The sequence below is a fragment of the Anarhichas minor genome, unplaced genomic scaffold (assembly GCF_050575085.1).
Source record: "Anarhichas minor isolate MPS153535 unplaced genomic scaffold, ASM5057508v1 ptg000045l, whole genome shotgun sequence".
NCBI classification, from domain to species: Eukaryota; Metazoa; Chordata; class Actinopteri; order Perciformes; family Anarhichadidae; genus Anarhichas; species Anarhichas minor.
Window position 1 is genome coordinate 2,613,136 of NW_027466491.1, and position 70,013 is coordinate 2,683,148.

Below are 70,013 nucleotides of genomic sequence, written 5' to 3' on the forward strand. Positions count from 1 at the left end.
AATACCTGCAACAGTGATGACATTCCCATCATTACAACCCCAGCTGTGCTTTCTGTTTTGTGCTAATTAGCAAATGTTAGCAAGCTAACATGCCGAGATGTTGAATACAGTAAACATTACAGGTTAACATTGTCATTGTGAGCATGTTAGCGTTAGTATTTAGCTCAGAGCACTTCTGCACATCATCACCAAGCTGCTAGCATGGCTGTAGACTCTTAGTCGTGTTGATGCATAACTGAGTCACGAACAGTTTGGTTCTCATTCATGTACATTTTGTCGTAGCTACCTACCTTCCACGTGTTTTGAAATTGGCACCAAACAGGAATTTGCGCTCTGGTGTAGGGTCCACCACGATGAACGGTGCCGCTGGGCCGAGGGGGGCAGAACTGAGGCCAGCTGTGTGGATGTGGTTCAGAATCGTAAAAACCCTGTCCGTCATCTCTCTGACTAATCGCCCACTGGTTGTCTGGGCCTGACAACGACTGGAACATTTCTGACAATCCGAAACTGAATCTGGGCAACAGCAAAAAAATAAAAAATAGCAGTTAGTCAGTAAATTAATCAATAATGGAATGACACTGTTAAATCATCCTTATTAAGGGCAGAAAGGAGATGCAGTGGTGGATGTGGTTGCTTGTGTGTACTTGTGCATTTGCCGGATGGCACGTGTTTCTGTTCCACTGCTTACTTTAGACAGCTGTACATTAGAGCTGATTACAATAGCTGTAACGTACAGTTTTACTGGTTGCTAATCTTTTTAGCTGGACAGTCTCTTGTAAGTCATTAAAGCAACACCAAACCACATTAGCACATATTAGTCACAGGGTTGGATGACGGTCATGGCATGTTCTCATCTTCTCTGTAGCCATAGCAGAATCCTGTACTTGCCTTCAACTGACATATTTAACATCAGTGGATTCCCAAAGAAGTACGTTGGCTTCAGAATCTTTTTCTTTTTTAACTTCCTGTTTAAGGGAGCCACGATGTCTGCTGGAGGCATGGACGTGGAGGCTGTGACTTAACCAGAATCAGTTGATATGGAATCAAAAGCCAACTTGATTGGAAAAACATTGCTGCCAACTCATTCCATGTACATTTTTAATAATACCACCCATTCAGCTAAAATTGTATTTTCTTTCGCGTAAAACAGAATTCATCAAATTCGCAGTAGTGCCAGTTTTCTTGGGAATGTATTTTGTCTTCATTTGTGGCAATACAATCATGTGCAAAAGATGAGAAAAGTCCTAACATGAGAAATAAGAATGGAAAATAGAAACAGATGTAACAGTTTCATCGCACGCATCACATGCAGTGCTTTGCTGGGTGCTTTTAATTAACTCAAGAAATTCAGACTATCTTTCAGTTATTTTTCTAGCCTACCAAAGATGCATGAAGATGTCTAGCATTGAGCATCACTGGTGCCATGATACAGATTCAAACACACCACTTAATTAATTTGTTTTTTAAATAAAGTTGACGGGCCACACTGGAGAAACTTGCCCAGATGTGGCTAAGATGGGGGAGGATACTCAATAGCTGATGGTCCCAGGGGGGGAGCCAAGGGCACAAGCATGAAAGAAAGTAAGTACTTCATATCTAAATTACAATATCTGAGTGCAAATTAGCTGTCAGTGCCACCAGAGTACTAATGGAGAATACATGCAAAATAGGATACTCATACGTTTGCTACAATGCAGAACTGATTGAACACAAAGAGAATGTGTGTGGTTATAATCTCAGAGTCTAGGTTCTCTTCTCCCTCCTTATGTGGGAAGTTAATTGGCAAAGCACACGGCCTGGCTGTCCAAGCGCTGTGCAAACTGTGTTTAATTGCCCTTATTCTGTCGCCAACATTGCAGAATACCTTTGCTGCAGAACTTGCCAGGCAGTTCTAGGCACTGTGTAAAAATGTGTAGATGACGTGGGCATGAGAAAACGGGTTTTTGTAAATGTAGAGAAAGGGTTTTGTCCACCTAGCTGCATTCCTCCAAGAATGGTCATTTGGAACAAGTGGATGGTTTGTGTGGGTTTAGCCTGAGTCTTTGTCTGTGGTTTGTGTGCTCCTCTGTCAGCCCATGAGCAAGGCATCTTTCTTCAATAACAATGAACTGGCACTGAAGAGTGTTTTATGGGTATGGGAATGCCACTCAACTAGGTTTTTGCCACCCAGTTACTCCTGCCCCAATGCTTGCTCATAAAGTGTGGATTGAGGTCAAACATGCACAGGGTCAGAGATGAAAACTGTACCTGCAAGGAATTCTATTTGAATGTCGTACATTTGAATATGCCAGTCCATAATGAACTGAACCATTGACTTTAAAATGATTATTTTATTAAATGCATCAATACAGGCTTTTAAAATAGAAATCCTTTGTGGCTCGAAGCTGTATCTCAAATAATTCAAAGAATACACATAATTTCTCAGTGCAATTTGAAATTGTGTCTTCTGTGGTAATCTCATTTCATTTATACCGGTACTCCAAAGTCAAGAAGTTAAAATTTAGGATGTTACTTTGTAGGAGAGATTTATATCAAGGCCTAAATCTGGTTTAGAGTAAATCCTGACCAGGAAACTGTCCCACAGAGTCTCAGGTGTCCTCTCCTCTACCTGAATTAGCTTCAGCCAACATGGCTCATTGTTGATTGTCTGTTGAATTGCCACGTAATGTTATAAACAGTGTGACTGTGATGTCCTAAAACTCATGATGCCACCACCCTGTGAGTCCCAGGTTGTTTAAGCGTTAAACAACCCCTTGCTTGTTTGACTTCCTTTTAATCCAACCGAGAGCCGACAGCATTACTAAAGGCCTCCTGTTGCTCTGAAGATATATAGGGCAGACATACAAAAGCCTTGGAGCCGTTGGAAGACAACAGGAAACATGGCTGCGCTGCTCACGCGTCTTGGCTGCAGGTGTGCCTCACAGTCTCTGTGATCTGACTTGTTTATTTGCCATCAGTAACAAAACTCTATCTAGATGGGTGACATGGGCTGAGAGCCAGACTGAAGAACCAATTGTGTCGATGACTCCCGTATCATAACACTTTGAAAATCCCACCAAGTTGTTGTCTAGTATCTGTCTGGTTCGGTTAGCAATCAAGAGGTTTGAGGTAACGCCAAATCAACAGCTTCAACAGAACAAGATAGCAGCTGCTCAATCCCGGCAGTCGGGAGATCTTCTAACACTGGGCACTAAGCGCTACTTTCCAACAACATCAAAGCAATAGTCATGAACTTTTTTAATTAAGCCACCTTCTTTTTGAGTGTTAATCAGGAAGTGAAACGTTGAAAGTTTCTCAGGGTGTTTGCAGTATTTGTGCATCCTTGGGACATCCGTCGACCATTATTTGGTTTGATAAATATTTTTGAATCTGTCTGGCTATTTGTTCAAAAAGGAAAAAGGTTTGAAATTTGCAGTTTGCAAGGATATTTAATTTATTGCTTGAATACAACATTTTTGCATCGGATTTTTGCAGCAATTATGTCCCACGCTGTTCGTTAGAAAAATACTTCCACTTTGTGAGGCATATTTTTCTTAATTTTCAACACTATTGCATTTTAACACATCCAATAATAATGGTTGACTGTCCGTCCGTGTTGCGCACTTACAAATCCTCACCCACCCACGTGGAGACAGGAAGTTTGGAGTATCATTGCTGAGGATTTTCTGAGTGTCTGTTTCACAGATGAGAAAACACACACACACACACCGTCTGCCTCATTAAAACCTTTCCCATAGATGTACTACTTTGTACAGCTCTCCACTCATCATCACCTCCAATCTGCTCAACCCTTGCCTCGCTTTGAGCTCCGCTATTTATTCCCTTCTTTCTCTCTATCTCTATCTCTCTCGCTCTCCCTCCCATCTACAGTGGGCTTTGTTGCTGGGCTGTCATGTATTGCATCACCTATTTATTTGCTTTTTTCACCGCTAATTCTCTCTCATTGTCCCTCCCGGGCGTCCCATTGCGTCGGGAACAAGGCCGCCGCGAGAGTTTTGTTCCCTGTGCTCAAGATATGAGTCAGCGAGCCAAGATAATGATGAAGAGCTCAGACACACAGGAGATCCAGCCTCTATCACTGATCACACCAGCAAAAAGTCTTCTGAACATACACCCGACACACAAGGTCATTATTACGGAGTGTATTCAGTTTGTGTGAAGAGCTGAGGTCACCATTTAGAGTTGTGTTTCAAACCTGTGTGGTTTAGCTGTTCCTCGAATATTTGTTCTCACTCCCATCACTTATTAAATACAGCTTTGATGTGACCTCACTTGTTAGGGAAGCCATGCAAAATGTGTATTTTAGTTCAAGAAAAGCATAAAGGGCTTCACTGGAGAGGCTCAGCGATAATGAACGTCTTCCATCATCACTGTATATAGGATTACACATATTAACAGTGCATATTCACACGCTTCAAACTCTGGCTTACCTCTGAGCTGTTGCCGCTGTACAACTATTACTGCATTAAAACTTGCTATTTTGAGTTCATGAATGAATGAATTACCAGAAATAAAACTCATAACTAACATTGCCTCTCTAGTGATGATATTATAGCGTCTAATCTCATATATTAGATGATCTTTGGACTTTTTATATTCCTTAAACATAATTAATATCTAATGTAGATGCTCACAAGACAAACTTGCAAACTTCCATGTTAATTCTTAACATTTTACAGGCTGTGGCTTGCTAGATCTAATGAGTGTCCTGTCTACTGGTGCAAGCAAGTGCGAATTTCTACAGAGCAGCTTTTTGCTTTTATTTGACATTCACAATGTTTTATAACAGACATTATGGGTTCTAACAATAAAGTGTATTTCCCTCACCCTATAATGTGAGTAAGCTTGCTGCAAAGCATATCATTTGAATTGTAAGATACGAGTCTGCATGACCAATACATACACCTCTCAACTGTCACATAACTGTGCAGACTGCCAACATTGCTGGCCAAACAGGGGAGCTGTAATATGCTCATATAAAATGAGACTGTGGAAGCAATAGAGGCAGCACGTGCATTGTCAAATATAATTATATTCCATTCTATACGTATATGTGTTTACTTCACAAGTCAATCAGATCCATTTTGTGACTTCAAAGAGTGGTTTCAGGGAAGAGGCTGTAGACCGTGGATGAACATTCACTTTCGCTTTTTGTCGGTCAAGGGTGTGCACCACCGCTGAGAGGAGGATGCCACGGTTTCGCTTTGAAGTCAGCCCTCAGAGCGGACCATGTTTACGTTCTTCTAGCCCGTTAGTCCCTCCAGACCACCTCTTCTTCTTCTATCACACATCTCTCCATCAACACTGTTCAAATGCTAAATAAATCATCAATTTACATTATTAAAATGCTTATTAGCATTATTATTTTTGTGATTTAGTTATTATCAATGGTATATTCTAATAATTATTGTTATTATTGTTGCTGTTATTATTACAAATATTATCATTGTTAATAATAATAATACGTTTTGTTAATGGTTTTATTTATTTTATTTTATTTATTGTTTGAGGGTTTAAAAAGCGCAGGTAAGTAGTTTTAAGGGAAGCTTAAACAATCATAGACAGGGCACACATGACTAAATGCACGAATGCAAAATGTAAATGAAATCCAAGTTGTCATTTCCAGATTGACCACAAGATGGCGTCGTATACATCTGTTCAACTTCTCAAAGAAGACATTGTTCATACTTGTATTTCCCTCTTGAAACCTACGCCCCTGCAAACTATAATTAAAAACAAAACTTTAAAAAGTCCTTAAACATTTGAGGAGGTGTGTGTGTGTGTGTGTGTGTGTGTCATAAACTGTCCGTTTCCATGTGAGATTACTGACAAGTCATGACTCAGACAAGAGTGGCCTCTACAATTGCAAAATTCTAGGAGTACCCTGTGCATAAACCTAAATATCAAAGTCACGCTGCACACTTCCACTACGCTGCACACTTCGCCAAGTTTGCACCCCGTCCTCCGAACATGTGGCACTGCACACATCTATCTCTGCTTTTGCACACTGCACAGCACTGACACAAATTCTTTCACCTGGGCTCATCTTTGATTAAAAAAAAAAAAATTTAAATGTTTGAAGTTTTAATAAACCTTTGAAGTCTTTTATCCCAAAATTAATCAGATCCAATACTTAAATCTTTTTTTTTTTGTTGCTTCCTTAAGATTATATGTGACAGACCTTTTATTCAAGATTCTTTCAGAAAAGTGACGACTTAGTCATCTTGGCTGTGACTCATCGTCCCATGAGCCCTTTTCACACGTCCACCCTCTTTGCCATATACAGCTCATTCCGTCCACACATTCTCCCCCCCCCCCCCCCCCCCCCCCCCTCCCCAGCCCTGCACACGCAACGCTCTGAAAACAACATTCCCATGATGCAAGATTAGAGAAGTTAAAAAGTTTTTTTATTCTTTATATATTGTAAATAATATCAGGTGACTAAAAATGAGGAAGTAACCCATGAGGAACTTTTCCCGCTGTGTCATTCTGATGTCTCAAAAGCTGCGCTCAAAACAAACATACAACATGCCCACACGAGGACAAGATGCCAAAGTGACAGCAGGAAACAACGGATGCAATGAGAGTTTTAGGCAATTTATATTGAATATTTGTCCCACAAGCTACCTAACAGCATATATAGTAAAAAAAATAAGCCAAGCTGTAACATTAAAGTGATGCACCAATAAATGCATCAATAATTATAATTCAGTGATGTAGTATATATTATGCATAATACATTACTTTACATGTATTTTAATGCCAATACAATTGTACTGTTTTATTTTTAATGCATGGCTTTTACTTGACCGAGTATTTCTACACTGTGGTATTGCTTCTTTTACTTAAGTAAATAATCTGAATACTTCATCCACCACATTTGTTTTTATCTAAAGAAATATTATACATACATTTTGTGTAATTACATGAAATTCATTTCTAAAATTACTTGAAGAATTATAATAATAATGTTGACAATGAATAAGAATGTAGTTACAAAAAATAATATTAATTTTAGATGTCTGGAATTATATACAGTAACTAATTGATAGATCTATTTTTTTTGTATGAATATAACAGGGGGCGGGTTGTGATAGTAGACATTGGCTGTCATCTCCACGGTTTGAGTTTACATAGAACTTCAATTGGCAAAGATTTAAGGATGAGCATGCCAGTTATCTAGAAACTGTTCTGACTCATTTTCACACCACTGGTTGTTCTTAAAGTTCAATTATTTATATATCTTACAAATCTAAATTGAAATTTTCTAGTATACATTCTTGATTTGGTATTATATCTACATAATAATGAAGAGGAAATATATGGATTTAAGAGTCAAAGATGTGTTCCTTCTATACAATCCCATTCCAACCTGCCACTATCAGGCTTTCTGTTGAACACGATGTTCCTTGTGGAGAAGTGACGGTGATGGGTTTCTGTCCCCCTCACTATAAACAAATATCAGCAAAGGCAGCTTTTCTAAACTACATATGAAGTCACATTACAGTCACCTCAAATTGCAGGATAATATTAATTGCATTTGGCAATGAATGGAATGTCAAATTAATTACCTTTTGACTTGAAGGCTATGGAAGACAGGTCCCCTTGGTATATTCTATGTCTGCTTATCTACGTCCAACTTTAGATGTTTAATCATTCCCGGAAGCACCGACGAATGAAAGGGCCCCAAATTTAAACCGAAATGTGTTTCCTCTTTTTTGACACCCAGGAGCGGGGTGGTGCAAAGGGAAGCTCCTACGTCAACTGCTCCAAATCCTAGACAGAAATAATCACAGATACTGGGAAGTCATCGTGTTTCATAATCCCGATTGCTCATAAATGACTCAAATAGAGTTAAAAACAAAAAAGAAAGATTCTGTCTGTTGTACAACTTTATTCTGAGATTTATCTGGAAATTCTCAACCAAATCATGGTACTTACCTGGTGAATCACAGCAGATACTTAAGCTGATAATGCAGCATGCGCACTCCGATATTGTTGTCAAGGTCGATACAAAAAATAAAGGCTTGACTTTCAAGTGTAGACTGAATGCTGTTAATTTCATATTCTTGAGACAGTTTGTCCATATCTGATCAGCGCTGCTCGACTTGAAAGAACAAAACACACAAGTGTTTTGGTCAGCGTTATGGAACGGTGTCATTCCAATTCAGAGGAAAAGGGGCTCCGCTATTGCTTTCACGGTCACACTGTAATCTACATAATGACAATGATGAACAACCCATCAGGGACGATTTGAGAGAAAAAGCCTCCAAATTCCCCTTCAGATGCATGTTGATTGTGTTTATTCATGGCAGTTAGGTTGATGAGGGAGCAATATGGAGGAGGTTGGATGGACACTTGTTACGCGTTACCGTTAAAATAGCAGACATCTCTTGACGAAGAACAAACAGCAAAGGCAGACTGAAATCAAGGCGTCCGTGAAAGCTCTCGGGAATGCAAATTCAAAAGCACTTCATTACTTGCTTTTTCCCTGCAATCTTGTGTCTGAGAGACTGAACTAAGTGGTTAATCAAGGCAAAAAACCAAACTGTGTCTGAGGGGCCAGAGAGGAGACACCTCTGCTCACAGACAAGGCCAAGGCTGTGTATGGAAGTGCATGTGAAAATATACAATAGTGTGTTTGGTTTGAATCTATACCAGATCAGAAAGATCTAGATAGCTAAAAGATAATCACACACTTACATGAGTTACTGTCTTTTAACCTATTTTGTAGTTAACAAGAGCGCAAGCCCCTAAGCACCATGGATAAAAAGATGAAAGTGGCACGACTAACGTTTGTCACACGTTTTTAGATGCAACATGTGAACGGCCCCGGACCATGCTACTAGTGCATTGAGCTAAATGCTAACAGTAGCATTGTAAAACGCTCACAATGCAAAAAAATTATGACGTTCGGCAGGTATAATGTTTACCATGCGCCACATCTTAGTTTAGCATGCTAACGTTCGCTAATTACTTAGCTCTTTACACAATGTACAGCTGAGGCTGAAGTGAATGTTGTTAGTTTTTTTGCAGGTATTGCTCATTGAGGTTTATGACACGTTCAAGGGACAGTGTGTATGATTTGGTGGCATCTAGCCAAAATACCCCTCCGCTCGCCTCTCCCTTTTCAAGACTGTGGTAACGTCAGCAGCCGAGGGCAAAGCTGTGCTAACGCCGTTAGCATCCCTTTGGGGGTGGATGTCTATGCCAAATTTCAAGGCAATTCATCCAATAGTTGTTGAGACATTTCACTCAAAAACACAAACATGAACCTCATGGTGGCACTCAAGGAAAAGTTAGGGGATCATCACAGTCATTAGGATTCATCCTTTGAGAATCATGGATGTCTGTACAAAATGTCATGGCAATCCATTCAACAGTCTGGACCAAATTGGTGAACGGACCACCTACTATTTTTAGCATTGCTAAAAATGTACCATGACTTCACATAATATTAGAGGCTTCTGCCAGAAGTTGAGACGTATCCCTCACAACGTACCACCCACATTCTTAAAAACGTTATAAATAAACATAATTGACCTTACAATTTCAAATGATCTCTATTCCCTGTATGGTATTAATACTAGCAGTAGTACCTCAGGAGCAGTGTGACAGCTGAAATGAGACAGAAGAGATACTGTCTGTGTTTTCTGCTTTTATTATTTACACATCGTCCTCATCAGAATAAGAATTGCATCCAATATCTTGATTTATTTGTGGTTACATGAGGACGCGGTTATGCGGTTATATGAGGTTCTGTCTGTCACATGCAATTCAAGACAACAGACAAAGCCAAGGCCAGATACTTTTACCAGCTGCAAGAAGCATTTAAGGAAGATAAGGCTTGATTCGATGCAGCTGTACTTTCCATGCAAGGAGTACATTCATGTAGTGCAAACAAAACAACTGAAAAAAAGGAAATACTGCTCTCTAAGACAGGAGTGCCAAGTGTTAAAAGCATTAAGGGGGAATCCAGGAAATTAGAAAAACTCCAAATTTGCTGATGGCTTCAGATAGTATAGAGGCTCTTTCACACATACATTCCGTAACATTAACTGAATAAATTGACTGAACTATTCTGGTAGAGGCAGCAGCTGCTCTTGTTCACATAACCAAGGCCTTAACACGATTTTAATGCTATGTGACCGTTCACACACCAACATCAGTGGACATTAGAGTCCTCTGCTGTCTGAAATTGCATGTGATTTCTTTCAGAGAGTGGTAGTATTGTGCATGCTGTGGTGACGCTTTCCCTCATGAAATTTGCCAAATAATTTTTGATCATATTTTACGATACTTTTTGTAATTATGTTGAAAAGGTGCAGCACATCTTCTCAGAACCCACGGTGACATCTTAGAATTGCTCGTTTTGTTCGACCAACGGACCAAAATCCCCAAAGTATTATATTTACTGCCGTAGAAGACAGAGAAACCTGACAAATATTCACATATTTTTGTCGCAATTGCTTAAAAAATTATGTAAACGGTTGATCGATTATAAAAAAATTGTTGCTGATAAATTTTCTGCCATCGACCAATCAATTAACTAATTGTTTCAGCTGTTTATCGATGTTGTATTGTCTACCTAATACAGATACTAGTGGGATTATCGTAATTTTTAAAGAATGATGTCTGCAGGGTTTAAATCAGCCTCAGTAATCTCCAGTGTATCCAAAATCATGCAATGCACTTGACACATTACCATGATTTACTTATGACGTAGGGGTTTCTCTCCCTGATCTTGTTATTGTCCGATAGAGGGAATGTGCGGAATGCGAGTGTGTGAGGGAACTCAGCCGGAGCTGACACTCGACATTAGATTCATGGGTGAAGATTATGACCCAGGGCACTCTGGCAGGAACGGAGAAAAAGAAGGACAGCAAAGCCAATGCCAATGGGAGAGACAAGAGGTGGAGAGAATGGAGAAGAGGCCATGAAATGAAATGGCGTGTTTGATCTCCCCAAGACAGGTCACGTTTTACTGGTGGAGTATGAAGGAATGGAGACCTGCAGCTGCACCGAGCTTTCATTATGGCCGCACAAAATGGAAAAGCAGACAGCTGCTCATTGTGATCTGTGTATTTACTTATCCCGCCACCATTCTCTCTTCCCCCTCTTTTCTCTTCAAATTCTTTGAGCAACACACTCTGAAAATCTCACCTAAGTCTAAACTCTTTGTCCAAAAGTTTCCTTGAGAGGCACTTGGTTTTACTCCGGGCATCTGTTGTATCTTCAAATGCCTGTTTTGCTTTATTCTAATCGATGCACTCAGTGCAGTGGAAAGGTATCCGCCTGCAGACACAAAATAAGAGCCTCTGAAATGAAAACTCCCCCCCCCCCCCCCCCCCCTGGCTGTGTCTTAGTCTGGTTTACCTGTGGTTCTTTGATCATGACAGCATGCGACAGTGTTTGATTCCTGGGGTACTTTGACAGTTTGCAGGCTGGCAAAAGGCCCTCCAGTGTCTGAAGTTAGATCAGAGGAGACGGGCCCTGAAAAGCAGGCGTCCAGCTGGGAGAAGATCAGAAGAGACACAAACTTTAGCGAGAGCCATTGTGAGGTACACATAACTTTTCCTTTTGTATGTTTTTTTCATATTGCTCTCTTCTCCCTCTTATCTTCTGCTCAGAGTGTTGAATGGCTCAGTTAAAGGTCTGTCAGGTTTTTATCTGATTCTGACAATAAAGACACGCTGTATTTGTTCCCTTTCTCAGGTGTCTCTTGGGGTTTAAGGCTGGTCTGTGTGTGTGTGCGCGCGCACATTCACAATGGTGCGCCTCTCCTTTACAGTATCAGAATAATGCCATGAAGAAGTTGTAGTCAAAAATATTAAAGAGTAATTAAGAAGAATATTATCTCCAACATTACATGCAGGCCAATGAACTTACCCAAGGCTTGTGTCAAGAGCATTTTTCTATGAGTTAAGTTAAATCAAATATGTGTGCATGAGTTTTTTGAGAGCCTTGAGTGAAATGAAACAGTACTGATCATTCATCTTAGCCACTGTAATTACTGGCCATATTAGATAATGTATGAAATGATGTGATTATTTTACTTAGGAGCCTCCGTTGTGTACTCTGAGGAGATGGGCTCACGTTTGGTAAGTGTGGCAATGGTGCCCTCTAGTGGCTCAATAACAGAACCATCAAAAACTTGTAAAAATATGCAAACGGCAGGTGTTATTTCTAGATCTCGGGTTCAATTACCGGTGGACTGGGGACTATGTTGGGTTCTTTGAAATCTCAGGGGTCCCCAATAAATGAAGGCCACCCTACAGGACGTATAGAACAGTTTAAAATAAAAAAGCTTGCACACTGCAGGTATGAAATGCATTAAGACATATGGTTATTATTTACTTGTATGTAATATGTGTGTTTCATACATAGGCCTGAGATAAACTGGGAAAAATATACCAGCCCTAATATGCTTTAGTTTTGCTGTGGAAAGGGTTTCAAATAAGCTTTGTCAAGGTCTTAAAAAGGTCTTAAAGAGCATTACATTAGTTACTTTTCACGGACTGGTCCAAATGATTGCATCCATGCAATCGGCAGCCTCCTAAATAACAGTGGTACGTAGAAAGTATCTAATTACATTTAATGACAGATTCATTTTTGAGGGATTACAATTTTACACACAAAACATATGATTAACAATTAAAATGAGATGCATTATTATTGATTGAACCGGCTGTAAATGAAGTAATACTTCAAACTAGTTACAGATGAACATACATGTGCAGTTTTGTGTTAAACATATATCCTCAAAATGGGACCATAATTTACCAAATGAGCATCATGCTGTCTGGAAGAAGACATGATTAGCGGTTTGGATCATAAACTCATGTTGACAATATTTACTGAGAGGTTTAGGGTCATTATTAAGTTCGTCTTCTATTCAATCGAATCTCTTTTGGCGACCAGTGGAGTCGCCCCCCTGTCGGTTATTAGAAAGAATGCAAGTTCAAGGCACTTCCGCATTAGCTTCGCTTTCTTTCCAGAACCGGAGCTTGTTTCCCCTGCTGGATCTACGCATTTGTTCCTTCTCCTCGACTGTCAACGGTGCATTCAGGGTCTGCTCGTCCGCTGGAGAAATGGCTACAACCGTGACACTAAACACCGGTGCGCAAATGCCCATCGTGGGACTGGGCACGTGGAAGGTGTGTTTTGGTTAATGTTTTGTTATCGATCGTTGGTTAAAAATTAACTCGTTATGTAAGACAGCTGAACGTGCCAACAGAAAGCAACGAGTCGCTAAAACCACCGCTGACTTTCCTCAAAACACCAGCTAGATATAGTAATATCAGTTCGGCAGTAACTGCATGCTGTTTAACGAGTAACTGTGGCGGATATTTTAGTTCAGTTTGTATACCCACGGCTGATATAGAAACCGTGGCTAGTGCATAGCAAGCAGCAGGTTCATGAAAACCCGTCCGTCGAGTGCAAATATCCGGGTTCAAGTTACGCTGCACAGACTGAGAGCTAAGGTCAGCCTTATCTATTGCATGCTCTACTTTTATTCAGTGTAACCCAGATAAGTCACAATTACCTTAATTCAAGTGCAGTTATGGACACCTACAATGCTGTTTAAGGTCTTGCCTTTCTTTTTTTAGAAAGCTTTTTCCAGTCAGGATAGCCCGATGTTTTGTGTACTTCAGGGACGTGCGGTCAGGGGAGGCAGAGCCTCACCTGTCATGAAAAGTAAAAAACAAATAATGATAACATAAAAATTTCACGCATTTTTGTAATCAAAATCTGAATTTGCGCATTTCCTGTTCAAACAAAGAGGATACGGGAGGTGAGGCAGCGACGAGCTTTGCCTCACCTCACATTGGCATTGCCACATCGCGTGCCTTTTCTAAGGCACGCGCTCAACCCAGTTTGTGAGGGATTGCGCAATGTGAGGTGAGGCAAAGCTCGTCGCTGCCTCACATCACCTCGCCTCTCCTCTCTGTTTGAACAGGAAAAACAGGAACAATTTTGAACAGCAATTCAACGTCGGACGGGTAAAATAACCATGTATGTGTTTGTTGTTCTCTTTATAAATCCGTGGTTGTTAAACAGATTTTCGCGGGTGGCGCTTCTGAAACAGGTTGGTGGGGCAGGTCGCGGCGCACACGCTCCTGGTGCAATCAAATATGTACCTTACCTATGTGTGTGTGTAAAGAATGCTGATACGAAATATGAAAAACAACCAGTAGTCAATGTGCAGGCTACCAATTGAATGGTGATTTAAGATACTCTATATTGGGTTCATATATTTGTAAATCTGACTCTGAAAGAGTCAGTGCCTCACCAGCCACGAACCTCACCGCACGTCACTGGTGTACTTTAATCTCAGCAACATTATTATCTGTAATTATTTAAGACGGCTGCTGTTTCCTGCTTAACAGCATGTGTTTTCTTCCATGAAATATCCAATTATAGTTGCACTTAGTATTGGCCAAAAAACAGATGGGGTGTAAATGCCCTTTTTTTAATCAGACAGTCCCAATAGCTAAACTGGGGGACACAATCAGGAACTAAAACTCTCTTTGAGCTGAGAGACAACGGCATTTGCGCGAAATTCTTATTTGAGTTACTCTGAAGCAAAATAATGCAAATCATGAGCTGTTCATATGCTGAATACTGACACCATATAAAAAAAAAGTATGTATGTTATTATGTCTGAGCCACAATAAGTAACCATCCCCGTCTTTTCCAGTCTCCCCCTGGCAAGGTCACCGAGGCGGTGAAAGCAGCCGTCTCAGCGGGTTACCGGTACATTGATGGAGCGTATGTCTACGAGAACGAGGCGGAGGTGGGAGAGGGTGTCTGGGCCATGATCAAGGACGGCGTGGTCAAGCGAGAGGATCTCTTCATTGTCAGCAAGGTGAGTTGTGGGTTCATGATGTACACATGCTTATTTCTTCCACAAAAAGGCTACGGAACCGATGTTGCCTATTTATTTAAACATGCATGCTTGCTCGTTGACCTCCCAGTCCTTTTCATTTTTATAGCTGTGGTGCACTTTTCATGAGAAGTCTCAGGTGAGGCAAGGCTGCGAGAAGACCCTCAGTGACCTTAAACTGGACTACCTCGACCTCTTTCTCGTGCATTGGCCCATGGGTTTCAAGGTAGGCACAGTCTCGTGAGCATTGTGTGTTCTCTGTGTGCATATATGAATCAGCAGGAATGTGCAGCCTCCATATTGTCAGTGTCATAGTAATGTGGCGTAGACCTTGGGGGCTATTGATGCTTTTGTCATGTTACAGGCCGGCAGTGAGCTTATCCCTTTGGACAGCGCAGGAGAGACGATCAGTGACGATACTTACTTCCTGGAGACATGGGAGGTGAGTTAAACAGACAAACCTGTCAAAACCTGTCAAAAGCTGTATGTGGTTCATGTTAGGATTTAAGAGCAGAATCATTGAATTGAAAGCTCATGTCTCCATGTCATGTGACAAATTAGAGCTTTTTTAAGAGGCACAAATATGATTTAGTATGAGCTACAGTTTCTCAACCAAAACTCAGCCATGAGATGTTTTTTTTTTTTTTGTTTTTTTATGGTCAATTTTTCAGGGAATGGAAGAGCTGGTGGACGCCGGCTTGGTCAAAGCTATCGGTGTCTCCAACTTCAACAAGGACCAGATTGAAGCCATTCTCAACAAGCCAGGCCTCAAGTACAAGCCTGCCGTTAACCAGGTACTCCCAAGACATTTGTATCACACAATATTTCTAGCGATTATTATTTTATTTTTTAAAGGACACATTTGTTTTTCAATTAGTTGAATCTGTTAGGATGCCAGACACGCACTGTGGCAATATCTCCACGGGGCAGTAAGCCAGTCAGCTGTTTTTGAAGCTATATATAAACTACATGTGTGTGTGTGTGACACATTTCCCTTTTATTCTCAGTGCAGGGCTGCATCCCCAAACGTAGTAAAGTTGATTTCTTTTTTTTTTTTTGGAACAAAAGATTAGATTACTTGATTGACAGATTAATGGAGTATCAAAATCGTTACCAGTTTGCAGCCCCTCTGAGCCACAAGAAAACAGATGCACGTCAAGATTGCTGTTCTTAAAGAGCAAATGGGCCATAATGGCATCATCCGTCTCCTCGTATCAGGTCTGAGAAATAAATGTCCTGTAAATCCGTAATGGGCCGCAGCAGTTTCCCCTCAGGCTGCACCAATTAGCTGAGGTGACCTTATATTCCTGCTGGTTTTCAGAACCATCCTTCACCATCAATGTCTTGCTTTGTTTCGCTGTTTATTCGATTAAAGAGCGGAACAAAGGACTCTCTTATATCGAATAGGAGCCAATTTATCCCTAAAGACAACCATCAAATAACAGTACAGTAGGCAGTTTGAAGCCGACCACATACACTCCCCTTTTGTTTTTGAAATGCATCGTAAGAGTGGTGTGTTTGTCCCGCTAGGTGGAGTGCCACCCGTACCTGACCCAGGAGAAGCTGATCAACTACTGCCACTCTCAGGGCATCGCCGTGACGGCCTACAGCCCGCTGGGCTCCCCTGACAGACCCTGGTCAGTTGTGTCAAAATAACTCGAGACAGGACTTGTAACCGCACTGCTACAACATCATGACCAACAGTTTTTTGGAAATGCTGATTCAGTATTATGTCTTTGGTTGGTTTTAACTTGTGACTGTGGTTCCTCTTTGTGCATGTAGTTTGTATGTGACATATTCTGTCGTGATTTAGACATTATTTAATGACCTTGTTTTGTTTTGGTTTTTATGTTTGTTTTTTTATGTGTCTTTTTTCACATCTGCCCACCTCTGTCGCAGTGTTTGATTCTAGTTAAGTTCATCCAGAGTTAGCCCTTTTCTGAGGTATCAGTCTACTGTCAGCAAAGTAGTGCAATGTGTGCAGGTCCTCTATATAGTACAGGATGATGCAATTTTTATATTACAGGGCTAAACCTGAAGACCCCTCACTGCTGGAAGATCCCAACATTAAAGCCATAGCTGAGAAGCACAAGAAGACACCCGCTCAGGTACAACACTGAACTAAACACACTTTATATAGTGTTTGTGCTCGCACAACAAAAAGAATGCTTGTTCCTCTTTTCTCTTAAAGAAGAATGTGCAAATACCATGCACGTGGCCCTCACTGTTATTAAACTTGTAGTTCTGACCTTTTGATCACGTTCACATGTTAATACCCTTTCTCCTTCACTGCCAGGTCCTGATCCGCTTCCACATCCAGAGGAAAGTGATCGTGATCCCCAAGTCGATCACACCTCACCGCATTCAGGAGAATTTCCAGGTAATTAGCTGTGGGACTTTCTCAGATGTTTTCCAGGATTAGCCCTCCAATGTGCCTCACTTAACTTGGCTCCTGCATGAAGACTTGTTGTTTAAATCTCTGCAGGTGTTTGACTTTGAACTAACTGAGGAGGAGATCAAGACCATAGTAGGATTCAACAGGAACTGGAGAGCCTGTCCCATGCATTGGTGAGATCATACTGTATATCCTTGTTTTCGTTTGTCTTTGTAATATTGTTAAGATGTCGCGAGTCAGGCAACGTTTTTTTTATTTTTTTTATTTCCCTTTCTGTTTTTCTCTCCATAGGAGCTTGAAGCACAAGGACTATCCATTCAGCACTGAGTTCTGAAATGGATAAAAATGCAGATGTTTCCACAGGTTTACATTGGGGTACTGGAGTTTGCGTCTCTTAGCTGCTCGCTTCGCTATTTCTTAAGTGCAGTTTGCAAAACACGTGTGGCCTTGATTCAGATTTTTATTTGAATGTTACGTTTCTCAGGAGAAATATTCTTCAGGAATCCATTTTGTCTCCACGAAAATCAGTTTTCCTTTATTAAATCCCAATTTGAGATGCTCATTTGACACAAATCATGACCATTGGGTATGAGTTTTGCACTAGTATATTTCAGTGTTCATGTCCTTTCTATCAGCCTAGTCTTAGTGTAGAGTCAATTCTAGGGTGTTACTTTGCCGTTCAGTACAGATTCACTCATTTTAAAGTGTGTAACAGCTCTGAGAACAGAATTAGCATGGACCTCAGTCATTGTGTTATTTGTCGTTTTACAATTAGCACGTTTGAGGAAGAAAAAAAAGTTTATTCTCATAAAAGATCAAATCTGTATTTAAGATGACACATTTTTCACAGCACAGATCTTTAAAGCACTCCTCATTTGACTAAACTTGTTTTTCCTTTATGTCAGCACTTATAAATGCAAATTAAAAACACTATTTACTCTGTCATCCGAAGACAAGTCGAGGTATGTTCTGCTTTTTACAGAGTATTTCCCATATTTACTTGTGAGTCATAGATGGCACTGTAACATCATGTGTATTAACCCTGTTGTGAAATTGTCACTTCCACTTCTCGTGGGAGCTGTTTTTTGTTAAGCATCAAAATAAAGTCCTGTGGGAGAAAATATAACAAAGCAGTGAAGAGACACTGTTCAAATGAAAGTGTGTGTGCCTCTTAGTGACCGCGGGGGTCAGAAAACCCTTACGGGCCTTTCACACAGGATACACTTGCCCAGGGGGTGGCACGCAAGCCATCGGAAATAATGGGTTTCAGAGCGCAGGGGCAAAAATAATGTAGCTTTGATTATCATACAGTGTTTAAAAGTTAGCGTATGCCAGATATGATGAGTAACGTGACAGAAGTTATATCTTTGGTTTCATATGCCGAAGGTGTCCTCAACTGACCCTGTGAGTTGTATACTATAGTGATTTCAGGTGAGATTACCGCGTGTCAAGGAGAAAGTGTAATCAGCAATGAACTTGTATGACCCTCCTGGAAGAGAGGAGATCGATGCTGCCGACAAAGACTAAGGTCTGAGGACCAAGCTAGTGGGTTTAGTTCTGGGAGGGCACAGAAAAGGGACTAGAGAATACCTAAATCAGTATTACGAGCACTGCGTTAATACTGGATTTTGAGTTTGCTAACCCCACCGACCCCAAACCTTTCTGGTTTCTATTTTATTGTCTGATTGGTGCATCATGTTGGGCCATATTCCCAAAAATTTCTACAATGCCTATTTAGTTTTACCGTAGTGGAAAAGCATTAAATTGTTCCTTGCATAATTATATTGTTTATAGCCGGTAGATTGCGTTCTGTGCTGGACGTCGAACCCTTTTTATTCTTACTTTGTTACGAGCAGCCTGCTTCAGTGACTACATAGCATTTATAGTGATCTCGCTCAACGTCTGTGCACCTCAACAGTATGCACGAAAGATCATTTTATTCCACACAATCGACTTTCTTTCAAGACATTTCATTGAATTATTTATTTCGATAGTGAGCATTATACAAAAATGACTCCATAGAAACTTATTAAGATAATAATTCAGGCTCTGTCACATTAGTTGGGTCGTAGTTTAATATCGCAGCTTGTAGATTTTGTATAAAAAAAGCTCAGTAGTTGATAGTTGTAGAAACGGTGCAGCACGTTGTCTGATGAGCTAATATTCTGCATTCAGAGGGAAGTCTTTGTGTGTTGAGGCCCTGCACAGAAAAGAAGAGGAACATGCTTTACTTAATGGTAATAGGTCCAGTAACCTCGTCCACAGCCTAAAATAATTCTATGAAAGAGATAAACCGATAAAGAGATATCGGGCATAAGCTGATCTGCCTATACTCACCAATCTAGTGAGAATGCTCTCTTCTCGGTGAAGCTCATCATGGTCTTCATGTCGTTTTCACTCAACTCAAAGTCAAACAACTAAAAGAGACGCAACAAAATAGATATAAGCCTGCGCATGATACGTCTCTTGAAAGTGTGTTGTCAGCTGTTGAAATTATTAAGATGAGTAAACCTGCAAATTTTCCTTGATCCGATGTGGGGTCACTGACTTGGCTACGACGACCACGTTCCTCTGGATGTGGAACCGGAGGAGAACCTGGTGGGAAATCGGCATTATACGCATTATTCAGGCATCTTACTGAACATCTTTGCACAGCACTCTGCTGTTTAATTACCTGTGCTGGAGTCTTGTTGTACTTGTCGGCTATTGCCTTGATCCTCGGTTCCTCCAGCAGAGAGGGGTCATCAGAAGAAGCCCTTTTGTAAATCAGAACAGAAAATAAGTGACATTTTGACACTTTTCCTGTGAGCGCTGTTTTTGATAGGTGGTGCACTGCCTCTCACCAGGGTCTGTCAGGGGAGCCCAGGGGGCTGTAAGCGGTCACTGAGATGCCCTTTGAGCGGCAGTAGTTGATCAACTTCTCCTGGGTCATGAATGGGTGGCACTCGATCTGGAGGAACACCCGAAGGCCTTAGACTTAATTATCTTCCTTCTGGAGTATGCTACGGAATGACAGTCCTGCTTTGTAGCTGTATACCTGGTTGGTGGCAGGCTTGTACTTGAGGCCTGGCTTGTTGAGTATGGCTTCAATCTGGTCTTTGTTGAAGTTGGAGATGCCGATAGCCTTGACCAATCCAGCATCCACCAGCTCTTCCATTGCCTTTGAGACACATTGCACACGGGTGTTAGTGAGGTATCTTGAATCCTATTTGTCTGTCGATATTTCATTTGATTTAAGCTAGTTAGCTGGACTATCACTGCGTCAGTCTTTGCTCTACATAATGAGTGACTTAAATTACCTCCCAAGTGTCCAAGAAGTTGCTGCCATCAGAAATGAGCTTGCCATGTTCATCCAATGGGAAAAACTCATCCCCTGGCTGCAGTAGCAAAAAGTGAAACGGTAAAGTCACAACATGAAGCTGGATGAAATGTTTTTCGTTCTTATTTTCTATAATAATACTTATTAGCTCACTCAGACACCCTGTTAAGCTGGGAACCATCAAAGGCTGTTGCCTAATTCTCTGATGTAGGTTTGCTTAGACAGAAGAAATAAGCTAACGTTTGGACTTGACCAGAACCCTTGATGCTGTGGTTGTACCAACTACAGTACAGTGGTTTCCAAACCTTGGCCCCCATCGGGAAATGCATGAGGTAAAGGTCCAGGTAGTCCAGTTTCAGGTCACTGAGCGTCTTCTCACAGGCTCCCCTCACCAGAGATGGAAGGTGGCAGGTGCACCACAACTATGAAAAGCAATAAATACACTGAACATGTCAGTGTTTGTGTGGCACACATTGGAGGTTAGTGAACAAAATGTGAATGGCAAATGACATAACAGCAGTTTGTGTTCATGTGTGTTCAAATGTGTACACATTTGCAGCATTTACATTCGACTTTGGCCGTAATGTCGTACCTTGCTGACAATGAATAGATCCTCCCGCTTAACCAGTCCTTCGTCAATCACGGCACGAATTCCAACCCCGACATCTTTTTCATTCTGGTACACGTGAGCACCATCGATGTGCCTGTAACCAGCTCTTATCGCCACCTTAACAACCTCAGTGGCCTTTCCCTGGTCTGCCTACAGAGCAAGGGTGATACAGAGACAAGGAAAATTGCAGATAAGCATCAATATAATGAGTAAAATGTGTTTGGCTTTAATGACAAGAAAATGATGTAAAGAGCAGGTTGTCATTGCTGGAAACACTAGTACTACCAAATGTAATCAGGCAGAGGTTTGTGCAGTCCAATGCTAATATGTACGCTCTGACAAACCCTCTGCAAACAGTTTCTCTGCCTGGGGCTTATCGGTTTATGCTGCAATTGCACTGCTTATCTCATGCCCCGGACTCCCTGTTGTTTTTAACCTCGTTTGCAGTAGATCCAAGAAGACGGTGAATTCGTAACATGAAAACTAGAGACAATCTAAATCTGAATCCCTGAAAGGTAGCTGGGCACTGAGAGGAAAGAAGGAGTAGAGACAAAGTATCAAGTCCAAACATCCATCTGTCTCTAAACTTTATTTATCGTAACAATAGAATGTTCAGCCTTACCCTCCATGTTCCGATACCCACAATAGGCATCTTGGCTCCATTGTTGAGTGTGACTGAAGATATCATGTTGGATCGTGTGTTGCGGCCTTTCAGTACACTACACTGCACCGGAAGAAGTGACAGCCTCTTGTGTAGAAGTCAGCGAGAGAGAGTGGGAGGGAGGGAGAGGTGGGGTAAATGAGCAGTAAATGAGCAGTAAAAGTGCATCTGGGTTTCATTAGTCTTGTCATGGATCCAGTCTATGGAAACATGCCATTGGCAGACATAGAGGCAACAGAGGGGAGAATGATAGTTCTTCCAATAAAATAGCATGATTCAAATGTTTTAAGTAGGTCTATGAAACTCTGTTGATTGTCTAAGGCTTCGATAACATTAAATACAAATAATGGAGCTATTGTTGTTTATGACTTCATCTAAATCCTGACTCTGGCTATAATGTTTTCTCTTGATGCTAGAAACGGTCTCAGTTAAGAAATTATTAGGCACTCCAGTCTTTTTTTTTTTTTTTTCAAGCAAGTCAATTTTGACAATGGTCGGTAGTTATTTAAGTCACTAGCATCACCGCCTTTAAGTCCAACCAGTGCGGACTTCCATATTCCATATCAGCATTTTATCTGATGCAAATGATAAGTTAAACATGTGACCTAGAGGTGCTACAACATAAACAGCACTGAGACGAAGAAGGGAGGGATCTAAAGCAGTGATTCTTAACCATGGGGCCGCGAACGCCACCTAGAGGGCCGCAAAAAACTTTCAGTTTTGCACCTGTGGGCCGCGGGACCGCATAGGTTATCAATTGAAGACACCAGAGATATTACTGTTCTCCATGAGACGCTCAGTTACAATATAGCTTCCCACCACCTGGTGGCGGTAATGCGTCAGTCACTTGTTTAACAAGCTACAATAAGCAGAAGAAGACACTCAGCTAGCAGCTAGCCCAGGCACGGGGAAACTACGGCCGTTGGGCTTTTTAATCCGGCCCGTCAAATATTGGTACAAAATTGTCTAAACTATAATAAAGACTAGAGCTGGGCAGTATACCGGTTTTAATTTCCCGTATGATATGAATTCTTCACACACCATTATACCGGTGCATAGCCAAAACAACTGCTGTCAACAGGCAGCTAAATGTATTCTTTGCTGCTAACGAGCAGCAGTCAGCGCTAGTTGTGTTATATGTATTGAGAGGGAACCCTAGTCATGGTCATAACTTTATAACAACAATTAACAACCCACAACTAATGCTCTTTAACAGAGAAAAACACAACAGCACACAACAGTCTGTGACACATAAACAATTTGTAACACTAATAATTGTACATTTATAAAAATGTCACCGCCGAACTGCATGCTGGGTATGTTTGTGAGGTTTGTACTTTAAGTACTAGCGTTTTCTGAAGCTACTAGCTCCATGGTAAAATCCGCTAGCACATTGTTGGGTCTGTAATGTGTCTTTTTCCGTCGAAATGCTGCAAGATCCGACTTGCAGCGGTTATGGCGACTTTGGACAGTGTGTGTTTGGGCTCCTTTTGTGAAATATCCATAAGAAATGAAAGAAATACGATGATTTCTTTGCAAAGATGAGGGTTTTGGGCATGCTGGGATACCAAACTCAGCCATGTTTTCTAACGTAGTTTGCGCAAGCAAGCCGTAGGAACGGAACGGAAGGGGAGGGGATCGAGGACGCCGGCGTCCTCGCGGAGTTGAACAGGCAAAACCCTTGTCAAATAAATGAGATGATACAATGTGATGATCACAAAGACATTTATTTATCATGTGTATGTAAACCTGCATACACAACAAGAAGCCCAACAGGCTTTCCCACGAGCGTTGGATGTTTCGTCGCTAGGTGTCGCTTTATTTTTGAAGGCTTCAGTGCTTCGTTTGATAGCATTAGCCCAAATTCCACACACACCACATACTCATTAAATGATTTAACACTGCTGCCCTCTAGTGGTTAAATCATGTAATGTTTATGATTCATTAAATGATTTAACACTGCTGCCCTCTAGTGGTTAAATTGTGTAATGTTTATTACTCATTAAATGATTTAACACTGCTGCCCTCTAGTGGTTAAATCGTGTAATGTTTATGATTCATTAAATGATTTAACACTGCTGCCCTCTAGTGGTTAAATCGTGTAATGTTTATGATTCATTAAATGATTTAACACTGCTGCCCTCTAGTGGTTAAATCTTGTAATGTTTTATGATTCATTAAATGATTTAACACTGCTGCCCTCTAGTGGTTAAATCGTGTAATGTTTATTACTCATTAAATGATTTAACACTGCTGCCCTCTAGTGGTTAAATCGTGTAATGTTTATGATTAATTAAATGATTTAACACTGCTGCCCTCTAGTGGTTAAATCGTGTAATGTTTATGATTCATTAAATGATTTAACACTGCTGCCCTCTAGTGGTTAAATCGTGTAATGTTTATGATTCATTAAATGATGTAACACTGCTGCCCTCTAGTGGTTAAATCGTGTAATGTTTATGATTAATTAAATGATTTAACACTGCTGCCCTCTAGTGGTTAAATCGTGTAATGTTTATTACTCATTAAATGATTTAACACTGCTGCCCTCTAGTGGTTAAATCGTGTAATGTTTATGATTAATTAAATGATTTAACACTGCTGCCCTCTAGTGGTTAAATCGTGTCATGTTTATGATTCATTGAATGATTTAACACTGCTGCCCTCTAGTGGTTAAATCGTGTAATGTTTATGATTCATTAAATGATTTAACACTGCTGCCCTCTAGTGGTTAAATCATGTAATGTTCATGATTCATTAAATGATTTAACACTGCTGCCCTCTAGTGGTTAAATCGTGTAATGTTTATGATTCATTAAATGATTTAACACTGCTGCCCTCTAGTGGTTAAATCGTGTAATGTTTATTACTCATTAAATTATTTAACACTGCTGCCCTCTAGTGGTTAAATCGTGTAATGTTTATTACTCATTAAATGATTTAACACTGCTGCCCTCTAGTGGTTAAATCGTGTAATGTTTATTACTCATTAAATTATTTAACACTGCTGCCCTCTAGTGGTTAAATCGTGTAATGTTTATGATTAATTAAATGATTTAACACTGCTGCCCTCTAGTGGTTAAATCGTGTAATGTTTATGATTAATTAAATGATGTAACACTGCTGCCCTCTAGTGGTTAAATCGTGTAATGTTTATGATTCATTAAATGATTTAACACTGCTGCCCTCTAGTGGTTAAATCGTGTAATGTTTATGATTCATTAAATGATGTAACACTGCTGCCCTCTAGTGGTTAAATCGTGTAATGTTTATGATTAATTAAATGATTTAACACTGCTGCCCTCTAGTGGTTAAATCGTGTAATGTTTATTACTCATTAAATGATTTAACATTGCTGCCCTCTAGTGGTTAAATCGTGTAATGTTTATGATTAATTAAATGATTTAACACTGCTGCCCTCTAGTGGTTAAATCGTGTCATGTTTATGATTCATTGAATGATTTAACACTGCTGCCCTCTAGTGGTTAAATCGTGTAATGTTTATGATTCATTAAATGATTTAACACTGCTGCCCTCTAGTGGTTAAATCATGTAATGTTCATGATTCATTAAATGATTTAACACTGCTGCCCTCTAGTGGTTAAATCGTGTAATGTTTATGATTCATTAAATGATTTAACACTGCTGCCCTCTAGTGGTTAAATCGTGTAATGTTTATTACTCATTAAATTATTTAACACTGCTGCCCTCTAGTGGTTAAATCGTGTAATGTTTATTACTCATTAAATGATTTAACACTGCTGCCCTCTAGTGGTTAAATCGTGTAATGTTTATGATTAATTAAATGATTTAACACTGCTGCCCTCTAGTGGTTAAATCGTGTAATGTTTATGATTAATTAAATGATGTAACACTGCTGCCCTCTAGTGGTTAAATCGTGTAATGTTTATGATTCATTAAATGATGTAACACTGCTGCCCTCTAGTGGTTAAATCGTGTAATGTTTATGATTAATTAAATGATTTAACACTGCTGCCCTCTAGTGGTTAAATCGTGTAATGTTTATGATTCATTAAATGATTTAACACTGCTGCCCTCTAGTGGTTAAATCGTGTAATGTTTATGATTCATTAAATGATTTAACACTGCTGCCCTCTAGTGGTTAAATCGTGTAATGTTTATTACTTATTAAATGATTTAACACTGCTGCCCTCTAGTGGTTAAATCGTGTAATGTTTATGAATATATGTTTATAAATATTTATTGAGAACATTGTAAAAAGTGGTGTAAAAATGATTAAAAGCGAAGCGGCGCACTTAAGTGGATATTGTTGTTAGTATAAGATTCATTATGGTTGATTTAAAGTGCTTGGATTTGTTTGATCGTGTAGGACTAGAAATCAATTGATGAAAATCAAGCACTCAGCACAGTTCTTGTTGTTTGGCAGTTTTTTGAGAGCCAATCTAAATTCAAATTACCCCAAAATAACTGGCTCAGAAGTAACATGGGATAATATTATTTTGGCAATTTCTTCCAGGGCCTTGCGATTTGCGGATGTGAGACGTTAGATTCCAAAAACTGTGAAATGGTCACTACCTCCAGGCGGATATATTCAAAATCCTCTGGTAGCGTGACGGCAGCAACATGGCTGCTAACTGTCTGTCGCTACTACGAACTGACTCAGTGGGGGAGGCGCAAGCACATGTAAAACCGAAAGATAACGCAAGCATTTGCAAAATATTTAAAAACTATCAAAATGAAACTTTTGTAGACTCGGCAAACAGTGATGGCTATTGGCCTTTCGGTCGAGTGTTTTTAATTGGTTAGTCAATTGGTGTCAGAGTTGTCATACATGCTTGTAAAATGAAATGTGGGAGAAGATCACAGCATACATAAAGAAGTCGGCCACAGATTTACATATAAAGTAAGCCAGGTAGAATCTGATAGTACTGGCCACCTTTTTAACATGTTTATGTAAATCACAAAAAAATGACATTGTCATTAAAGCCCCTGATGTCTTGGTTTGCTATACCAACACACTGCACAATGGCCAAGTATGTCAGGTCACTCATTTACTAATCTCGGTTAGTCATTGCATGTATTGGCGGGAAAGTGAAAACTTTTAACACAATTACAGTGAATCATTTTGGCACATTGTCCTCACAATGCAGGTGTGTTCATACCCCCCCCCCCTTTGCCTACATGTGAGACCATATCACAAAGTCATAATGTGGGCCCCAATATTTCTTTAAGTGAGCAGAGTCATAATGTCATTGTGCAGTTCTGGAACTCAATAGAATGTATGCAAAGCATAGTATAATTGTTATATTTGCCCTTTGATATTTATATGGATGGCAAATAAAGAGGGCCTTAACTACTACTACGTCGTAGAAATCAAGCAAGCTCTTTAACAAATCATTTTAATTCAAATTAAAACAACTCAAATGTTGTACATGTTCCGTTTAATATACTAGTGTGAAATGTGTAATCAGCTCGCATTTATTATTTCTCATCTGATCATTTTCAGTTTGAAACGTTGAAAGTGGCTTAATATCATAGTTTCCCTTTTCTCGCTGTGGTTCCTACAAGTCTGCTTTCTAAGCCGAGATATATTTCCACCCTGCCTTCCTGTGCTACAGCAGTACGCTCTCTGCTGGAGAGCAGCTAGAACAACAGGTGGACGTACGATAGAAAGCGTAGTCTGAAAAGAAATGTTGCACCCAGAAGAAACTAACAATATTTATGTTGAGATTAACATTAGTAGAAACAATGAGTCATATTCACGAGTATGACCAATTACTTACTTCTACACATTTCTCACACTTTGTCCCCTCCAAATACAAAATAGACATTTGCTCTTGAAAGATTTTTATTCATTCTCCAACCGAACAAATTCAGGTCACTCTCCACACGCACACACACACATACACACAAAGTGCGAACATAAGACAGTGACATTAACAAAGCACCGTCTATGAAAGATAGGCAACATGAAGAGCAAAAAGTGCTAAATATTGCACATTATGATCAGTTCAGGAAACTTCTCAGACCATTCAGCTTCACTGGTAGATGAGCCCGAGGCTTTTTGTAACCGTCAAAACAACTGGTTACAGAACAGCTGAGCGAGCACACAAACCTAAGTCCACCAGCAAATGTCATGAGACTGATGTGAACTACCTACCCTGACTGAGTGAAGGTAGACAAAACGAGGTAACAGTTGATGATGGCCGACTCGCACACATCTCAGGATTGGGAAGCTCAATTTTCACACAAATATTTGATGCAAATGCCATAACTTGAAATTTGTCAGACGTAAGTTGTATTGTCTTTGCCATCCTTAAGATAATAAATTTTTTTTTTTTTAAAACAAGAGAAGATGCACAAGTTGTGAGTACGCTATGCTGGGATGAGCCTGGCTTTACATTAGCGAGAGGTTAATGTTATGGAGAGCACAATAATAGTATGGCCTTATTAGCTTCTGCGGTGTGTTAATAAATCTTATTGCTCTCAAAAGAAAAAAATAATATTTGTAATCAAATCTGTTAACCTGAGTCTATAGATTGTTCCATCATAAGTAAACAAAATGAACCTGGAAAGGTAAATAATGGACACTGCTGTGAGCAGTAATGCGAGAGAGTTATTGCTTGGTAGCAGCCCTTTTTATCAGGTCAGCTTGGATATTTGCTCCGAGGGAAATTACAAAAGCCACGCGACACCATTCTCTATTCCACCCCGTGATAAATTAGCATTCAATTCCCCCCCCCCAAAAAAAGCGCAGCTTTAAAACCCCCAGCAGTGTCCCGAGTGGCCGCGCTCTGTGTAGAGCACCGGGTTTTTTTAGTTCTGCCCGCCTCAGGAGCAGTCGGTGAAGGTGGTCACCATGTTGCCCCGACGCTGGGTCACCGTCCTGCAGTGCTGCTTCCCCGAGCCCTGGAACCTGCCGCCGTTCCTGGAGCCGTGCGCGTTGAAGGAGAACATCTTCTCCAAGTCCTCAAACATGTCATCAAAGACTCCCCCGCCGAAGCCCCCCTGCTGAAACTGTCTCTTCTGTCTGTCCACGGCCTCTCTGTGGGCCTGGAAGTGGCTGTCGAAGTGCCTCTTTTGGTGGGCTTGATTTTGGGAGTGAAAGTGGTGTCGCTGCTGTTGACCGAAAGTGTCAGAGTCTTTAAAAATGTCATCGAAGTTGAAGGACTGGTAGTGTTGGTTGAAGTTGTAGTAGTCGCCGCCGCCGCCTCCTCCTCCTCCTCCTCCTCCTCCTCCTCCTCCTCCTCCTCCTCCTCCTCCTCCTCCTCCTCCTCCTCCTCCTCTACGGCCCTCGTCGGGCAACGGGCCGTGGCCAAACTGGTCGTACTCTTGCCTCCTCTTATCGTCCGATAGCGTCTCGTACGCTGGTAGAGACACAGACACATTACACATTTTAAAAGTTCAATCTTGAGTAATGTAGTTATGTTTATCATCCATCTATTGTACAACAAGAGAGAATGTTGTCTTATTGGAGATTATATGACCGTAATAACGCTAGTTAGGCACCTGTAGACAATACATTGAATGGTTGACCTTTCCAGTGCCATTTTCAGGGAATAAATCAAAGCCATTCCTTTTGAAGATTCACTGCATCAGGCCCCATTTTGCCCCATTGCCCTGGAATGGTGACTCACTTACCCTCTGCTATCTCCCTGAACTTCGCCTCTGCGTCGGGGCCCTTGTTGCGGTCAGGATGGTACTTCAGGGCCAGCTTGTGGAAAGCCTTTTTGATCAGGCGCTCGGTGGCATCTTTGGGCACCCCCAGTATGTCGTAGTAGTCCCTCTTGGCCAGGATGAACTCGGAGATCAGCAAAATGTGCACAGCTAGCAGCAACGCCGCCTGTGCTGTGGCCATACTGTTGGGTTGGCGCACCTTTGCGGGCTGTAAAGAGAGCAGTTGGACACATCTGTTAACGACGTTTCACAGGCAGGTATACTTTAAAAACGGGTTAAAACTTTAAGATAAACGAACTATCCCAAAAATCGCCAGCACAGGTTACTACTAACATTAACTAACGTTACTTTGCTAGTTTTAACAGAGAGGCGTTGGGCTCAAGGAACTCACGGGTTTCTGTGGAAGGCAGAAACTTGAAAGCGGCTCTGTCTTCAATAAGCTTGTTAATGATAATCTCTTGTTTGTCCTCAGTCGTAAAAAAAACCTTCCCACGACAAATAACGTTAATGCGTATTGAGAAAAGAAGAGGGATTACCTGGAGACGAGGTGACACGCACAGCCTGAGAATACTTATATCAGCCGCCGACAGCTCCAGCTGATGGGAAACGATAGCTAGCGATTGTTGACCAGCTGCATTCCTGAGCAACAACACCACGACTCGCAACGCTATTGGTCCATTTCTTTACACAATGACTCACATCGCTGTGATTGGTGAAAATAGTGCGCACGTGGGAATGGGGAGTTTCCGCAAAGAGTACAAGCGAAGCAAGAGTGTAATCTGCTTACACTTCCGTCTTCGCTTTGCTCTATTATTTTGACACTATCGAGTGAGGTGTGAGAGCTAAACTTGATTACAGCCCCGTAATTTATATCATTACATTTATGTTTAATACCTTGTTTTTCTTTTGCATTAAATAGGTGATAAACGCTTAAATTAGACGTGTCTGTATTATGAATTCCCCTTTGTAGTGACTGTCTGCCATGAGCTGGAACATGTTGCCGGTGAGAGGGAAGTCTGGGTCAGCCTGCTTGGCCTGTTGCCACCGCGACCCGACCCCGGATAAGCGGAGGAAAATGGATGGATGGATGGATGGATGTTTGCCATTATTGATGGTACGTTAACTATCTTGATAGTGAAACGGTGTAAATGTATTAGAATTTAATTTATATGTTTGCTCTCTTAATTGTTTCGGCAGAAGATAAGTGATGAACGCTTAAATTAGACATGTACCTAAGTTATATGATTTATTCTTCGTAGTTGTGCAACCCTTTGTCATTATATGTTGTACGTTATCTTAAGAACTGGAATAAACGTCATTTCCGCTATGAGGACGGCGACCCGGAAGTGTTAGTTTACGAGCTGGTTTGTGTTTTTAAAAACAAAATCAACAAACCTGTCTTTGTAACGCGTGTTCATGTAGTTTCGCTGCAGATATGCCACGGTACTGCGCTGTGAAAGTTTGCAGAAACCGCGGGGGAACTGCAACTAGACAAGACAACAAAAGAATTAGCTTTTACCCGTAAGTTGTCTTATTTCTGTTCTATGTGCTTCCGAGTTAATTGTTTTTGGTTTAGCTGCAATTACCTCTTTTCTGTTACCCCCCTAGAATCTTCAGACAAAGATACTATTGGTTCTAGAGGCAGTGAGAGGTTGACAATAATGTCATGTCAGTAGTATATTAATGTATGGCAGGGTTACCTTCTTGTAATGGTACAAGGGGAGACTGAGACTGATAGAGTGAATGTGGAGGAATGACAACGTTAGAGGTAATGCCACAGCCAAGTGGCAACTGACATAGAAAGCCCTTTATTTTAAGTTTCCTTATCCCCTCCTCCCCAAAGATTTCCATTGCAAGACAAGTCCAGGCTTCAGAGATGGGTGGACAACATGAGGCGGGAGGAGTGGACCCCGAGTCGACATCAGTACCTGTGCAGCGAACATTTTACAGAGGACTGCTTCGATATTCGATGGGGCATCCGCTACCTGAAGAGCACAGCCATCCCGACCATGTTTCCCTCCACCGAGGACGTATGCATTTGTCTCGACACCTGTCACAGTTCTATTATAAAGTCAGGGCTTGCTGCACATCACAAACATAGCTCTGGACCAACCCGCTAGTATATATTTAAACATTTTCTGAAAGTACGAAAAGCGCACTTTCCCTTTCAGGAAATTCCAAGAAGCTTTAGACTCATGGAGAGTTTTTGGTGTGCAACAAGCCTGAACTTCATTTTGTGTTATATTGCAATGCCTGTGATTGACTAGATTCCTTTTTTTTCATTTCAGGATGGCGAGAAAAAAGTTCCAAGCATTAAAAGAAGCCCCAAGGCCAAACCCATGCCTTTTGACATTGAGCCGGCAGGATTTGACTCTCCTCTCAGCAAGAGGCCGCTCATTTTGAGCAGAACGTGTAAAAAAATCCACAGCGTCGTTGCCAAAGACACGGAGAGGATATTTGAGCTACCTTTGGTGTCGGACACTGGGATCTCCCGTCGTTCAGCTCTCTCAGAGATGCGGACTGCTCCTTGTGAGTTTCCAGGTGATGGTGGAAGGCCAACGGTCTCCCGCCTCGCACTGTCCCCACGCAGTGAGCCCCCTCCTCAAGAGCGGGCGGACTCGTTTGTGACCGTGTTGTGCTGCGAGTCGCTGGGCCTTTTCTCGGACGGAGAGCAAGATGTGGACGCAGCAGCCCTCCAAGCGGCGCTGGGCCAGACGTATAGCTTTGTCCCCGTGGAGATGGTCAAGGACGAACCCGCGGCCTGCTTCTTGGAGGAGAGGGGACACATTTCCGTTTACGAGCACTCGTACTGCAGATCGGACACGGGCAGAGATCAGCTTTGGCGTAAGATCTTGAGCTTGCACGCAAAGATCTTGGAACTGGATCGCAGAGAGGAGAGCACCTTGGCCAAAATCCGCGCTCTGGAGACCGAGGTAGCCCTCCTGAAGAGAGATGGCGCCGTGTTTAAAGAGAAGCAGAACATTTTGGAAGATTATATATCATCCATGTTACTCTGATTGTTACCATTAAATCACTTGCTGCAATGTTGCACATGCTCCCATACATAGATCCTGGCTTATATAGAACAGACCCGTTATTATTATTGTTAGTCGCACCTGTGCTTTTCCTACTATGTCAAGTCAACATGTCTGCTGTGAGAAAATGAAGAAGTTATCTGTGTTTGTCCACATGGTGGCACTGCAGGACCATCGTCACACGAAGCGTTTCAAATCTTCATTGAAGCATTGATTCGTGGCGGCTTGTTGCTATGCATCCCTGATACATATTTACATGTTTTCATGATTGGATCTCAGTTATACATCATAACTTATTAATGACTCACCATGAATTATGCTCCAAACCGTTTTAATACCTTGATGCACAACTGGCAAAATGATTTCCTCACGATGCTCCGGTATTTACATCTGCTGCTTGCTGTTTTGATTCACATCAAATCGACTCTCGACTCTGCTCGAAACCTCATTCAGACGTGTGATGACACTGACTTCGTTGTTCACTCGCAATCAGGTTCCATGGAAGCAGAGGCTCTTTTTTTTTTTTCATTCTGTGCGGTCGATCCTTGATTGCTGATACCCCCCCTTTCGTTCTGTGGGATCTCCTTCCAGTCCAACAATGTTCTGCCTTACAGAAAAATCAGCGATGGATTTACTTTGTCAAATAAAGTCATAAATGTGTTTCCATGTGCTGCTCGGGGGGGGGGGGTTTGTGTCTGCTATGTCCCTGGTGATTGTTTTAAACCCCCACAATGACGTGAACATGAACCAGCTGCAGGATTTATCTTCCACTTTTCCACCCTTGGGCTCCGAATTAGTCATAGTATTTTGGCCAAGTAAGGTGCCTAATCCTATTTGGAGCAGCTTTCCAGGATGAGCCATCGGCGGTCTCTGCACTGTTGCAGGGCCTGGTCACAGAATCTGTGGAACAGATCCGAATCGTGTGAGGGGCAAATGCAGAGATCTTAAATGGGATTAGGAGACAGGGGAGAGGATGAAATGGTTTCAAATCAATTTCCGATGTAGTTGATTGCACGTGTGAAAGGATTTGTGAAGTGCAATTTCAAATGGCTCCAGGGTCTTTGCATCGTGTGAACAAGGTGACATTTCCCTGGCGAAGAATGGCTGGGCTATAGCAAAGATAATGGATTCTCAAAATTATGAATAATGAAATGAAATTGTTGTAATCATGTTGCTCCGCATCTCGGTAGGAAAACAAAACGCCACTGCATTGGTCCCCTAATGCACCACTGAAGACATGCGATGCACTGTGATGACAATCAAGACTTGCACTTATCGCTCAGATTTTAAAATAAGCAAAAGGCCTTCATAAGGCCTTCTGGCAATATAACAGCCTAAAAGCAAAAACAAAATTGAAAAAAAAGCCAACGCCTCCCTTTTTTTCATTTGGAAGGTAAATAATGAATTCCAACAGGTGCTTCACATCTATGGTGCAGAAAAAATAAGATTCCCCTCTCTATTGCAGGGGGTACCAATGTTGTTAATAGTAAATGATAATTTATTTATTACACTTTATATTTGGAACAGTATAGTACAATCAGAAGGAAGAGATGCAAATATATGTGTGCAGTTTACATTTTTATTACATAAACATTTGCAGTACATTCAAATATATCAAATAAATACATATATCAAACATGTCTGAGGATGATGTATGAGCCTGGCATTATGTTTCTCGGTACATTTGTACAAAGAAAATGTTGCTTTATGTCTTGACTGCTATTTCTATTGCAGGTTAATTTAGAAAATCCTATTTCCTCCAGCACTGAATAAAAGAATGTATTGCACTCTGTACAAGGGTTACGTGTGGGGAAAAGATGACGGGCATATTATTAATATGCATCAAGCACCACGTCTAAGCTTGTTTCACGGCAAACTATTCTGCTAAATCATTTAAAAAATGTGTGCTTTTCTTGCATGCACGATGGGTGTTTTATTTATGAGAACACTGAAACATTAACTGGCAAAATACTGCAAGATGCCAATACTCATGTATACAGCAATGCTGACACTAGTCCAGTTAGATGCACAACAACAACATAGATTTAAAACACAGCATCCATGATGGACTTCATGGATTGTATCTCTGTATCATCTGTAACTAGTCCATGTGTTTTTTTTAGGTGTAGTAGAGATATATCCAAGGGTTGGTGCAGCTGTTGAGGCTGGCCAGCAACATGATGATGGCAAATACTGGACCTGTGAGAGGAAGAGAGACGAAAAACGTGTAAAAAAACTGGGACTGGGAAGGCGGCAGAAAATGTCTGAGGTGCACAATTGGTGAGCTTGTCATAAACACTTAAATATCCTATTTTTCATTGATATATAACTTGTGGGCCTACACCACAGTGACATTAAATATTAGGCATCTTTGGTCCTCACTGAGACAAACCTTGAGTAGGCGCAGTGCTGGGGCTCCATGCAGACCACAACTGGACAACAAAGAATGGGCTCCAACACACTGTGTATGTCATTATAATAACAAATGTCATTTTCACAGTCTTCAGCATGGCGTTGGACACCCCCTTAGTGCGTGCGCGCCCCGCCTGCAGCGCCTTTCTCTTCATGTTGAAGTAGATTGTTGTGCATATTCTTATTTGGCAGTAGAGCACAATGACTGCAGGCAGGACAAACACTGACAGAGTGATCCAGGTAATGTAGATTCTGCTCCCCCACGGTTCAATAAATGTGGCCCAGCACTCGTAAAGGTTCTCCCCCACCTCCTGGAGAGAGAAGATGGAGATCTGAGCAGCGCTGAAGGCGAGAGAGATGAGCCACGCTGCGCCTATGGAGAGGTATCTCCGAAACGAGCCCTTCAAGAAGGAAACCATCGGCTTACAAACCGCATGGTACCGGTCTATGGTCATGGCCACAATCATGTACGTGGAGGCAAACATCCCGACCACCTGCAAGTATTTCACGGACCGGCACAGGAAGTCCGTGCCTCGGAACCGGTGCGTAATTTCCATGATAAACTGCGGTAGGACTTGGAAAAAGGCGACCACCAGATCTGCCAGGCACAGGTGCAACAGGAACAGCTGGGTCTTTGTGTTTCTTTTTCGCCTCTTCCAAAGTCTGCCCAAGAAGAAAAGATTGCCACATGTTGCAAGCACAAAAACCAAACCCAAAATCCCAGCTTTGAAGAGCGCAAAATGTCCATACACTTCTCCATCCTCAACTGTTGCCTTTTCTGAACTGTTGCTGCTGAAACCCATTTCACTCCGGATGTTTCCAGTATTTCCCGTTAAAAACGTCAACTGACATTATCTAGTGTTGGCGCAGAGGCATTTTCCTTCTTTGCGCGCGTGTTGTAATGACTGTGGCTACGAGAAAGGAAAGCCATCGACTTGGAGGAGTGAGGGGGGTCAGTAGTGACGACTGATTCTCGGGATACTGTCATACAGAAACAGACACATACACAAATAAGACTAGGATTTACCCCAATTGAAAAAGACGAGATTTGTCTCACGTGCCATTTTGCAACAATACACATCGAACCTTTAATTATTAATGCAACTCATCTTCAAATTGAGTTATGGCTCTTTAACAATTGCAAAAACGATCTGCACATTGCACATCATCTTTACTTACCACATCTAGCGCAGGATTATGCTCTGGCCTATTATTGATTTCTGTATTATACAACAAAGTGATGTTCTGTTCGTATTCAAATCTATTTTATTAAACATATCCGTGTTTTGTCCTCAGACCTCCTTTGTAAATAATCAGCACCTCTTCGTCGCAGTTGATCCCAAATCCCTAATAAGTATTGAAGGAGCAACTGAGTCAAGAACAACCGAAATAATGGTGAAAACAAAGCATCAGACATGACTTCACTGCTATTAGGGACATGCACAAGGACCTGCCATGGAAGCTCTGACATTTGGATTGCAGTGGCAGAGAAATAAATGGAGGCTGAGAGCTGAAAGGAAAGTGTGAATAAAGCTGTCTTACTTACTGTCACACTCAAAATGTCATCAGGGCACTACTTTGTGGAGTGTCAAGGTCATGCATTTCAATATTGAGAAATATGAATGAAAGGGCTACTCCAGTGATAAAATTGTAGGGCTTGCAAGAGACATAATAGCCTGCAATTCCTATAATGCAACTCCTTCTGCTTCTGTCTTAATACTCTGGTCTGATGCTCTGTTCAATGCCCCCAGTGCATAGCTACACTGGTTTTTTTGGCCAGATTTTTGTCTCAAGATGACCCTGATCATTTTCTCAGAGCTTTCAAAGCTCAGAGATAACGATACGACATTATTCACAGGTAGCACTTTCCAAGATGACTTTGTAGCTGACTTTGATGCACAAAGTGTTCCTTTAAAGAACCACTGCATGCACGACACAGAAAAAGTCCACTTTCCGTCAAAATGCATCTTTATTTTTCTCTCTTTATATTTCATCAAAGTGTGCATTACAGTGTAGCATAATGGAGAGACCTGTGCAGGCAGCAGTTACCAGTCGATGATATGGACATACAGTACAATCACATGCTGGAGGAGTGACAACAAAAGGAGACACTAATATTAATAATACTGAAGCTGTGTGAAGAAGAGTTCATATTGTACCTGAAAGAGCTTCAGGTATTGCTACCAAAGCAAGTGCAATATTTGACTAACTTTTTATTTGTTTATCCCATTATTTCCGTGGCTTTATGCTGCAAAACAATAAATAAATATAATAGTAACGGCGTGTGACCCATTTTCCACCTTACCATCCGAGTATTACCACTCTCCTTTCTCCCCACTTACCATTAGCAATGATTACTATCCTGTGACACTGAATTTATGGCCATTTAAAGCCTCCACTGCGCCTCCTTAAAGAAGTGATTTTCAATTGAACAGCTGGACAGAAGCGGTTTCATTCATCACCATGTGAACAAGATCTTTGTTGAAAAGGCACCTCGACATGCATTGACCTACACCAGTACAGCCAGTGGACTGTATCTGACGGATGGTATATTATTATCATTACCAGTGCACACATCACATGTTTCGTGTTGACTGCAAAATGATAATCTTATGAATTGTTGGGACTATTATTTGAAGAAAAAATAATTGTGCGCTGTGTCACCCTGCTGATTCAAAAGCCATTATGAAGAACTAGGAGTGATTGACAAGTGTGTGTGTACATGTGCATGTTATTCAAGAAAGAGCCAGTTAAAAGGCCTTTTTCAATGAAGACAATTAGACTTTTCACAGCAGGAAAAAGGTGTAATTGAACGATGATGGCTGAATTACATTTAGCTTCTTTGATTTCAGGGCCCTGTAACGTGCTTGGTGGCCCACTGTCACTCTTACTGGAACACCTGCAGTGAATAGAGCCATTAGTTAGTGTTATTAGTAACACCTGTGCATTTCTTAGTCGGACAGGTCAAAATGTCTCCTTTGAGAAAGGCCCATTGTGCAGAATAGCATTAGGCATTGATCGAACTTGGTATTCATTAACTCTCATTATTTCTTTCAAGGAAGCACTTTCAACATGAGATGCTATTTGTTCTTTATGTCACAAACCACTACTCAAGTAACAAGACGTTTGAATAATGAATTACTTCAAGCCAACTGTGATCCTGAGAGCATAAGCATACTGGGCATACTGTGCTGTGGATTATTGATATCTTTAAATTGCTGCTATTTTTTTGCAGCGAAATATTTGTTCTTTTTTATTCCAAAGATGTTTTGTCGACACTTAGTGGCATAACTAAAGCATTGCACTGTCCAGGGACAAAATCGTCACATCCTGTCTTCTTCCTGTTTTCATTTTTTCTATAACGAACAGTTATTATGCGTACGTAGGCTGTACCAGTCCAGCACCACATTGAATGAAATGTCCGGTCAACATATTTGACCGTCTTGGTTTCGTATGGTAAGAAGAAGTTTGTTTATTTCATGACATTGCGTACAATTCGACAATGTGCTCTCTATTAAAGCTAAGCAACGTTAGCCAACAGCAGCTAATGTAACGTATCCAGTGTGCACATTTGTCAGCTTTGTAGTTATCTGCCGAGCAATTCGGCTTTCAAACATCATGGTCGTGAGGTGTTATTTTAAGCACATTATCGAACGCAAACGGCTTCGGTGTCTTGGATAGGTGTGAGTTAAAGCTAACGTGAAAATACCTTCATGCTAGCTTCACTTAGCCAGCGGGTTAACGTTACAGACACCAAAAAAGGGCCCAACACAACGTGCAAGTCTGACGCTAACGTTGTTAAAGTTCGATAACGTTACTTCATTTTATTTCGACGTGTAGTGATACTCATTAGAGCAACAGGACATTCAAAGACATTCTGTCTGATTTTAATGCTGCCAAACACTTCCAGACTTCTTCTTCCAGGTGGTTCGTGGGTCAAAGGTCCACCTCTCTTCCGAGCAAAGTCTTGCTCTCAATCACGTCCGCCAGCCACTTGCCTCTGAACCTGGTCCTCCCGGGTGTGTGCACCAGTCGGTTCGACTCCACTACGAAGTGCACCTCCACGGGCAGAGTTTGGGGTTTAACTTGAGACATGCCCACGACGAAATAGACGCTAGCCATGTCCTGAATCGGTTTCCGTGAGGTCGGGGTGCTAAAGCGGGCCCGGTAGTGGTAGAAGGTACGGTGCTCCTCCTCGGTTGAGGAGAGGAAGGCCAGACTGTAAAGCCAGCAGGGCTTCAGCTCCCACGTTTGAATACACTCTCCAATCTGCTTTTCCCCCACGTCGACTGTGAAGTCTTTGCTGGCAACCCAGTTGATAGTAGTCATCTCACTGTCCGGAGAGTCCTCCACCTGCCGCCCGACAGCGTGGTGGTGTCTCTCCAGCAAAGTCTTCATAAGTAGAGCTGACTCTGGATTCAGATCCAGGGAAAGCCGGTCCTCTTCCATCCTGTCTTTGTAACAGTGCGCAGCGTACAGGGCGTGTGGGAACTGGAGGATTGAGGCTGTCAGCTTGTGAAAGGTGTTGTCTGCATCTGCTTTTGTTGCTGTTGAAGTTTCCGTGGCTACCAGGATGCAAATGGGGCCCTCTGTTGGCCTACTTTTCCATTCGCAGTGTAATACGCTCCTAAAAATATTAATATTCATTGTTTTCAATCTTCTTTTTTTCCAGGAAACATTAAAACAAGCAGCAAAATGACCCTCTGAAATGGAATTTCTACCCAAAACCTGCTGATGGCAGATAGTCTGCCACAATGATGCATCATTTATGCACAGACATTAAGCATCCAATTGCCGGATAAACTTCAAGTTCTCCACCGCTGTTCCAAGTGAGCCAGCGAACGCATGTCGCGAATCAGGACCACACTGGACAGCGTCACCAAGGCAGTAGGCAGCACTGACCTCATCTCCAAGTTCTCCCGCCTCAAGCCTGGAAGTGCGGCAGTCGACGGCACCCAAGCGGAAAAGGTTCTGGTCAAAGCCGAGACCTTAACCTCTAACAACACAGCTACGGCCTCGCCACCTGAAACCACCATGAAGGAAGACGCAGCTCTGTCCACCAACATGGATGAGACCTACAGAACTCTAGCTCAGCACATCAATAGTTACTTTGGCACCAGCAATCAAGAGGAAGAAGGAGACAACAGACCTCCACAGCGGCAGCATTCTGAGCCCACTCTCAGTGCTGTCGCTCGGACAACTCGGGACCCCATTCCTATTTTGTCGACAGTGGCAGAGGCTAAAAGTATTGAAGCACCCACTCCATCTCCATCAGAAGAGCTCGGCTCTCCAGCAGGGATGCCCTCCTCTGAAATCCCTGCCACTCAAAGCGCAGCTCAGTCCACCCCTGCGCCTGCTACCGCCTCTAAAAAAGGCTTCACCCATTACCTCTCCTACCCTCGGCCCAGCGTTCAGGCGTTCGTCGGCAGCTACATCGCACCCCTGGTCCCGAAATTCAGAGGCGATTCCAAGAGCATCGCAGCCGAAAGAGACAAGTCTTCGGCAGTCACCGTGGAGGAACCCGCTGTGGACAAGGCAAGACAGAAGACAGACGGCGAGGAGGAGAAAGTGAAGCAGCAGCTGTTGACTCAAAGAGAGAAGGTAAGGCGCTCGGTGTGGAACTCTTAGGGAAGTACAAAATCTAAATGGCAAACTATGATTTCACTTGTTATTGCTTAGGTTTTTACGTTTCAGACATTGAATAAGTCAAGACATTTTAAAGTAAAGTGTGTCGGATGCCTTATATTTATCAGATGGTCCGTATTTCTCATGCAGATAGCAGCCAGGGTGGGTGTGGACAACAGGACCAGAGCTCTGGTGAAAGGCCTGCAGAGAGTCACTGATGTCAAGCTTCTCACCAGTCGGGTGGAGGAGCTCAGTGTTCACCTCCTGGAGTTCCCCGAGACGCGAGGTGTAGCTATCACGGTTAGCTTCAGAATTTTTTTTATGTACCCTGCAGCTCAGCGTAATGTCAGATGTATTGCACATGTCTTTTAAATGTGTTTTTTTAAACACATTTGTTTGTGCACGATTGTGACCTTTTTTAGGAGAGTGTGCTGCCTTGCCTGCTGCGATTGCGCCAGTCCAGAGACCCGCCTCTTCAGGCTGCTGTGAGAGAAGCTCTGGCCCTGGTTGGCTACGCCGAACCAGTCAAAGGCAGAGGAATTCGGGTCCTGGCCATAGACGGAGGCGGAACAAGGTAAAGCTACACTGGGAGTACCAACAGAAAATCCAGAGAAAACAAAGCTACAGAGCTGGTTTCACTGCTGAATTGATAGGTCACAAATGATGGGAACTAATATGGTTCTATTACACCACAGAGAAATACAAAGTGACCTTTCATTGCAGGCCTACTGGAAAAGACCACTTCTATATGCTCGCTGTAGTGGATCATATTTAACAGCTGCATTGTTTGTCAGTGTAGGTTTGTGAACCTTGTGCCTTTGTTACAGGGGACTGCTGGCCTTGCAAACGCTCCAGAAACTGCAGAACCTGACTGGCAAACAAATCCACCAGCTGTTTGACTACATCTGTGGCGTCAGCACAGGTATGTTGTCATCAATGTTTAGTGTTGTTCTCTCTTTTACTCTTCTCTAACACTTACCCTACATGGGGAATGTATGTGAACTCCTGATACTCCCTTCCTCAATGGGACATCACAGCTGTTCCTCTCTACTTTTAGGTGCCATTTTGGCCTTCATGCTGGGAATTTTTCAGATCCCCGTAGAGGAGTGCGAGGAGATGTACAGGAAGCTGGGCTCGGATGTGTTCAAACAGAACGTCATCGTCGGAACCGTTAAGATGGGCTGGAGCCACGCGTTCTATGACAGCGAAATATGGGAAAACATCCTCAAGTTAGTCTGCAGGGCTCTTTCATCCTGGATTTCAAAGACACTGGGGTAGTCTATATATAGTTGGCTGTGTCTTTAATCTGGTTGTTCTTTTAGGGAACGGATGGGTGAGGGGCGTATGATTGAGAGTGCCAGGGACCCACACTGCCCTAAAGTAAGCTAAACGACTCTTCAGCTCTACACTGTTTAGGTAAATGCTTTAATTGTTCATAAGTTCATTTTTATTTGATTATTTGCAGTATAATCATAGTGAGAAACACACAAGTGCTTGTGTTATCAGATCTTTAAAATAAATTATATTTGTACCGCAAAGGACCATGGAAAACTCCAGAGTGCCTTGTTGAAATGCTGTAAAAATATACATTACTTGGCATGTTCCACTCTAAATGTGCCCTTTTTGTGTCCACAAGGTGTCAGCAGTGAGCACCATTGTGAACAGGGGTTTACCTCTGAAGGCCTACGCGTTTAGGAACTACACACTCATGCCAGGAGTGAGATCCCACTACATCGGAGACTGCAACCACAAAATGTGGCAGGCCATCAGGGCCTCTTCTGCCGCTCCAGGCTACTTCAAGGAATTCGTCCTGGGAAAAGACCTGCATCAGGTACGACATGGACCTGAGAGACGGTCAGCTCCGTTTAGTATACTGGAGGTTGATGACAACGAAGGTTGCAGAGTCGATGGTGCGTTTGGGGACTGGAGGATTGCAGCAACATGATCAATAATGTTGTGACATTGTCCTTGGAGGAGATTTCCACCAGCAGCGGCACAGATCACCATAGTGATCTAAGAAGTCTCATTTCTCTGAGAGCCCTAGTTTAGTGGGAGGGAGTCATTGCCTTGAGATCTTACCAATCAATACACTTCCGCTGTGGCACTGCGTTGCCTAGTGCCAAGGACAAAAGCACTGAGTTTAGACTGCAAAATTTATTTCACTCTTCCGAACCCATAAACTTAAAGGCAGTCCCTTAGTTGTTAAACAGAACAGAGTGCTGCAGGGATGAAGTACTTTTGTGGGCCAGCCCCAGAAGTTAACATCGCCCTGGTTCACTCGATAAAAAGCCAACGGGGCTGTTCTGTTGGTTTTTGGATTATTGCAAAAAATAAGCTCTGTGGCAAACACAAGTTCACGATACTTACATATGTTGTTCAGCAAGATAATCTTCACAAATGAACACCACTTTTATGGTTTTTGAAGCGTGAATGCAATGTCAAGTGAAAAGTTAAGCTGTGAGTACTCACTGTCCTGCTGAAGTATGTTTGAGGAAGACAGTAGTGCTGCGTCTCCTGGCTCCCTAATACATCAAATGTCAAAGTGACACAGTCTGCAGCTGGATACATTGTCTGATAATGTTTGGATCAATGTTTAAATATCAGCCATCACTATTTGGAGATCTTTGTATCTGATACGAGGCAGAGTCAGGATGAAATGACATTTTTTTTCTTTTCTTTTTTTCTCAAATAATAAGCTTCATGTGCCTCCTTTGTGTTCACACACTGAATAATAAATAGTGCATTAGGCAATGGATGCTAGATATAAGTTTCAATAATGGTAGATTTTAGGCTTAAGTAGGAGGTTATTTAATGAAAAGCTGAGGGATCTGATAAATGACTACAGTGTTTGTAGCACTTTTCTAACGCTTGGGTCCACATCACAGAGTGCCTTTATTTCATGCCGTTTGATTATTAGGCCAGATATCTTAAGATGGTCTTTATGGGCAGCAATTATGCTGCAGGCTTAGCTTCATTTTGATAACCTACTTAAGCAAAATTAGCCTTGTCCCTGCTTCTAACAAGTATTTCTCTCCCCTGCCATTTCCTAATGCCAGAGTTCTGGTTGACAGCCCAATGTTTTAGTCATTAGCGGATCCTAATCTCCAGTCCCACTTTGCATGTTTATAGACCGAAGCTCTGCAGTTAGAATGAAAACAAATGACCGACTAGTCGTTTGCCCGAGCTCAGGCTTTTCTAGCTGCTCATTTTTACCAGTGAATGTTTACTATAAACAATCCACCTGTTGGGGATGATTGTCACCTGGTTTTGTTTTTTTTCCTGCAGGATTATTGTTTATTAGCCAACCAGCACCTTACTAACCAGCACCTAAAATACAATTTTTAACATATTTGTAATTTTGTTTGTTTTATTGATCAGCTTCAGTGTTGTTTAAATCACAATTTAAAAAGATACCAGGAGTCCATTTATTTTTCTTCTATTATTGAATTAATTGTCTTTTAAAAATTCAAAGTGCCTTACAGACATTTTAGCTTAAAAAAAGTCTAAATGATGAAATATAAGACGGTGGGAGCAAGTATACAAATGTAGAGGTAGTCCTGAATGTAACTGCCACCTCTAACCCCCAAAAGGTTGCTGGCTTTGCTACTAATGTCTTAACAAGACAGAAATCTGCTCATATTGTATGTTAGCATGCTAAATAACATGCTAACATGTTTCATAGGAGCATGATAGCTGCTTGTTTGAAGTGTCTGTTTTGAGTTGTTTCCCACGCACTGGGATGGGATGACAGCAGGGATGGAAAGATGGAGAATGAATGAGGTGTGTATGTGTGTGTGGAGCTGCACAGTGTTTCACGAGACAGTTTGAACTACCGTTGCCACCCACCGGTCTCACTACTACTCTAGTTTTCAGCACTAGCAGCGGTATTTCTCAGGAGAGTTCTGCCATTGCAGGCCAGCAGACAAACTCTCAGACTCAATGTATAGGTGACATTCAAATATTCTCCCAGAGCTGTAGTTCTTAATCATAGCAAACAATCCTTATTAGGCAATAGCAGTCATTTGCCTCCTTGAGGATGCTGCAGCATTTAGCTTATTGTCATTCCGTTAAGTTAGACCCCAGGGTGAGAGGTTGAGGGTCAGCTGTGTAGTTAACCTGCGGTCTCAAAGAATGCAAACTGCGTTCCACTGTTTCAATAGCTTGAGGGTGAACAGCTTTACAACTAGGCTAAGAATGATGTTTTTCGGGCAGTGTTGTCCCATAATACCAGGGCAGCAGAGTGGACCTAGAACAACATACTAAGCCTATTCTAGTATTTCTTAACCAGTCAAGTTGAATTCATAAAAAGATGAAATGTAACATACTAAAAGATTTATTCGGGTGTGGTCATTTGCTTTATCCCGAACGAAGGAGTGGATTAAAGCCTTTTCTTTTCTCCCGCCCCCTTGTAGAGGCCCCCCCCCCCCCCCCCCCCGCTCGGCTGGGGAGGGTCAGGCCTCTTGTGCGCCACACTCACCATGTCTATTAATCCCGGCCAAAAGCCCTTCAGTGGCTGGATATCGTCCAGGACTGGACTCGGGGAAAGACTGAGAAAAGAGCAGTTTGCACTAAATTGGTCCAGGCATCCATTCAGCTCGATTGTCCTCTTTCTGTCATTGTTGGCACCGCTGAGATTTGCAACTCTTTCATGAATCCAGTAACAGTATTTAGCACAGAATTTGTGATTAGCTTCTAAATTAAGAAGATTAGAATTCTCAAATGTAATCTGCTGTGCCAACAACGCTTAAGTCAGAGTAATGCAGCAAGTAGACTCTTTATTTAACAGGATTCCAGACCAAAATGACTAAAAAACGGACTTATTTTAGCTGCTTAAAATACTTCTTGTTTACTTCTGAATAAACAGGGCTGTTTGCCAGAGCAGCACATCTCTGGCCAGGGAGCTGTACCACTCCGGGACAGCTTGTCCACTTTACCTCATTTTGTCCCCTACAGGCCCCTACACACAAATTGTGCATTAACCTTGCTTAGTCAGCAAACGTGACTGACGCAAGGTGACTTTACAGTTTCTGGAATCCCATCAACCACAGTTCCTTTTTATCATTTCCCTTCCCTTCTGTCTCCTCCTTTTTTTTTTTTTTTTTTAGGATGGAGGACTACTCATCAACAACCCCACAGCTTTGGCCATCCACGAGTGTAAGTGTCTGTGGCCCAACACGCCGCTGCAGTGCGTGTTGTCTCTGGGCACCGGGCGGTACGAGACGGCGGGCAACAACAGCACGGCCTACACGAGCCTCAAGACCAAGCTCAGCCACGTCATCAGCAGTGCCACAGATACCGAGGGTAGGACCACACAGAAAATATTTGCATGTGTTTGACGTCCCACGCAGATTTATTTATAAACCCCCAGATTAGAGGCGTGTGATGCGCTGCAAATTTCTCTGGTTTCAGTGCAGTCTCTCTTAAAGTGTAAACCCAGAAGAGGAAATGCCGGCAACTAGTGTCCAACATCTGTAGCTAAAGGCCTCCGTCTTTCTTCCCAGAGGTGCACACCATGCTGGACGCACTCCTGCCCCCCGACACGTACTTCCGCTTCAACCCCTACATGAGCGAGGACATCCCGATGAACGAGAGCCGCGCGGAGAAGCTGAACTTCCTCAAGGGCGAGGGGGAGCGCTACCTGGAGCGCAACGAGGCCAAGCTGAGGAAGGCGGCCGACGTGCTGGGCCAGGAGAAGAGCACCATCCAGAGGCTGGCCGAGTGGACCAAGCTCAAGGCTAACATGTACGAGGGCCTCCCCTTCGTCTCCAAGCTGTAGTTGGTGGCTCGCCAACTGTTTGACCACAAGTGAGTTTTTAAGGTAAGAAGACACGGGCTGTAAAAACTCCCACGGTATGAAAGATTAGGGGGCAAACTTTTGGTCATCATCTAAAAAGGACTGTTTGAGAAATGTACAACTATAACGATGTTGATTCATTAAACAAGGCAATAGTATTCTGTAAATAGTGTGAAATTAAATATGTGATGTAATTTGTTCTTTGTGGGACACGATGTGTCTAATATGGAGACAGAATTATATAATTTGAAAAGAATTAAGCAAGTTTTGACACTGATAATGTATGCGTTCATAAATTTATGAATTTTTAGCTGGTTAAAAAGTGTTGATTGACTGAACGCACAATGGCGGTAATATGACAATACACGACCATATTATGACTGTAGTTATTTTGTAAAAAAACAACAAACACTGATTTTCATTTTCAGTAACTTGAATACATTAAGATGTAATTAATACACGATTGCACAGTGAAAACATAAACATCCTCTTCATAACACTGTACAGAAGAAAGCCCTCATGCACTTTGTAAAATCGAATTCTTAACCTTGAAAATGTAAATAATATTTGATGTGATTGTCAATTGATTTGAGTGCTTGAGTTGCTAGAATTTGAGAAAATAAATAATGCCACTGTGCTGTGTTGACACACACAGACACTGAACTCTGTTTCCGATACTTATGATAACGTATCTGTTTATCTTCATGACACAACGCATGTTCTCCAATGTGGCCCGTTGTTCAGTATGACGCTCCCGTGTTCCCACTCTTTATACATTTGACACACTTTCTACATTGTGAGAATCCTAATTGCCCGGATTCATTGCTTGATGGAATGCGAAAAAGAAAACAATGTCAGCAAAACAATAAAACTTGGGTTTTCAAAACCGTGATAAAATATTGTTTCCTTTTGACTTCTGTATGATTTGTTTTAAAAGTATGCTTATAAGTTTAGTGGATCTAGAATATATGTCACAGGAATGTATGTCATGTTGTTTTATCTGCTTTTAAATTCTGATGCCACACACACACACACACACGCACACTTCTCAAAGAGCCCCACAATAAGAGTTGTCACAAAGGAATGCTCAGTGTCTTCCTATGATGAATTGCCTTTTTCCCAATCGCACACATTGATTTTCTGCTTTTATTGTTTTGATCCCATTGAAGATCCACTCAAATGCCATCGCGCCATTCCACCCAGTCACACTGTTGTTACCCCAATCAACGTGAACAATACGCCACGAGGAGGCATACCTTCAAACACCCACAACAATGACGCACGTCACAAAGACACGTCTTCACTGATGCCTCTCTCCTGGTGTCAAACGGTCAAAGTTAGAACTGGCTTGACTGATAGATTGACGGCACTTTTTTTTCAATGCCAGCTTGAGCTTCACCCAAACCTCAAGGTCTGATTCATGGCTGTGATGCTTCCACTTGGCCTTGCTCCAGAAGTGCCTTTTCAGTGGGTGACCGATCCGACAGGAGGATCTAGGTTGAAAGCTGGCAACATGGCAGAAAATGTCAAAGTTTCATGTTATTAAGAATGTCTTTGGGGCTGATGGGACGTTGGATTAAAATACATTTTACTTGAGGTGCATGGAGGCACTTCTTGGAATCAACAGCGTTGCTCCAGATGCAAGAGTAAAAAATAATCTCTGAAGTTTACCCAAATTACAAAAATTCCATCGTCACAGCACAAACATCCTATTTGTCTGTCCTTTCCAGCTGTGTGGAGACTGGAGTGTCTTTGTCTCGAGTGTGTTTGTCAGACAAATGAAAGTAACGCTCTCTGGCGATGTGCATCCTGTTGGCAATTCCCTCGAGCGTGAAAGGCCAAAGTGCCACGGTAAAGTGAAGTCTGCCAGGCTGTGTTTACATGTGTGTGGGAGATATATTTATGTAGTTTATACCACAGCACTATTAGTTGCTTGTTGTCGGTCTCTCCTCCTCCTCAAGCAGAATTAGATTGTCTGGTCTTACGGTGTTCCCTAGCAACTGTTATAGTTCCCTTCTCGTTTACAATCCTCTCAATGTATGTGTGCCCACGTTCGCCTAAAATTGTCCCTGATCTGGCAGAAATGTGTTACGCAATCAACCTTTTTTTTTTTTTTGCCGATGTAAGTGGGTTTTAGGCAGTTGACATTGTAATGCACAAAAAAAAATCATAACATTCAAATTTGCTCCTGTTTTCAAGCTCCTTCAGTTTGGCAGGCTCTGTTTATTAGCTTAACGTCTGCCAGGATGTGCCATGTTCTTAAACAAACAGCGCAGCATGCGAGGAAAAGTTTGTATAAGTTGTCTCACCTTGTTTTTCGTCATGGCTCTGCAAGTGTGAGAAGCTCACCCAATGGGCTTTAGATGCAAATCTGTAAAACCGGTTATGTAACAAAGACACCACCCCTAAACGGGATCTTAATCTTGGAGGACACAGTAGCTCCAATGACACAAACCAGCAAATAAGTCGTGTGTGTGTGTGTGTGTGTGTGTGTGTGTGTGTGTGTGTGTGTGTGTGTGTGTGTGTGTGTGTGTGTGTGTGTGTGTGTGTGTGTGTGTGTGTGTGTGTGTGTGTGTGTGTGTGTGTGTGTGTGTGTGTGTGTGTGTGTGTGTGTGTGTGTGTGTGTGTGTGTGTGTGTGTGTGTGTGTGTGTGTGTGTGTGTGTGAGAGAGAAAAGCCCACACAGGATCCATGCATACCATCTGTCATCGCAGAGGACAAAATCCCCCAAAGGGCTTGAGGAAAATTCAATACAGTAACTTTTTCTTCCTGCTGACCCCCGTCTTCTTACCTGGGACGTCTCAGGCTATGCAGCTCTCTGACCAAGTTGGGAAGGCTGTTGTGCCAATGATAACAGTAAGGAAGCTGGTAGCTGTCAAAGAGACATCGTGGCGCTATAATATATCCTGGCCTGTACAAACTGGTTTTGAAGTGCACAGCGCTCTAGAGAAGGCTTGGCGTGGATCCCAAAAAAAATGTTAAATGATACTGAAACAATTTAGCTTCAGCTCACAATTTGTTTTCATATACAGTATGATGAATATGGATAGTAGACAGTTTCAGGAATGGAAATAACAAAAGGAGTATTTCACAGTCCACAGCGGTATGTCTGTACCGTCACGCTGTAAACAAACGCATCTGTCCGTTGCCACGTCTCCTCATTGACAAGAAACGGCAGAACAGTTTACACGGTGGTGTGGATCTCCACAGATCTCTGCCAGCCGGTTAGTGTGGGTACACACACACACACACACACACACACAAGCATCCTATTTGTCCAACAGCCCTGCATGAATGTCAAACAACACTGTCTGTGCCAACCGTTGCAATGTCTGTGCAGTGTAAACTTAAATCTTCTGGCCTTAAGATGTTCTCAAAGTCACACCCATGGAAAACAATAACACATTTACTTCAGTGAGCTGGTGCAGAACGTTGTTAGGTCTCTGCATACACACAGACACCCCAACACATTTTCATCTCATTTGTTGAGAGAAGAGCTCCATTATTAAAACTCCTTTGTCTTGGTCCCGGCCTTCCCATAGGACTTGTCACCATTACTAGTAGCAACGGTACACGACTCAGTCGTGAATGCTAATGGCCCTCAGCCTGGATGAGTGTAACATGCATTTGTCATGTTAAGAAACTGGACATGTATACCCAGTTTTTCCCCACACGGTGCTGATGACCGGGAAGTGTGAGTAAGCCGTGGCCGTGAAAAATGATTGTGAAAATATGCCCTTTAAACAGATGTCAAGTCGATTATTTTCGCCACTCATTTGGCCGGTAGACAAAGAGAGTGAGAGAGTGGACATTACTGGTACTGATGGGTGTTGATGACGGGGCCTCAATGTGTGTGAGACATGCTTAGTCTGTCCCAGGTTGGGATTGAGTGATGTGGGAGGGGGTGAGGGGTGAGTTCTGCAGTTCAAAATGTGACGTTGATTGGTGGGCCAGTAATGATAATGTGCATTGGGCCGTTTGACACCGACACCTCCGTGTCAGTGTCTGCGTGAGACACCTGTCCTGTGTTGATGGCAGAGAAACACCTGTGTCTCCTATCCAGCATGGGAAATATCCAGCACCGGTAACTTCGATCTATTTAATCCACATTTAACGTTCTCACATGCACCGTTTAAACTGCCCTGTTCAGACTTATTTTGGGGGGCATTTTAAAGCTTTATTGTTAAGTCGACAGTAGTGACATGACAGGAAGTGAGGAACAAGCACCCAAAACCCATGCCTAATAGTACATTTCTCATACTATTTTGCACAAACATCTGCATTAAGTATTTACCAAATAGAGTCCATGAAGATACCAGTGATTAATTTGCTTAATTATAATATTTTAATCTCAGCAATCCAATTATAAATAGTAGAAGGAAATGCATATTAAAAGATAGGCCTCCTACTAGCTCACACAATAACTTGCTCATGATTCCCACAGATGTACATGCGCCTTATTTCAGGAACACAGAGAGCTGTTATTAGATACAGTGAGGAACAACAAGAGAACTCTGCGGGGTTATTGTTTATTTCACACATATCTGTATGCAGGTCCCACTGCTGCCGCTTGTTAAAACGGGGTCGCTGTAGTTGAGATTTTGTGTCTCTGTCTTTCTGCTCCGGATTGGCACCGATTGACAGATAGGTGAGGAGAAAGACAGAGATCTCACTCGGATATAATCTCCGTCTACCAGACATAAGGCAGAGACTGGAGGAGTCCAATGCAGCCGTGCATATTAGACCAAAATCAATTTAGGTCAACAGATAGATTGCTTTATTTTTTTATTTATTACAAACAGAAATGTGGTGCTTTGGACATCCTTGCAAAGACGTAATACTAGCTGCCACCAAATGAATGCAGTTCCTCTTTGAGTAAATCTCGAAATAAAACTACACTTAAAAAAGGAAGTGTAGGCTTAAATGTGTATTGACAGATCTATTGGAAGAAAATAAGGTACCACGGCGACATATATCGAATCGGTCTTGAAAGTGGGCAAGGTTTTTTTGCTCAGGGATGAGTCGTCCTCACGAAAGCGTAGACGATCTTTGTCGCTGCTGGTTTTTTGACAGCGGCGGGGGAGCTGGTGAGGAGAGCGGAGGAGCCGTGTGGACCACAGCTTGCTGCTGCAGCGGCTGAGTGGGGAACGCACACACACTGGCCAGGCACGGTCATTCAAACACACGCACACTCACACCTCATCATTTTCTACAGCATCATCATCACACACACACACACACACACTGCCGGGAGAGGAAACAGCAGCCGGTTTGCAGCAGACGGTGAGTTTAAATATGCCTCTTTTTATTTATTTATTTATTTTTTTTATTAAAGATGGAGATTGCATTTCCCCCCCCCCCGTTGTCTTCAGTATTAAACACATTGTAGCGATATGGTAGCTTGAGGATAATGGTGCAGTGGATGTGTCAAGTCTGCCTTTTCATTTGCACGGTGCTGCTTGCTTGACGAGGATGCCCAGGTGCAAATAATATAGCAGTATGGACGCCGATTGTCGTTTAAAAAAAAAATTTAATCTGGATTCTGCTGAGCATCAAAGGCAGCCTCGAAGCACTGCATGCACTGCATTTTGAAGAGGAGCCATCAAAGCAACTAGAGGGAGGCGATGGCAATGTGTTGATCGGCTGTTGTGCTGAGTGAATGTGAAGGGGGGGGGGGTGGTTGCAGCAGCAGGGTTTTGTGCTTATTGTTGCTGCTGCCGCCGGCCGGTGCATGCAGGCCCCACAGGCTGAGAGGATTATTTGATGTCTGCCAGTGATGCTACCATATGTAGCTCAGCTCCTCTTGCTGTCAATCCGACGGTTTGGACTTCAAGGCAGGCACTGATTCTTTGTTTGCAGGTATTCTATTGTAGAGATGTTAACAGTCAGCAGGGGTCTGTTGATGATCAGTATATGGGGTGGGGGCAACAGCCTCCTATTCATTCATTGTTGATCAATGGTTTTTTTATGGATTCTTCAGTAAAAACTGAATTTGAGGGTTCCATGATGGAAGGTTATTTGTATGGTTTACCCTCCCAAAATATTGTGTAATATATATTTCTACATGGCTTCAAATGCAAAGGCACATGAAGTCAGAATGGAGTGGATGACACTTAAGATTGACTCTGCAGCTTGAGTTGACATTGGATTGGTTACAGTCAATCAAAGAAGAGGATTTCATCTTTTGGATTTGAAAACCCATTTGCTAAAGATTCCTAAGCCGAATCATCGGAACTTGCTGTCAGTATATTAGTGCTGAAAGGATTGTTCAGTAAATCATTTGAGTCAATTTTTAACGCTCTCTGGTTTTAGCATCTTAAATGTGATAGAAATATGAACAGTTTGACTATTTTCATACATTTTAGAGGCCTAGACAAAATGATTCTTCTATTATCAGTTGCTGACCATGTCATAGAAGCTGTATGCATGCTGTTATGAATGTGACATAGAAAGGCTTATAATGTTTCCACATTGTGATTTAAAGAAGTAAAATGACATATATGCAGTGTTGTCCTGTTGCTCAGTGGTAGAGAATTGCCAACAAACAGACTAGTGGTTTAATTCCCATTCCCATTTACTTCACCCTTGGCGGGTGTATTGCTGGGAACCCCATTTGAATTTGGCCACGCGACACGTATAAAATGAATAAACTTTGAATGAACAAGTACACAGCCCTCTGTGTAGCAGCAGGGGCGGAGCGTCTGGGCTCTTCAGTCCAGCATGTCGTCGGCTGCGGGCGGGCAGACGGCTCATTGCGGTTGACTTTTGCTGCTTTATGCTGGATATAGCAACTACATTTTCGAAACTTTTCCTAAACTTTTCTTCTCTTTGTACACGGTAAACGGTAAGAAGTAGCTTACACAGCTGAGTTGTAGATTTTAAAGTGATTCGGGGGCCTTTTGTAAGTCATTTCAGAGTATAATGTGTTAGAATAGTAACATAATTGAATAATATTCATATCTAATCATCATAATAGATCTATTAGATGTTTGGGGCCCTTTTAGTTGGCCGCTCCAGACCAAGATTGCCTAGTAAAGGTAAAGTCTGGTGTCTTTTTTCCGTGAACCAGACTGTATGTATCACCATTGTTTGACCGTGATTAGCCGCGATTTGGGGTGTGTGTGATGCAACTATGTCATTGTCATGCCAGGTCTATTGCTGAAGACCCAAGGAAGGCTCATGTTTGCAGCCAGCATCTGCTGTTGTTGTAACACTACGTGATGTGATGACATGTTGCATTGAGTTGACTTTGACCCTCGGCCACACTTCATGCAAATAGGTCCTTGTATTATTAAGTGTTTACCCATCTTTTAATATAAAAAAACGTATTATTTGTCAATTGCTGTGAATGCGAAGCCTTCTGTTGCACAATCCTGAAGCCGCACTAGACTGCTAATACCAGCCTGTTGGCATTCAGAAAGTTCCAGTCAGTATTTCATACTGTGTAGGAGTATATGAAGAGCTGAGGCATGAGAGGAGGCATGTCATATACTCTCGCTGATTTCTATGTTTTCCTCTAGAAAGAAAACTTTAAACCATTGGATGACCTTTTTTGTTTGTGAATCACAAAGTTACATTAACAGAAATGAAGCTACATTTGACACCAGCAGGCCTGTTTTCACCAACGACATCGTGACATGTCACGCAGGGGGACGCACAGGTGTAAACAATCAACTTAAACGATGGGTGAATTCCATTAAGACACTTGAGCGGAGCCATCGTTAATATCATGAGGAACAGCTGTGCCTTTCCTACTATAACGAGTCAAAATGTCTGCTGTGAAAAAGACCTAATGTTCAAGCATACCTTATCAAATTAGACACGCCTCAAATGAATCTTTCCACATTAAAAATAAATATTATATTACGTGTCATTTATTTGAAATTACCTGAGCGTTAATCAATTAGTATGATGAGTGCATCTAATTTTGAAAATTAATCATATGATCCAACCCCCCCCCCCCCCCCCCATGAGACATCACAAGTCATGACCTCGGTCTCCCGTGGACTTGTCAGTGCCAGCACTGAGCCATTACTCATGGCAGATGCAGTGTCATCGTCACTCTCCCGCTCTACCATTTATCCACGGCCCATTAGACGCGAGTCAGGTGATGGAGCTTATGGCTTATGGTGGGCTCTCATCCTCATTCTGTCGCCTTAAGTGATGACACAATTTCCAGACGCGGGAGATGCATAATGTTGTTTTTCTGGCTGTTTGCAGATTAGGGTTGAGGTCTAGTCATTGCACCCAGGTGAGATTGAAACTGTAGATGCCTCATATTAGAAAAATTGGACACCAAAGTAAATGTATGGAAATGCTATTATATTTTGATTGAGTAGTTGTTTCCCCTTAAAATATTGCGATCTAAACAGCATTTTGTCTAGCGTGTATGTGTATATGATACATTGACATGTTATAAACTGTTCTGGACATTATTTTCTTTATTTATTAATTAATTAATGGTTTTGGTGATGCCTTCAAAATGCTTGTTTTGTCCAACCAATTCAGTTTACAATTATATAAAGCAGAGAGAAAAATGCAAATTCGCACATTTGAGTGTTTCTGCCGTAAAAAACAAGAAGACAAATGATTAGTCGAGTATGAAAGTAGTTCTGTTGAATGAATAATCAATTAATTGTCTTAGCTCTGTTATCCATAATTCTTTTTTTATTAATTGTTTACCGATGAAATATATTTTTGAAAAGTAGTGGAAAATGCCCATCACGAGTACTGAACACCCAACATGATGAACTTATGTTTCGTCTTGACCAAGAGTCCAAAACTAATAGATATTGAATATGCAGTGATAAATTAAAGTGTTAAACAAAAGAAATCCAATTTTGAGAACCGGGTACCAGCAAATATTTCAGTTTTTTCTTGACTAATTGACTAATTATTCACCTTAAACAAAACATGTCAAAAAACTGCATATAGCATCACTATGAGCTCATATGGGTGGGAGTTTGGTTTTTGCCACACCATTCCTAATATACTGAGGAAATGCTGTGAGAAAATCGGTTTGCACATCTGACTTTCTGTGTTTATAACACTGCATATTATGCTGCAATTATGGTTTTGGTTATCAGCCCCTGCACTGCCACAGGCACTGCTGCTGCTACGAGGGAAACAATGCTTCTTTTTTAATTCATCCCTGGAGTTTGTTAAGCTCACTCCCAGCTAACGCCAATATAGTCTGCAGGTGCACGCGATGAAGCCATCCTGGGTTTTTGTCTAGGTTTAGATTCATAAACCCCTCGCTCGCGTCTCTGAGACCACTGTGGAAGCTGCCGCCAAATGAATACAATTAGCATCATATTGTTCTGTATGCTTTGGGTTAATAGCATCAGCACCCTGCGGCGATGATGGCGGGTTAGGGGGGCGGGAGGCACATAAACGCCCCCACACCCTTGGCTCACAGATGGACGTGTTTGGGTGGCTTTTTTTCATTAAGGGACCGGGACACATTAAATTAACATGACTGGCTGAGGATTGATGAATTGGAAGATGGGGGAAAGTTAAAGCCAGGTCTGGAGTGTGACACTTTGCTGCTGGTAGACTTCTGAGAGAGCAGATGGTTTTTTTGTTGTGTTTTTTTTGTTTTTGTTTGGGATGATGTTATTGCTTGGAGATGGGAGAGACCCACTTTCTGCACAATGAAGGACTATGAGGAGTTTTGCACCCAACTGTGTAAGACAGGCTAAAATCAAGCCTAAGGGTTTATAATGTCGGGAGAACACGTATATTTCTGCCAACGTGATTATTAAACACGAAGCCAAAGCTGACAATTAGTGATCAATGAGTCGATCGTCAGAAAATGAATCTGCAACAACTCTGACAATCACTTTTCAAGCAAAAACTGCTTTGCTGCCTTTCTTGGTTGGATAAAACATGATTTTAAATATGTCACCCTGGGGCTCTGGGAAAGTGTGATATCCATGTTTCACAATTTGTGAAGTTGTATAGACAGTCTTATAGACGTAATAATCATCACAAATTAAACATTAATTGATCATGAAAAGAATTGTGAGTTGCAACCAGGTTCCAACCTGACACTAAACACTGTATACAGTTTAATGTACCATGTTGTAAATCATCAATTGAGGTTTATAAACCAGGAGAGGAGAGGAGGGGAAAGGAGAGGAGGGATGAGAGTTGAGGGGGTAAAGGAGAGAAATTGAAAGATGGGAATAAAAGGAAAGAGTAGAGAAAAGGAATGGAAAGGACAGGGTGAGAGTAGACAAGAGGTGGGGAAGGAGAGGGGAGAAAGAGGAGAGAAAGAAAAGCACATAGGAAAAGGGTCGGACAAATATGTAGGGAATGACTGAGGAAGAGGAGAAGAGCTCCAGTGAGGAGGAGTTAAGTAAAGAAGAATTGAGAGGAGAGGAGAGGAGCGACGTGCTGCTGTGATCACCAGCTGTGCCAGGCCGCATCTGAAGTAGAGCAAGAGACTGGAGATTAATAAAAGGAGACGTAGCACGGCACTCCCGTACTACACACACACACACACACACACTTTCTACCTTATGCATGATATACGCTTAAAAAGTCAATCATTTCAACATACATGTTTTTCGTGTCCTCTCAGTCTCTTTTGAATAGAGCGGATGAGTCGGTGCGAGTCTTGTTTCGACGGTGGAGTTGTTCTGGTGGATCAGGTGGGCAACAGATGGGAGAGTGGGTGGGAGCAGAGGAGTTGCCAGACTGGTAGTAGCTGTCACTTGCCGAGTGTAAAAGCATATCGGCAATATCCGTCTGAACGGGTGATTTCATTTGATATACCGAGCCATATGCAGGCAAAGATGATTTGTTTTTTAGCATAACAGGTGATCCCAATCCTGTTTAATCCAGTTAAAAAAAAGATTAAACGGGACATTTGACGAGAGAAAAGACAATATGTAAACAGATATCAAAGGTTTATGGTTCATATATTTACATATGTATCCTCCTTTTTTTTTTAGCAAGCGTTAAGGGAAACGAAGGAGGAATGTTCAAATCCCAGTGGTGGGAGCTTAATCCATTGTACAGTAGGCTTAAAAACATTATTACCCCCCCATCCACCAGAATCTTTGTCACAGCTGTAAAATGATTAGTGAGGATTTGGGTCAAAGAAGCCATTAAAGAACTCCTCTTATCAAGACAAACATCCAATTGGCTCAAGGCACCAGCATCACATGACGGGTGTGAGCCAGCCTTAAACAATGATTATTACAGATGTTGTTACAGGGCATAATTGAATCTGTCAGCTATGGATGATTTATTTTTCTGCATCTTCACTTTTTAAAAACAGATTTCTCTTTTTTCCCCCAAGGTAGACATCTTTTTAACCCCCAGCCATGAGGAGAGATTAATTTAATGGGAAATGTATCTTTAGAGCCTTTACACATGATTTGTAGAGTGTGTAATTATGTATTGCTTTTTAAGGTATTTCATTGGCCCGCAGCCGACAGTGTTCATGCTACACCTACACGGGGCCCCTAATGCTCCCTGTCGCAAGACTGCTGTCAATTCTGGTTGTCATTTCCTACACCTCAGGGGGCATTTCTATCTGCACAATATGCTGGTAACATATTTTGTCACATTTTACCATGTGTATTGATAAATCTCTCTCCATTATTTAGCAAGAGTTGCTCTCAGCAGCATTTGTGGAGCCGAGTCTTCTAGTGGCGTTTAGGGGAACTCCGAGTTAGTTCGTCTGGCCTCCGTTATTCAGGGGACACTTTTTATTGAGCATCTGCTGATCGTCAATTTGTGTGTGGTGTGTGGGGACAAAGCAGCTCCGGTTCAATGGAGCCCGCATGCGTGTCCTCGATCCTACTCGCCTGACCCCCTTAGAGAAGGCCCTTCTAAAGCCCTAAATCCAGCCCTCCTTCAATGAGAGCCATCCGGTCGTACTGAAAGAATGTCTTTGTAGGAAAATAAACTGTCCTGCGAGCAGATGATGAGGACGGAGAACAGAAGCAGTTCTCAGAGTGGAAAAGTCATCTATCAGTTTAAGACGTGTCTGTTAACTGATAAACCAATTAAAGGCGGATAGGACTGTCATCTTTACGGGCCTTGAAGAGAGAAAGGGAGTTGTGTAACATCTGTCTTTATTAAACTTCCTTGTTTATTCCAACTTTTCATTTTTATTAAAACGGTATAATCCACACACCCACACTGTATGTGTATGTGCTGCTCCAGGGAATTATGATGACATTTTCAATGGGGTTATGTAAAGAGATGACATGTAATCTACATGCATTACATAAGAGAGGCCGGACTGGGACATTGTAGAACATACCACTGCCATGTATCCATCACAAGAAAGGGTAAATATCAACTTTTTGGCCAAAGGTGTATTTATTTTCTTTGCATCTGCAATACAAATGAGTGATTTCAAGCTACAATAGAGACAATCCATCCTTTACTGACTGTAAACACCACCATGTGTGGTGAAGCCAAACTTGCTAAAAGATGACAGCAAACAGAAGTTTTCGGTTCATTGATTTAAGAGCCAGTTTGATGATGATTCGCTCTTCAGTTGTAAACGGCACATGAACCCATTTTATTGTACATTCAGCGTGTGTTTCCTGTCAACAGAGCCCGATGCAGCCCAGGCTGCGTATTCTATGACTTACTGTAAAAACCAAGTCATTTCCTGTTTGTTCCTGCTCAGCATCATCCGATGCCTCTGGATGTCAGCCCATAAAAGTCAATGGCGTTTCACATTAGTGGTAATGCCCCACCCTGCCACTCTGTCCTCTCTGTCACAATCGCTTTCACCCCTAAAACTGCTGAGCCCACTGTTTTTTTTGGGCTGCCATGATACTCTGCATTGTCCTATCAGCACCAGGCTGCTGTTGTAGCACTTTAGCTTATTACAGTTGCACGTGAGATCTGAGACAAGCACACTGTAGATACCAGCTTAGCATGAAACAAACGTTCAATGATTTTTCTCTCTGAAACTCTGTGGCTGATACTGATCAAAAGGAGGAACGGATTGTTCTCCCGGTGTCTGTTCTGCGGGGAGGAGATAACCCTGATGTCCCTGATCAGACTGTTAAGATGCACAGTGATGATACTCGCACAGCGAGATTTAATTCAGAGACGCCACCTGCCCGAAGGGACACAGAGATGTACGGCCGTAGAGGATACGATGACTGAAGCTGCTACCTGTCCTTTAGAGATGTACTATTAATTGTTGGTAATGCAAATGCATAAAAAAATGAATAAACCTACATTAATTGATATTGCCACTTGGGCACAGGGTAACAATCTGTAAACACAACACTGACATATTAACACCTTTTATAGAGTTATTATGGCAAAACATAATCACTTCCATGCCTGATAGGGTTGCACACGGCTCTGCGCTACGCCTGTTCACCCAGCTTTTTTTTTTCCTCAGTGTCCTCCCAGCATTTTCCCACCATATACACACTGCTGGTATTGACCCTCAACCCACTCCATCTCTCTTCCAGTCTCCGCTGTGATCCATGACTCACAAAGCCCGTTTAACCTTTACCCAGCGCTTGGTTGCTTCCCCACTGGCTGCAAGCAGCAAATCTCACCTTTTCTCACGTTTCTGCTAGTGTTATGGAATTGTTGTACTGTTGACGTTTATTTATTAGTATATATTTGTCTCTAGGACTTGACCACTTAAATTCTGACATAATTTAGTTTGGCAAATATAGATGAGAAGAAAACGAAGAGAAAACTGGCTCAAAGACGACTGATACATTGTAGTCATCAATACCAGTGTGTCCTTTCTGAAGCACAGGAAAGCCCTCCACTTTGTTATATATTCATTCAAGCCAGTCATCCATTACGGCTATGTGATATATTACCTGCAAGTTATTCACTCCACAAAAGACCCATTAATAAGTGGAACCTTTCTTAAATGGGTATCACGTACTTTTCCCACGCTGGTCTCCTGCGCGTAAACACTCACATAACCAGGTAAGCTATCAGGTGTCCCGGGACTGTTGGATCACAGGAACTGTCACTTGTTCGGTCAGCGATGATGCAGCTGTGTGACTTACAATTATTTTAAAGTCTCGTAAATCTGGCCATTAGTTTATTAATCTATACACACACATTAGTACTTGACTGATACAGCTGTTCTAATGCATTTTGTGGCTGCTCAACTCTATTACCTCCCTATCTATTATCCATCTATTCATACATCAATCTTTATCCTCCTCTCCTCAGAGACTGATGATCTCAGGGAAGACCTGACTGATGCGTGTCTGCCTGACATTTGACTATAGAACTAAGATAATATACTACAGCATACTTCTTTTTGTGCTCAGAGGACTGCTGGCAATGTCGACCACCATTTGCTTCATAAATGCTGTGGCAGTGACCAGCCTGCTCTCTCAGGAACATTTATGAAATGAGAAAGCCATTTTGTTTAGCTGTTAAGTGTCTTTCGGTCCATTAATGACCATTATTCCTCAGTTTATCTGTGTTTGGCATACTGATATTTGAGCCTTATTGTCTTGCCACATAATTTAATTTTACAGTATTTTAAAAAAGGATGTAGAAACATTCAGCTAACCATAACTACAAAGCCACCTACTGTACATAATGACAATTTATAATGCTTCAGACATTGAATTAAAACCTGAGAACTGCTATTTAGGCGGTAAATTATATTATAAGGTGTTTCTTACTCACCGTCTAAGTGAGCTGCAAGCTTCCAAGGAAGACAGAATAATTTATATCCTCTCACATATGAACAATATATATATATATATATATATTCCTGCTTAGAAGCCCTGCCACTGCTTTGGTGTATCAAAGTCAGGCCACAAAATACTATACTGAGCGATGAATTATTGAGTGCCGTGCCGCTCTTGTCACTTGCACTCACAATCCTACATGTAGTAGGGTTGAATTTGGGCTAATTGGGGATGTACTGTCCTTGTTCTGTCGGATAAACGGAAGAGGGATACTGTCTCAAAAATCCGGTGTAGGATTTGTTTGTTGTAGTTCCGGCTGTTGTTGTCAATTTCTTCTTTCTCTCACCTTTTTAGTGATTTGGAATTTACTGTGACACTGGCTTTTCTCACCCTCGACCGACATCAGAGCATTCCCATTAACACACATTGATTAATAGTGTGTATCAGGTATCACACATCCGTAAGTGTCTGCTCGTGGGGTTGTATTGACAATGAGATTATTGATCCCCGGGATCAGGCACGGGGACCCGGAGGGCATCAGTGTTGCTGAAAGAGGAAGCCCCTGTTTTTGGACAGCTATGTGATCTTTCGCCAGTTCATTAACACGGACTGGAGTGGGTTAACTCTGTTTATCTTGCTTAGCCAATGTACCAGCAGTCAGATGGGCATTTTATTAGACGGAGACAAACGGTTTTCTTGCATCAATCACGTTTCAATGCGCAAGAGCGGCTATCCTGCTCAGTACCTCCTTTCTTTTGGCTTTTCTCCACTTCATTGTTAAGCAAAGCAACAAATTAAACCAGGTGAGACAATAAAGATCTACTTAACAGAACAATGAAAGAACAGTTCTATCATAATGTAAATATTTCTCATAATAGTAATTAACATAATAGGCAGCATCTGTTTTTAGAGTACCTAAAGTGCTGACTGTGGCCGTTGTATAGAGATAGCCTCTCTTTTACAGCTGGGTCCGTGCTGTCTGGCCCGCCACGAGCTCAGCACCGCTGGCAGCAGTGAATGAAGTAGTACGCCTGTGTGGACGTGTGCAACGAGAGATTGAGTGATAGCAAGCTGCTATAGGGTCTGCTACTTTGGTAGGTCCACCACAGAGCCTTGCTTTACATGTACGTGTGAAGCTGCAGTCATTTAGGACATTTAGGACGTGTGAAGGACAGATCTCTTTCCACGCCGGAGTCACATTCACTCTGCAGGTGTGGGCCTGCCCAAACAGGGAACAAAATGTTGTTCTGTATCTATACTGTGTGCTCTCAGAACATCTTGGCTTTTAGCCTTATGGTAACATTACGCTGGTATAGCTAGGAATACAAACCAATGACTCTTGCGGCAATAAAACCAAACCGCATGCTTAAAGCAGGGTGATTAAATAATAGAAACAGGTGAGTTAAGCGGATTGCAAGTACGGACTATTAGAGGTTTCATTTGTTGTAATCAAACATGTTTTTCGAGGATCTAGTTTGCAGGCTGACTATAACTGTGGACGTTGTTATTTAAGTGATCTAAGAGACTCACTGGTCTTGAGGCTACTCAAGGGAAGAGGTGTTGATCATAGTTATTTTAAGGAATGGTCAGAGATTGGCAAATGGGAAAAAAAACATCTCTTCAAATATTGTTTTCTTTTGCTCAAAAAGCCATGTAAGGGATTCAAGCATTCCTCCTCAGTTCCAAGATTGGTGTCAAATAATGAGTTTATTGGGGCACACAGTCTTTTCTCAATGGATTATCATTGTCAGATATTCTCATCAAATGGGTTTAAATGGCAAGAGTGATGTTGCCGTATACAAACCCACAACACGTTGAGCCTCTCAGATGTGTGTTTTGTTCACTGGATTTGACTGCAGGTCAATGTTGTGTCGGTGTGAATTTGCTTAAAGAAAATCAGGGCAAACTTGGGATGCAAATAGCGTGTGTCTGGGGCCTGGGTTCATGTGTATGTCTGTGGAAATCCCCATGGGTAGGAATTGCAATATACAGATGCACGTGTGTCCAATTCATGCGACGTTGATCCTGCACACCGGAAAGCAAGGAAGCAACAACATCGCTGCGTCACATAACCATGACAGCATCCAAATGAGTCCGACCAAGCTCTTTCATTGTGTTGCTCATGTGAGGTCCTGGATCATTCGTTTGTCTCGAGGTCAGAATGGCCTCGGGAACATTTGCATGTGGCTTCTGATGCTTTTTTAAGGCTCCGTCGCTCTCAATTAACAAAGTTAAAAGCTAGGGAGGAGAAACCGTTTAGTCCGTTTCGTCCTTTTTCCAGAAGTGGACTATTAATGTCAAGTCCAGCCGGTCTAGTGAAGTGTGTGTTTTAGAGCTTTCACATTCAATCTCGTGGAACTGCTGAGTGGAGTGTAATTAGTCACATTGTGTTATCACATCCTGCTCCAATCATGAACACTCTACATGTTACCATTTCACCGTTCCCACTGTTATCTTATGGTGCCCTAACTGTTCATGCTTTCCCATCTGACAATGTTGTGTTTTTACAATGATGATCATTGAAACTATTCCAAACCTACGCCCGACAATAGACCCTCTATGTTTCCAGCAGGCCAGTTCATAATCCATGCTACTAATCCCAAATGGCCGAGGTTCACCTTCAGTTAATCTAAGGTGCAATTGTCCTGATTTGGGACTGTAATAAAATATACCGAAATCGATGATGGAAGCATCTAACGATCGCTTCTTTCTTTTAATGGGATCGGACGATACGCAAGTTGAGGTATCGCAATGGGGAAAAAGAAATGGCATCAGAACATTTCTAATGTTTGAGGTGCTTGATCCATACCCACATTTGCATACATACGTACATACAGGGAGGCATACTTGCAACACCAGTCCCCATAGTTCCTTGATATTTTCTAAAAATAGCATATTCAGTAATGTCATCGCCTGCCACTGTTCATTTTCAGTTTTGATCTGCCTTCAAAGAGTCTTGTATTGCACGATTGCTGCAGGATAGACCAATTACACAGCTGTGAGGTGCTTTGCTTGTGTGGTGTGAGACTATGGCAGAAGAGTGAGAAGCGCACATAGTTTTTTTTTTGTGTGTGATAAAGCTACAATCTGGCATCACTCTCCATGTGGTGGCTTTGTTGAACCATTTTTAAAAAAAGAAAGAAAGAGAGAGTCCATTGACAGTAATCTCACTTGGTTACAGCTTTACTGCCAAACAGAATGTAGTGTAATATCTACGCCCCACTGACACAGTAAGCCGTTGTGGTGTGTCTGAGCAGCCTTTGTGTTACCTCGTCGCTTCCTCATCACAGCTTCAAGCCTGAGAACAAGGTTTTTGTGAGGAGTCCTAAATTAATGAGATCACATCAAGAAATCCCTCTCCACTGGTCCTACTAATATTAGCAGGCCTCAATCCTCTCTTCTTCTCCTGCCTTTTCTCTGTCTTAGGTTGAAGTTATGCAGTCAATATTAGACGTCTCCCAGGCATCCTACGGGTCTATACCCTCCACTGTTTGCCCTCCCGGCCCCTTTGTTCCTCACACTCTCATTTCCACGTTTACATTTCTCACTGCCCTCTACATCTGTCTCCATCTTTGTCTTTCCCTTGCCTCCCTATTGCGTTGTTCCGTCAGACGAGATGGTCTCTGCGGTGCCGGCTCCATGGGCATTTTCCCAACGTGTTTCTGACATGTCATGTCACTGATGGCCAAGCTCTGTTCTGTTAAGCACTCTGAGCTCGACTCTCTCCATGGGGATGCAGCCTCTCAGATCTCGATAGAACTGGTTTCCTTAGCAATATTGGCCACTATCTGGTCTTTTTGTGAGAAATGGAGAAATGAATAAAAGGAAATACTCTTCAACAATTGCTAAACATGTACAATGACAACTAAGTCTTGTCCATTTTATCTTTACATTAATCTGTGCCGCCTGTTGTCTTTCTCCATCTCCTCCCTAACTATGATTGTCTTGACTGTTTACAGTGTCCGTATATGCAAAAGCTCACTTTTCGCTAGTTTTAGCATCACAAAGACAAATTTTGTTCTATAAAGTCAAGAATTGGAAAATACTTGATGGCTTAATTTGTCAAACTCTGGCCATGTGAGTATTGTTTTCAGAAAAGACTTATATATTTATATATCTATAACTTTAATATCTGCCCAAATCAGTATCAAATGTTTCTGAACCACTTGTATTTCATCAACATCCTGATATGGTTGAATGATATCTAAAATCTGCATCACAATATAAAGGCCTTTATTTAACAGCAGACATTTTGAATCATCGGAGGAAAAGCAAAGGTTCTGCTAATAACGTCAACGATGGCACTGTTATGTTCGCTGTATGTTCGAGTGAGCCAGTATGCAGGATGTCAAGAAACTGATGCAGCTAAATGGACTTCAGTCATCATTATTGTCATTATTACACCTGTGCTTTTTCCTTCTGTGACGTGGCATAATGTCTTTATAGAAAGAGGCCCGCAGTTGGATTCAGCCTGTCAGGATATCAATAAGTAAGTATTTTAATAATGCATAAGTAAAGCAACACCTCTGCACAGCCTACAGAATCCTTGCATTAACATAGAAATCAAACTCTATGAATCACTGTGAATGATTTAATGGAGCAGAGCACCATATGGCGAGGTGTCTCATCTGCATTGACGGTGGCCCAACTGCCTTCTTCATTTTCAGTCGGCTTACAAATCTTCTTTTTTCGACAGCCCGTTCCTTCATCTGTTGCTCCGGACCTCCCACTCTTCTGTTCGTCCCTGTCATTCTCCCCCGTTTCCTCTCGCACTTCATACACTCTCACCGCCGGGGCTGTAAAAGGACTCTGACGATTGGATCCAATCCCCAAGAGGGCTCCCACACCTGGACACTTTTACAATATGCTCGCCTTCAGCTGCAGAAGCTTATAGCAGAGGTTCAGCAGCAAAGGCATGCTACTTCCCGACTGTTCCTTAATCTTGATTTATCCTACGTGCTCTCACCATCTCTGTGTGTGCGTGACATTCTCGATGACTCCATTGTGTGTTGTGGAGTGGGAACAGCGGGGATGGGATAGTTGTCCCTTTTAACCTCAATAGAGGGAGAGAAAACAAAAAAAACTTTCAGGCGGCAGTAAATCTCTCTGATTAAACCAGCTCCCTCTGACTGCCCTTCTTGTGTGAGACTGGACTGTGTATGCTTTCTGTCATCTGAAGGATGCTCACAGACTGTTTAAAAAAAAAAAAAAAAAAAACTTCGAATAGCCATGGTAACCAACCCTCAGTCTCCATGTCCAACACACACATTACAAGGGAATGTGTGGGTTGAACTCTGTAGTTGAGATTTCAAAAGCAGCTGTAAACGCCATCCTGACACAGGCTTGTGGCATTTTTTAATGTAGCCATACCTCAAGAAAGAATATGCTATTTCATACTTTTGTTAGCCATTCGTGTGGACACTCTAAACTGTTCCGTGTCCTCACTCTCAACTCGTCAAATGCGGCTGCTATGGCCCTACGCTTCAAACTATGACACTCCTCGTGTCACTTTTGCGTGTGTCAAATTGCCACTTGTCACATGCATACGCGCCATCTTTTCAAAATAAACGTCTGTGTTTACAGGAAACAACTTGGTTGGGTGTAGGAAGAGATCTGGGTGAGAAAAAGATTCATGGGGTTTTGTAAATGGCTGCGTGGAACATTGTATCCATATGACACAATGACACGGTGCACTAAACCCAACCTGGCGACAATATTAATTAGGTCATTTGTTATTTTCTTTGACTGTTAGTTAATGTAGACAGATGTATATTGGCACAGAACAGACACGCACACACACACACACACACACACACACACACACAGGGTAATAAATAACCCCAAGGCGTACACCACAATCTGATCACAGACAGATGGTACGTCTGATATGTGATGAACAGACAAGCTCAAGGCTGCAGACAGTCGTTGCTGCCCAGGTGCTTCCATAGCTGACTACCAAGTCACCGTGGCATGTCTCACAAGCCTGGTGTACTTTACATTGCGTTGCTTGGCAATGTGACCAACTTTTTTTTTTTTTGTCCCTGCCTGTAACCTCTTTCTTTTGTTGGTGTGCTGCTGTGCCCTATATTTGTTTAAAGAAGCAAATGTGTGTTTTCTGCTGTTTGCACTATAGCCGGCTCCAGGGTAACTAGTCTGGAACGAGTTCTCAGGAGTGAGAAAGTCCGACTTCATTCATGGCAGCCTGGGCACTGGGCTCAATTATTTCCCTCTGTCATTAGTGGGAGAGAATAGCCAAAGGATTAATTAAGAGCGGATCCATTTAGATGGCAGTTTACACCTGCTTTTATTTTGTGGAGTTGCATATTAGGAGCTGCATGGCTCCAACTGCATAGTTAGCAGAAGGAAAACGTGACTGTTTAAAAGCAATTCATGTTTGCAATAAAACCAGCAGCAGTGAAGAAATCCTTTTGCATAATGTTTACAGTGCATCTGCTACTTCGAGTAATATCGAGGCTTTAATGTTATGGTGAATTTCAAGCGTATTTTTCTTCCTTAAATGGATAGCAAGCAACTTGGTATTACATTTTGGTCAATAATAGTAATTTCAAACCACATTCAAAGTCTGCTCCTGGCTTTATAAGGATGTGTATTAACCCTCTAATGGGGATGTGAATTCACCAGTTTGTGTGTATGTGTTCTTATGTAGGATGAAGGTAAAAGTGTGTGTGGAGGCCAGACAGTCGGGGCGTGTGTTAAGTGTGTATTTTGGGCAGCTGCTGCTGATTGCTGAGGCCCTCAGTCTAGGGGATTACAGCGTGCACACAGACACACACACACACACACATGCACCCACATTTCTATTCATGCCTGGGGTCAGTTATTCTATCACAGTCTGCAACCCCCCCCCCCCCCACACACACACACCGAAACATTCAGACACATGCAGCGTACTGGTTCGGATCCATAAACTCTTGCAGCTAATTGAAACAGGAGGTAGGTAGTAAATCAGAGTGGAAGTGCACCGGGCTTTAGGAATCAGACGTTGTGATCTCACTGTCGTTGGTTTGAGGATGTTCAGAGTGACGCTGGCCTTTATCTCCAGGGGATTGTTTAAGTATTCACAGAGCTTACATTTTACATCCACACTGTTGTCAGAGATATTTTAGTTCTTTACTGAAGATAAAGGGAACGAATGAGATCTATTTTGCTTCATACGCTATATACTGTGGAATACTTTTAAAATACAACGCTCGTCAGGTTGCTCTTCTCCTGGTTGGCCAATAAAGTTTGTTCAAAATGGAGTCGGTGTGCTAGAATTTTGTAGTCTAATACATAAAAATGTACGAACAAGCGTATAGTTTCACACTTGGCCGGCTGGTGAGTGTTCCATCTATTGAACAGGCTTCAACACATTTAAAGGTCAGGCCTACATCATGTTTTATAAGTAACAGTAGACATTTTCAAAAGGTACAGTTTGACATTTTGACAAATACACTGATTTGCTGAGAGAGTTAGATGAGAAGATTGATCCCACTCGTCTGTTCGTTATATTTCAAGCTACAACCAGCAGCCCTTAGCTTAGCATGAAGTCTGGAACCAGAGAGAAACAGCAACCCTATCTCTGTCTAAAAAGGAAACAAAATCCACCTACCGCCACATTTAAAACTCACAATTGACACTCAACAAAAATCAAAGTGTGCACACAACAATTGGTGGATTTACGTTTGACTTCCTGGAGTCTTGTTGTCACTATCATTTTGCATAATGAAGGAGAAAAAATCCAGCACATAACCCTCCATCAATCAGCAAATTCTCATCTTCACACGTTTTTTGTACAGATTAAACAAACAAGGTGTGCAACATTTTAATTGTGTCATCTTTGGGCTGAGCTAGGCTAGCTGTTGCCAAGCTTACCAGCTCCTCCCTGTGGCATGAATCTTAATATTTAGCTGGCTTCAAGAGCGCAAATAAGCACATTTCCCTTTAAAAGGAAATGGCATCTTTGCTGTCATATGGTCCGTCTCTCTTGTCGTTTCCATTGCAATGTGCTAGTGCTTGGTGTCAGGCCTGCTAGCTTTTCTCTTCTGCCATCACCCACCTCTCCTCTCTCTCTCTCTCTCTTTCTGCTACTCTGTCTCTGTATCTCTCTCCATCCCCCCCTCTTGCGCTCTGCTGATGAAGCGCTTTTAGATTTGCCCGTTAATAATGCATGTTTCTTATTCCCACTCGTCCTTCATTTTTTTTCTCTCTCTCTCTCTCTCTCTCTTCCCCCCCCCCCCCCCATCATCCTTGCTCTGCCTCTCCTGCCGGGGTTTTCTGATGTCACGGTGCGTCCCTGTCTCCTTTCATTAACATCCTTCTCATCTGCCTTTGCCCTCTCTGGTTTCAGTTCGGCTCGGTTCAGTTCAGTCCTGGTTATTAAATTCATTCAATCCTACTTAGTACATTTACACGTCCGGGTAAACTAAACTGAGGTTTAGTTTGATTCCAATGTGCTGATGTCAGACATTGACAAATAATTTTCCCTTTTTTCGTTTGCCTCTCTCTTTCTACATCCATCTGTTTCCATGGTAACGGATCATGGCGTGGGGTTGGGTTGGGCCACTGGCGTGCCGCCAATCTCCGTCGCTCAGTGACAGCAGCTACTCGCCCATGTCGTCGTGAGGAGTTCAAAGACCCCCCTCCTCGTCTTTTTGCATTACCCGACGAGTTCAAACGGCTCGACCTCGGCTCATTAATGGCCACTGGAATAATCCAGCGGTCTTTCTCCTCTGAGCTCGCTACATACTTGTCATGGCCTCACCTCTAAATGGGCCGCCGTTCTTTGTCTGTCACATTTGTTTTGCTAATGTGAGATGAATGGAGAGACTCTCTGGAGATTATGATAATGCATTCACGGTCACGAAGGGAGGCCCGTTTGCGGGGGGGGGGGGGGGGGGGCACTGTTTAATTTGTGTGTCCCCTGCTGGAGGTAAAAGTAATACAAAATGACT

General features: G+C 42.1%; 6 protein-coding genes across 11 annotated transcripts; 3 read left to right on the forward strand and 3 right to left on the reverse strand.

The window, feature by feature from the left end:
- Positions 1 to 12,980: 12,980 nt before the first annotated feature.
- On the forward strand, positions 12,981 to 18,412 carry LOC142970887 (aldo-keto reductase family 1 member B1-like). The gene is made up of 10 exons (XM_076111346.1): positions 12,981 to 13,157; positions 14,702 to 14,869; positions 14,997 to 15,113; positions 15,252 to 15,329; positions 15,559 to 15,681; positions 16,418 to 16,524; positions 16,914 to 16,995; positions 17,184 to 17,267; positions 17,373 to 17,455; positions 17,574 to 18,412. Exons 1-10 carry the CDS (start codon positions 13,092 to 13,094, stop codon positions 17,614 to 17,616), a joined length of 951 nt encoding a protein of 316 aa, XP_075967461.1. The 5' UTR covers positions 12,981 to 13,091; the 3' UTR covers positions 17,617 to 18,412.
- Positions 18,413 to 19,269: 857 nt separating this feature from the next.
- On the reverse strand, positions 19,270 to 22,799 carry LOC142970889 (aldo-keto reductase family 1 member B1-like). The gene is made up of 10 exons (XM_076111353.1): positions 21,834 to 22,799; positions 21,194 to 21,361; positions 20,907 to 21,023; positions 20,582 to 20,659; positions 20,320 to 20,442; positions 20,126 to 20,232; positions 19,957 to 20,038; positions 19,794 to 19,877; positions 19,620 to 19,699; positions 19,270 to 19,482 (listed from the first exon to the last, which is right to left on the reverse strand). The coding sequence occupies exons 1-10, from the start codon at positions 21,897 to 21,899 to the stop codon at positions 19,440 to 19,442; spliced, it is 948 nt and encodes a 315-aa protein (XP_075967468.1). The 5' UTR covers positions 21,900 to 22,799; the 3' UTR covers positions 19,270 to 19,439.
- A 4,885-nt stretch (positions 22,800 to 27,684) lies between these two features.
- LOC142970890 (dnaJ homolog subfamily B member 9-like) lies at positions 27,685 to 30,226 on the reverse strand. The gene is made up of 4 exons (XM_076111355.1): positions 30,068 to 30,226; positions 29,496 to 29,739; positions 29,144 to 29,221; positions 27,685 to 29,083 (listed from the first exon to the last, which is right to left on the reverse strand). The coding sequence occupies exons 2-4, from the start codon at positions 29,710 to 29,712 to the stop codon at positions 28,686 to 28,688; spliced, it is 693 nt and encodes a 230-aa protein (XP_075967470.1). The 5' UTR covers positions 29,713 to 29,739; positions 30,068 to 30,226; the 3' UTR covers positions 27,685 to 28,685.
- LOC142970888 (THAP domain-containing protein 5-like) lies at positions 29,503 to 33,226 on the forward strand. Of its 6 annotated transcripts, none has more exons than XM_076111350.1 (5): positions 29,503 to 30,364; positions 30,502 to 30,645; positions 30,965 to 31,052; positions 31,375 to 31,561; positions 31,820 to 33,226. In XM_076111350.1, exons 2-5 carry the CDS (start codon positions 30,615 to 30,617, stop codon positions 32,546 to 32,548), a joined length of 1,035 nt encoding a protein of 344 aa, XP_075967465.1. In that variant the 5' UTR covers positions 29,503 to 30,364; positions 30,502 to 30,614; the 3' UTR covers positions 32,549 to 33,226. The 6 variants fall into 6 exon arrangements, with proteins under 6 accessions (XP_075967465.1, XP_075967464.1, XP_075967462.1 ...); XM_076111349.1 differs by having other exon boundaries at positions 29,503 to 29,788; XM_076111347.1 differs by having other exon boundaries at positions 29,503 to 29,784.
- Positions 33,227 to 34,594: 1,368 nt separating this feature from the next.
- avpr2l (arginine vasopressin receptor 2, like) lies at positions 34,595 to 35,781 on the reverse strand. Its single transcript, XM_076111302.1, has 2 exons — positions 34,959 to 35,781; positions 34,595 to 34,765 (listed from the first exon to the last, which is right to left on the reverse strand). The coding sequence occupies exons 1-2, from the start codon at positions 35,779 to 35,781 to the stop codon at positions 34,686 to 34,688; spliced, it is 903 nt and encodes a 300-aa protein (XP_075967417.1). The 3' UTR covers positions 34,595 to 34,685.
- A 2,519-nt stretch (positions 35,782 to 38,300) lies between these two features.
- pnpla8 (patatin-like phospholipase domain containing 8) lies at positions 38,301 to 47,294 on the forward strand. Its single transcript, XM_076111556.1, has 10 exons — positions 38,301 to 38,434; positions 39,651 to 40,579; positions 40,754 to 40,903; positions 41,026 to 41,177; positions 41,431 to 41,525; positions 41,661 to 41,832; positions 41,926 to 41,983; positions 42,240 to 42,434; positions 45,709 to 45,904; positions 46,105 to 47,294. Exons 2-10 carry the CDS (start codon positions 39,824 to 39,826, stop codon positions 46,377 to 46,379), a joined length of 2,049 nt encoding a protein of 682 aa, XP_075967671.1. The 5' UTR covers positions 38,301 to 38,434; positions 39,651 to 39,823; the 3' UTR covers positions 46,380 to 47,294.
- Positions 47,295 to 70,013: the final 22,719 nt, after the last annotated feature.

Excerpts from the sequence above, each read along its gene's own strand:
- pnpla8 (XM_076111556.1), top strand. The coding sequence starts at position 39,824 with ATGTCGCGAATCAGGACCACACTGGACAGCGTCACCAAGGCAGTAGGC. Across the intron at positions 42,435-45,708 it reads TGGGAAAAGACCTGCATCAG|GATGGAGGACTACTCATCAA; the intron begins GTACGACATGGA and ends TTTTTTTTTTAG. Across the intron at positions 45,905-46,104 it reads CAGTGCCACAGATACCGAGG|AGGTGCACACCATGCTGGAC; the intron begins GTAGGACCACAC and ends CTTTCTTCCCAG.
- LOC142970887 (XM_076111346.1), top strand. The coding sequence starts at position 13,092 with ATGGCTACAACCGTGACACTAAACACCGGTGCGCAAATGCCCATCGTG. Across the intron at positions 13,158-14,701 it reads TGGGACTGGGCACGTGGAAG|TCTCCCCCTGGCAAGGTCAC; the intron begins GTGTGTTTTGGT and ends CGTCTTTTCCAG. Across the intron at positions 15,330-15,558 it reads ACTTCCTGGAGACATGGGAG|GGAATGGAAGAGCTGGTGGA; the intron begins GTGAGTTAAACA and ends TCAATTTTTCAG.
- avpr2l (XM_076111302.1), bottom strand. The coding sequence starts at position 35,781 with ATGGGTTTCAGCAGCAACAGTTCAGAAAAGGCAACAGTTGAGGATGGA. Across the intron at positions 34,766-34,958 it reads CAGCACTGCGCCTACTCAAG|GTCCAGTATTTGCCATCATC; the intron begins GTTTGTCTCAGT and ends TTCCTCTCACAG.
- LOC142970890 (XM_076111355.1), bottom strand. The coding sequence starts at position 29,712 with ATGGCCACAGCACAGGCGGCGTTGCTGCTAGCTGTGCACATTTTGCTG. Across the intron at positions 29,222-29,495 it reads GTTCAGGGAGATAGCAGAGG|CGTACGAGACGCTATCGGAC; the intron begins GTAAGTGAGTCA and ends TGTCTCTACCAG. Across the intron at positions 29,084-29,143 it reads CCCGTTGCCCGACGAGGGCC|GAGGAGGAGGAGGAGGAGGC; the intron begins GTAGAGGAGGAG and ends GAGGAGGAGGAG.
- LOC142970889 (XM_076111353.1), bottom strand. The coding sequence starts at position 21,899 with ATGATATCTTCAGTCACACTCAACAATGGAGCCAAGATGCCTATTGTG. Across the intron at positions 20,443-20,581 it reads ACTTCTTGGACACTTGGGAG|GCAATGGAAGAGCTGGTGGA; the intron begins GTAATTTAAGTC and ends TGTGTCTCAAAG. Across the intron at positions 19,700-19,793 it reads GGATCAAGGAAAATTTGCAG|TTGTTTGACTTTGAGTTGAG; the intron begins GTTTACTCATCT and ends CGTCTCTTTTAG.
- LOC142970888 (XM_076111350.1), top strand. The coding sequence starts at position 30,615 with ATGGATGGATGGATGTTTGCCATTATTGATG. Across the intron at positions 31,053-31,374 it reads AAAAGAATTAGCTTTTACCC|ATTTCCATTGCAAGACAAGT; the intron begins GTAAGTTGTCTT and ends TCCTCCCCAAAG. Across the intron at positions 31,562-31,819 it reads TGTTTCCCTCCACCGAGGAC|GATGGCGAGAAAAAAGTTCC; the intron begins GTATGCATTTGT and ends TTTTCATTTCAG.